Raw genomic sequence first — 71934 nt, forward strand, 5'->3', positions numbered from 1 at the left:
GCTAAGTTTCTGGAGGACGAATCCATATTGCCAAACGTAGACATGAATTTTAATCTCCGTTTGCATTGACCGCCAAGAGTAGATTTTTAATTATCACCCGGTTTGAAGAGGAAGCCTCATCATTGTGTCATTCATGCGGCTTTCTGTTGAAATTTGTGTCTGTCAAATTGTAGGCAATGTCAAATATCGACATTCGAGGGTAGAATTTAGTTTCAAACGACTTGACAATTGATCGCGATTTTTTTGTTCGGAAAAAGTCAATACAAAGGTCATTTTGTGAGTGACACTCACCGCAAATGCTGAACGTGTTCCCTGAAGAAACAAATAAAAAATTCTACAATAGATAATACTCTATGTTATCTCCCCGAGGCAGGATATCAATTTCACAAAATAAGGAAAGCAGTTTGCGACATTTCATGACGAAATTGACTTTTGAAAAAAAAATTCCAGTTTTGATCACAATACCGTTTATTCCGTGAGCATTTTGATGGGCTGCAATTCTTCTCTGGATTCAAATTTAGAGAGATGATGTGACGTTGATACTTCGGCTTTCGACTGGTCCAAATTTTTAGTGCAAGTTTCTGAAAAGACCAATTGCACGCATCCAATGTTGGACATCCCTTGCGTAGTAGGAATTTGCCGACAATGCAAAAGGAGTAAGATTTTCATCATCTAAGCATCCTTATCTCGAATAAAATAATCTTGCAATTGAATTGTGAATTTGGCCGAAATAGAAACACGAAAAGTAACAAAGAACTTTCGTGTATTTTCTCTATCATTATTTTATTCCTGTTCTATCGTTGGTCTATAATAGTTGATATATCAATAATAAAATAAAATAATTGAAAAAATTATAATTGAAAGAATCATGATAATGTCCTTTTCCTATACATTTACGAACCATTGCATGGAAAAGTGATGAGGGCTAATTTCTTTATACATTGCACGATTCAGTTCACAATTTTTAACTAGGCGTGGTTACCTACACCATGCCAAATAATGTGATCAAGATGATTGCTTCAATATTACTACATTTCGCTCTAAATTAATATTTTTAATGTTGTGAAGGTATATCATGACGCATTACTCTTCAGTTATCCAGTCGTTAAACAAGGCATCCATATCATCGGGTACAAATGAACTGAATGATGTTGATTGCTGAGCTATTCCATTCTATAAAAAGAATTAATTCACACGGTTGATTGCTGAGCTATTCCACTCTATAAAAAGAAGTAAGGTTGTATCATTCACCCTTTCCTTGCTGAGTTTCACCTAGCCTAAATTGATGAAGTTGAATTCAAAATTTTTAAGTGATTGGAGAGAAAAGGCAACAAGCTTTATTTTCATCTCGGAAGTTGGAGTTTCATTTTTGCGAGCCGATTTTGCAGAATGGTGTAAAAAATAGTCTTTGATTTGATTATTCATAAATTCCTAAACAGTAAAGAAAATATCACATGAAAATGCTGTTAAGAGCTTTTCTTCTCTTGTTGTTTTATATTTCTCGCAAAAAAGGGCGGCGAACCAGTGAAAGATTAAAGCAGCAACTCGAAGTTAAAATTGTCGCGTTCTCTAATTATCTCACCCTCTTGTCCCTATAACTCCGCTTTCCACGGCTTTTACACTTCCTCAAGTTCCAGGTAAATCCACAGGGCTTACGCTTTCGTCTCTTTTCGATAGCATCTCTTAATTCTCGAATTTCTCTGTCCAGTACTTGAGAGATTTCGGACGCCTCACTGTAGTGTAAGGTGTGCAAGAAAAGTATCACTACAAGAACACTCAGGACGAGCAGCGAAACTTTCATCATAGCAGCTTTTATCAACCCACTGGAATGTGAATGAGAAAAGCGTCCTTGTTGTCGAGCATGAAGAAAACAAAATAATAATCAATTAACTCAATACAAGATACAACCTTCGATAATTTAATCAAGAAACCGCACTTTCTATCGCACTGATAGAAAGTCGGTCTATTGCTTTTACTAGATAAACTTAAAAACAAATTACAGTGTTTCAATTTTCTATGGCTTTACCGGTGCAGCAAACGATAGGCTTTTTACCAATTAGGGATTTCTAAGTATCTCAGTTTTTTTACAACAAGTATTTGGCACTGCATTTCTTGAGTAATAGCGGAAACGGGAATTACAAGTGGAAAGCGAAGGAGGAGGACGATGAAGCTGTAAAGAACTACCTCGTGAGGGAACAGAAAGGCAATCTTTTTAAAACGTTATCCAAACGGAATCATGAAAATAGGGGATTCAAACATCGATCTTTTCCACCAAAGGGCGTACTTAGAGGCAGAAGATTAATGAAATACGAAGAAGTCCTGAATAGGGGAAAATACGTGAAATGTCAAATTCTTTTCATAAAGGCATAGAATGATTTCGATTGAAAACTACACTTGGACGAACCAAAGAAGATGGGGAAGGGGGGGGGGGGGATATGGGACAGTAAAAAATACAACACACGACAACCGTTCCTATGCTAAATCTAAGAGGAATGATAACGTGAATAAGTCTTGCCAGCTCCGTAGTGCGTGACTAGGTCTACCTGCCTTTCAGAAAAAAATGCAGCATCTTACTAAAATCTTCCGTAGGAAAAATTGCACACGTCTCGCCATTTGATGCAGTATGCACGGTTAAGTGAGTAGCACGGAGTTTGAAACCGGCCTTAAGAGAAATATAAGCGATGTCTATATTCAGCTGTCTTTTGCTTTGCAGCAAAAATCCCTTGGCACCCTTCCGACTGATATGAAAATTGATAACAAAAACTTCAGATCTTCTCTCGGTGAAACAAGAATACGTTTATGAAGAATGATGGTAAGGCAAAGAAAACTGCTAAAGTTTCAACTCCCAAACGCTTTCGTTTGAGATGGTGAATATTTTTTTGGGATGCAGAGACAATGATAGTGATTAAACATTTACAAAAGATAACAAAAACAAAACTACTGCAAGCCTCGGTATTTCTCAGTCACAAATTCGGAAGAAATCAGTCTTTCCAAAAGCTGTTTGTTCAGTCCCACACATTGTTATGAATTAATTTGCGGTTCATTTCGTGGGAAATTGACTTTCATATGCTTCATAAAATTTGTTTTCATTGTCGCTTTGTTAGCTTGAGTAGGAGTTACCTGACAGTAAGATATACAACAGCACTTAGTTTCATTTACAAGATACATCGAGATTCTTCCTTTTGTGTTTAATACGATATCTATCGCCATGTCACTTAGAGGTATTCGAAGTCTTGCGGTTTCATTAGCGCTGATTCCGAATTCTAATTAAGTTTTACAAGTGGATCCTCTGTTTTTCTTTGTTTTTTTGGCAAAATGTTTTGGTAAGCACAACCACTGTTTGCCGTTAACAAAGCAGGATAAGTTTAGTAGAGAAATCATGCTCGTAGCTTTCAAAAATACTCACTCGGCTGCAAAGCTTGGCCTAAGAAAACCTGCCTTGACTAAAAAATTATTCAATTACTTTGTGATCCCAAAAATCTTACGCCCTAAATTTTCTTCCTTTTGTGTAGCAATTTTAGTCATCAGACAAATACTCCGTTGTTGAATGGAGCAAAACCCAGGTATTGACCCTCCGTGTGCATTTTTCTGTCTATTGCTTTCCAAGAAATCAATTTGAAAAAGGGCGGACCTTCTAATAGCCATGATCTTCTCTTCAATGATCAATTCCTCAAATTAAACGACTTGCACAGATGAAGCAAAAAGTGACAATGACAAACGTCGTACGATAAATTTGTCTACACTCACCTTGCTTAGCGTTACCTGGAAAAAGTGTCTTCGTTCCTGATTCTCCCCAACGATGGCCAACGCTGAGTTCCAAATTTTTAATTTATAAACAGTGCCGCTTTCCTTGCCTATCTTCTTTTAAAGTGGTTGCGTAGATAACCAAACGCCTGCGTACTTGTGATGGAACCAATGAACGTCTTGATGGTTTAAGTTTGGAAAACGCATCTTCGGTTTAACTAAGGTTGATGGTTTTCGTAATATTCATCCATTCGAAATAATGAAATATTGCAATTAAACAACTTCAGGCCAAGTAAGAACAATTAGTACTTTGCAACCTATGTATAAATTTTCTCATCGATACAAATACGGCTTCAATTGGAAATTATTTCCATTGGCAATTTTTAACAAATTAGATTATTTTGGACTTTTGGACTTCTTTTCCCTCGAAAAAAATTCTCAGATTTATCGAATTTGTCAAGATTTGTAAAATCGTGGACTCGAAAAAAATGACGAATTCCAATTAGCCTAGCAAATTACTAAAATGATTTTTACCCGTTGTGTTAAATCTTTGGTCTCCCAGCATCCAATGATAATACAGTTTTACTTCTTGGGATCTTCTGGATTATATTCACAGATATATAGTGGAAGATAATGAAGAAGACAATATTTGCGGGGAATAATGAGAAAACTTGCATAATTATTTAAGCAGTCAGCGTTGATTACGCTGTTAAATAGCAGTAATTTTACGCCAAAGGTTTTTTTATTCAAAGTCCACATTAATTTCATCATTTTCTTTTTATACCATACGATTGGGTGTAACGTATTAGTTCTGTTCATGTCGAAATATTCTATCGTTATGATCTTTATTTGGATGTTTTTTTCTAGTAGAAGTTTTGCTATCTTTCGTTTGTTGATAATAACTTTACGTTTGAGCTATGACGTCAAAATCAGACAGATTTAAACCACAAAACTTTTTCCCGTCTCATAGTTATCATGGTCTCCCTTTTAGTTCCATTACTGTGATAAATTTCAAATAATTGTTAACTCTTTGTTGAAATGTAATACAGAGAGAGAAAGAGAGAGAAAGAAAACAGAATCCTCATGAAAATTTATCTGGTCGCTGCTTTTTTATACGATATGAGATAATTTGTCGTATCAGCAGGAATGTACATGAAGTATTTGAAGAAATTTTTGGAAAAGTGTATCTTTGGAAAACTTCCGGTATTGGAAAATATTTCTTTGAGTTTTACGATTAACATGCAAAGTAATTTGCAAAATTAAAAGGTCGAAGTCTGTTTCTCTCTATTTTTTTGTCGATACAGTTATCATTTCGATCACTTTTAGAAAGGAAACTCACATCTGTGAGGTTTTGTAATCTGAATTGCAGCTCTTCGGTCGTTTTCAAGAAGCACTGGTTAGAAATATCACAAACATCTGGCATAGTGTTTGTCCATTGATGTTTTTTATTTCGATACAAAGTTTGTTTAGCTCCTGATTTTGAATTACTTTTCAACAGCTCTTTTTCAGATGGGTACGCGATTTTCACAAGTAACTTTGATTACCACATTTTTAGTTATTTTCAAGGTCACTTAATCTCGCCAAAAAGCTGAAAGACATGAACAGGGGACTTTCATTTCGCTATTTGTCAAAAAGGAAATGATTCATTAGTATTTAGTCCCCCCAAAAAATCCAACTTTTGATTTTTGACTGCAGAATCTTAATGAATAACAGACCTTCGAAGGAGGAGAGAAAACCAGCAGGATCGTTTTGGACCGAGTGTAGGTTATCAAATTTCTCATTTTTCTCTTTGTTTTCGTTTTATGTTTGGAATCTTGGTAATCGCGAATTTAAAGACCCATGAGAGTGAGTTAAAATTAAGGGAAATGAGTTCATGGTTGAAATTTTTCAAGAAAAAGTAATATCATGGCAATGTAAGGCATAATAATCTTAAAATAGGGAAAAGTATGGTTTCTTCAGGTTGCTCTTAATTTATCAAATTTGACTGTGATGCGTTTATGGCTAGATTTTGACCGGGTCTATTCAACAGTAAGAATTTGATGTAAAATATTCAAAGCACTGTTATGAGTAATTATATAGCTTGGATCTAGCGTCATTTCATTCGTGAAATATGAACATCATTTTTAGTTTCGGCTTAAATCTGTGTATGCCGTTTTAGTACCATTTAAAAGTTGTGCTTAGCAGAACGTTCCTCAAACATTTCTTACCTATGCATCACCATTTTTAAGAGAGATAGATGGCTATATAACCTTTTGCTCTGCTGTAGTTTGTACGCATTTTTAGCCTGCAGATAGCAAATTCTGGAAGGGAGAAAAAACATAGCAAGTAAGGGAAAAATGAGATACTAGACAATGTAGGTTCTACTGAATAGCTTACTTAAATGATATTGTCAGCACTTCAAGATTCATTCAATAGCTAGCTAATAATGACCTTTCGCCCCCAACCCTTTCTTTCTTGTAATATATTTTTTAATAGAACTTCTCAAAGTGAGAAATTTGAACCCCTCCTGGGTGTTTTTAAATGGATTCTGAAAGGTGGGCGTTTTAGCTCTCCTGGAACATTTATACAATAAGTATAGTTAGATAAAAAGAAAATCTGAAATTTTCAATCTGTAAGAAAAATTCTAGGCTTGTGAAGGAGGAGAAAGAAAGTGAATCGATGCTAAGCTCGCATTTTTGTGATTTGATTTAATCCATTCCAAGTGGAATTAAAGGCTCTAAGCTTTCAGTCAAAAATTATCTTTATATTAAAGCGATGTGATGCAAGGAGGGATTCTAAGTTTAATGTTTTAGGTTTGTGAAGCTATTGTTTCGCTCCTACGCACGCTAGTGCCGCGTTTAAAATTGTTCCTTTAGAAAGTGGACTCTCTATCTTTTTCAAACAGGAAAAACAATTTTGCAATCTTTAAAAATGTTTCGTAAGCACTTTCTCTAGAATTTTTTTCAACAAAAAGAAAAGAAAAGTGTCGAGGAAAAAATTAGTGAGGAAGGAACAAAGAAAAGAGGAAAAACAGACAAAAGCAGAGAAAAAAGGAAATAAAAAAGAATTGATCAAAGAGACGATGAAAAATGGAAAAAAGAGCGAAAATACAGATAAGGAGTGAGGAAGGGAAGGAAAAGTTAAAGGAATGCATAAGAAATACTGTCTTTTTTGATCAGCTATTGGATATTCCTCTCGTGAATTAGAATAATAAAAAAATCCCTCCATAAATTAGTGGAAATTATTTGGAAATAATTTAAGTTTTGAAAGTTATATTTATAGTCTGATCGAGGTATTCACCTTTGAAATCAAAACATACTGTGGTAAGGTATTTTTGGAAAAAACCTGACGATGTTTTTCTTTTTTGATGAATTCTCTCCTTGACGTTACTGTTGATAAGTAATTAATCATCCCAAACGTTTAGAAGCCGCTTCCCTCTCTAAACAACTAAACTGATCTTTATCTCGTTATTTTCGTTGGAAATAAGTCGTTTTTTTTTAACTTTCTTGGTTGGCAAACTACTTTTTACTTCATTAAATCGGAAACGATTGGATCTTTTATTTTTCCTCCTTTTTTTTTTTTTAACAGGAAGCCTTATTCTAGAGAAAAAGTTCTTATACCTGCACTTCATTACACTCACGAATTTTGCGATGCGGTCTGCCTTTGAGTCGGACATATGGGGCTGAAACGTTATAAAGTATTTCAGAGCCGGATCTGAACTTTTCTTTGGCAATACAAATGATTCATTAATCGAGGTTTTTTTTTTAATTTTCAATGAAGTTTAAAGTCAAATTATACATTTGCAAACACCACCTATGGCTACTGGTGAATACAAAAACTATGCTCTTTACATTCGTTGTAATTATGTAAATAGCCCCGATCAATAATGCAGTTTTGTAAACATTTACCGGCTCGAATTGTTTTCGCCCTTTGAAGTTGGCAAAAAGGAACTTGAGAATAAGTTGACGTCATTTTCAAAATTTCCCAGTTGACAATATGTCAGTTCCGATTATTTGAGCGGTGTGCATTGCACCTTATTTACCTTCTGAAGAATATGTTCCTAAAGTTCTCGAAGTTTACAGAGGGATAATACCTCTTTTTACATTTCGAGAAGGAAATTCTCTCTACTCAGGTCTTTCCACCTCAGTTCATTATAGCACACAAAGGGCGTCAGGATGAAATAATAAGCTAAGAGTGATGAAGATATTAATGTTTCGAACGTACTTGATAACTCGTTTCAAATCCGAGAACGAAATCAAGGTCACCGCTTTAGCAGCTGAATTACCATGTTCAATTGGCGCTCTTAAATCCTTATAAACGACATAATAAAACAAGATGTGTTTCCTCAAGCGAGAGTAGTAAGCACCCTTTTGCTTTTTTCTTCCCTTTCTAAATCTTATTGCGGTGAATGTATTCATATTTAGCGGAAATGAAACATTTTTATTACCGTTAACCTTAGTTACAAGTTGTATATAAAAAGAAAGATTGATCACTTGGTCTTGAACTTCTAACAATTAATATAAAGTAGAACTTGAAATAGATGAAAGGGCGTCTGGGAATTAAACTTTCGACAAACAAACACGAGAAGCCAAAAATACCTCTTAATAATGTTTTTAAATCATTTTCACTTAAATTCCACCTTGGGTATTCCTCGCTTTTTTCGCGGTCGGCAGATCTTGAAAATAAAAGACAAATCAACAGAAATACCAGATAGTTCTTAATTTTAAGGTTTTTGTTTTTATTTCTCAAAATTCGCTTGATTGCTTTCATTTAAAGGCACGTTGGACCGAGCAATCGTGAATACTCTCTAACCAAAACAAAATAGATCATAGAGAACGCCCACACAAAACTGAAACATTACAGCGGCGATTTTCTAACATATAAAAGGTACATGATAGTGCAAGTTCCAAGCCCGTGCAAAAGAAATACATCAAAATAGTTCCGCTTTGAAGAATTGAAAAAGATGTCGGTCATGCTCGTCTTCCTCTTCGCCTTGATGATTTTCCCTTCGCTGGCCTTGGATGAGACAAACGGAAAGGAACATAAAGAAGATGCTGAGTTTCAAACCTTTCATCGCCGACCCAAACCATCCTGCATATGTGGTGTAACCTCAGTGAAATGCTGCCGGAGGAAAAGAATGTTTTCAAAGGTTAGTTTCGGATCCCAGAATGATATTGTGATGGTAGCGTGAGGACTTATATCCTTATGAGGTTTCGTAATTATTCCTAATTTGGAATAATTTTTCTTCTTTATTTTTTTTCTTCGTAAATTGCCCTTTATGCTAAAGCAAATACGAAAGAAACCCTCCTAAAACTAGATGTATAGCTTCCATATCTCATATAACTTCTATTTTCCTCCCGTTACTCAATTTTTTTGCGAAGAGATTTTATTTAGGAGATATTCGAAAAGCTAACTTCTGTTCTCCGACTTACTATAGATATTAAAGGCAGACAATTAATTTGCTGGTCAGTCTAAATCGGGGATTAAATTCCAAGCAACCACTTCAAATGCTGAGTTGCAGTGTTCTTCTTAACCAAAAGGCTTTTTCTTACCTTGAAAAAATAATTCGCTTACCGAGTTGCCATGCATTTGTTATATAACATTAATGTGATCAGCAGACTGCGAAAGTTTAATGCGATATATTATTTGAAACCCCAATATTTCAAGATTTAAGGGTTGCCACAAATTTCTTTTTTAAATTTTCTCGTCTCTTTAAATGGCTAGTTTATCACTTGGAAAATATTACAATCAAGCTTGCGTGTCCGTCTCCCTCTTAATTTGACTGAAACGTTCACAGATAATACTCTCAGACTCAATGAAAATGTCGATCCCAGAGATACAGAAATATGTGTTCATTATCTGTGCCATGGAGATTTCCCAAAAAAATATGACAACTTGTAATGATCACGAGCTTCATCTCTGTTCCATACCTTTACCGAAATATCTTTCTAAATGTAGGAGCTATTGGAGAGTCTTGATGATTCCGAAACTTTAATTCCACTTGAGAAATTCTGCGAGATCTTCCATCGTCGGATTAAATTTTCCAAGATTATTTGCCTATTCCTAGCCTGTTCCTTACCCAGCTGAAATCATAATAGTTTTGGCCTTGCAGATTGAGTGGAAACGTTACACGAAGTTTCCAAACTTGTCAGAAAATGGATCAAAAATGTGACTATGGCTCTGGTGAAGGAAGTTAATGGTATAGGTCGGGAATGGAAAGTTATGGAAGTAACATTTTGCTTGCACAATAACAATGAAATTCCCAAAAACGTATTGGCACAACTGTTCATGAGCTTCTAGATTGATATTCTTAGGCACGTCTTCTCTTTTCACTTGACTGAAAAATAATTTGATAAATAAGTATTTCATCATTTTGTTTTCTTTTTATAGATGGGGTATAGTGAGCTTAATGCTTATGCCAAGAATGGAGGACAACTTGGGGAATAAAGAGTACAACTCATGATGCGGACGTCAAATATGGCTCTTGATGTCACTGTTTTCACACCAATTTGGAAAATGAGTTATTTCAGGAGAGCATAAAATTAAAAATAGCTACGGCATGCTTACAATTAATTTTCAGCTATTTTTGTTAATCGGCGGAAAAATAAAGGTTTTAAAGGAATAGTTTTCGTGCGAGTTCGCTGAATGTACGCGGGCCTAATAGCACAGATATGATATACACTTTGATCAAAATAAAATACTGTTTGGCAATTTTATTTATTCTTTTAGCTTTAGCTTCACCATTAAAATAATACTGACAACATCACAGGTTTGTGACTGATGATGATCATTAACTGACGTAGTACGTATCTATGAAACCACCGTTTACCTTTTATTTGCAATTTTACCTCGGGGTACAGGTAAAAAAAAGTCAGGTTTTTGCTCATTTGTTGCCTAAGAAAGATTAAGCGCTATTCGTTTGACCCTTTAACTCCCATAATTGGCTGAATTTCTCTTTAAAAATTTCTCTTTAAAAAAATCAATGAAGTAACGAGCGCACAAGAGATGGGAATAAAGAAAATAACAACAAGAGGATTATTTATTGGTTGATCGAATATCAAATTATCAAAACCAATCCCATACAAATCTTATGACGGATAGTAAGGAGAAAGCCTGATGAAATCTTGGAAGTAAAAGGGTTGAATAATTGACAGAAAATGATCCCTCCTGATAAATTTGCAGCAGGAAAAGGAAAACTTTTCACCTATGAAAAAAAACAATCAGAGCTATGTTGGATCCTGGTAAACGATGCTACTTATATCACTGGCAAAGAATAACAATACCCCCCAAACTCTCTAAAAGTCTCATCAAACCTCTATTTGCACCTCAAGAAACCAAAGCCGCCACTCGCAATTGAGAAATCATGGCCGCCATTTTTATTGTTTTGACACCCAATACGGCTGCTGTGACGTCATGTGATAACAACAAATAAGGACGTCCACAATGTCTCACCAAATGGGATGTAAATATTCGTGTGCGTATGGCAATGGTGTCGATGTGCGTTCAGCTAAGTAGACTTGAGAAGCATTGAGCTTTCAAAAAAAAAACTCTTATACGGTAAAAAGGTACTCAGAGATGGAAAACATTTTCTAGATATAACAACAGATTAGCCTTTACCAACTGCGGGAAAATATATGGCAGCTAAGGGGAATTTCCCATCATGTCTGGCTTATAAAAAGATCTTGAATAGTCCAACTTACGAAGTCAGCAGGTGCTTCCATAGCAATCCCTTGCAATCCAAAACCTGAAGCGTGCCAATTCAGAGGATCCTAATAGAAAATGTACGCCTCTTCTTGTCACTGACCTCCCACCACGACAAAGCCTCTGGTGCATATTGTTACCTCAAAAGACACTGACGTAGTTTAAGAGCTAGATGTAATCTATATGCCACCATTTTGTTGTGATTTTCATCCCAGTTTATATATTTTCTTCACCTGTTCAAAGGTATTGCATTCTTACTATCAATAGGAGCTTGAACGATCCTTATTTTATTGAAGCTGGTGACGTACAAAAATAAATGACGTAGACAGATCTTTGGCACGTATTGTGTTCTTCGCTACAGGTTTTTATGAAAATTTCCACTCACTGTGATTATTTGGAGTATCCTATGATTTCGATTAAAATATCTCTATTAAAATTTCCTTTTTTAAATTCTGTTTGAAAAACTTTCGGTTTCCAGAGGTTACTAATCAGGAGTTTTCCACCTCACATGCATTCCACGGCAAACATTTCAAATAGAAAAATTTACCTGGCTTCTCGATTTTTTTTTGTATGGTAATGATGTTCATAATATTTGAAATGGAAAGGGCACAAATGTTTCAAAAAATTGGAGATGACTTTTTGCTCATCTTAAAGAGCAATTTTATTATCTTTTTAAATAGTTTTTACGTGCGGAAGTTTGTGTTTATTTCACTCGGTTTTCATTATGCTTGTCTGTAAATCACTGTTGCTTTGACAGAAGAGGTAATTATTGCGCTGTAGAAGAGATTCTATCATTTGATGAATGAGTCATTTTATTCATCCCAGAGAACATAGCGACATATTATTCCTTAAAATAAACTAAGGTCTGATACAAGATACACTGAATTTAGCGTTTTTTAATTCTTCCCAAGCAATAGTCAATCGGAAATTTTGCAACAACCACAATCCATGTTTGAAATCAAATATAATAAAATACACCTTCGGGCTCCTTCATCAGTAGATTAGCAACCACGCTCTCTATAATTTTTTTTTTCATTTGTGTCAAGTGTTTTCGTAAGTTCGTTTTCAAATAATATTCAGAAATATTAACGAGAGGTATTTCCTCAGTTCTTTGAGAGATGCGAAACTGGGCCAGTTTCGGTTAATCTTTGTGGAATTAACATCTCTGAGCCGATATGTTGGAGACAGCATCAGCATTGATCCAGATTTCACTGCCACGACAACCTTTAGACTTTGTACACAATAAAAAAGGGCATTCAGTGCCTATCCGGTTTTCCACCAACGCAGTCCTGACCGGATTTACTTTTGTCTGCTCCTTTCCGCTCAGGGGTTCAGTCAACGATACTTCATGGAGAAAGCTGTGTCTTTTTATCCAGTCGAACTTTCATTAACGGCCATCCCTTTTGATTCTCCAGGTATTCAGTCCACTCCTTTGCTCCTCGTTTAACTTCTTTGCAACTTTCCCCTTGCCACAACTGCAAAGGCCACTGAATAGCGTCCCGATCGACTTCTAAAGTATCCTCTGGGTACCCTTTTTTCTTAGTGGTAAGCAGAGAGAAACTTTGTTTGGGATGTGTTTCTCTAGCTGTTAGAATGTTTCACCTGATTACTACATGCCTATCAAAAAAGGTTTTAAAAAAAAAGAAAAAATAGAAGAAAGGAGAACGAAAGAAGGAACGAACAAAAGAACGAACTTGGCAAAATGATCTTCGCTTGAAAATCAAGGACTATGACCGAATTTAACTACTACATATGACAGAATGTACTGGTCGGGATATTTCAATCTTCCCAATCGCTTTCGACGATATGTTTACACCTTTTGGGAAAATTGTGGATGAACTTCATCAGAAGTTGTACAACTGGCAACCTGAAATGTTCCTCCCTCAAAAAGGGTTTGGCTGTTTATATCCCTTGTGCCGAGAAGCTAATTCAAACTTGAAAATGAAAGGAGAATTTGCCGCCTGAAACTATTCATTGAAAAATGATTGGTTATGTCGTTCTAAATAGCTTCATTAAACGAAAAAAATTACAAAATTAGCCCCTAACCTCTTGGATTTATCGTTAGTCGCCCTTTCGTAAAATTCCTGCCAGGCTACCCTTTGGTATGGGTAATTGATGTATTTTTAGTAGGTTTTACTCTTGTCCTGGTCGTCTATATTTTGAAAAGCTAGTTTTATTATCCCTTGAGGAGCACAGGTTTGCTTTCTTTTTCTTTACTTCTTGCAATGTTTTTGGTATTTTCCTGTTTTTAGGAATGTTTGAAAAAAAAAATTGGGAAAAAAAACCTGAGAGTTGTACCTCAGGATACAAAGAAATGGTTTATGAGGACCATAGGGAAGCATATGTGACAAATTTCCGATATAACTCGGTCACCTTGAACATTTTCATGTCCAGAATTTAAAAGTCAGAGAAAGCGTTAGAAACTAAGCCACCCACAAGAATCTTGTAGACATTGGTTGAATAAGAATCGTGATAGAACATTGAAAATGTCAAGCACTACCGCTGAGAATATGGTGACCAGTTCTACTTCCTTTTTATACATTTCTCTGTTTATTGACGTATGGTTTTGATTCAGCCCTCATTTAAATAACACGCCAGCAGTATCAACTAAAAGATAAAATTTCTTTGCATGGGCGGAAAATAAAGTACATCCATAGCAACTTAAAGCAAGCCTTTAAGTTCACGCGCCTTAGCTTCTTGTAACATTGTCTCGTAGAAGATATTCGCAAGATCAAACTTTTTCATCACCTCCGTCCTTAATGGCTCTCCTTCTTTTATCTCCTTTTTCTGCATTCGCCTATTCTTTTATTCCTTATAACAGCCTGTTGTTTTGTTTCCATGCTTCGAATCTCTTCCAAACCTGTGAAGGGTAAATAGGAGTTTCATTATTTTTTAAAATTCATTGTCAACGTAGCGTAAAATGCAGCTCTGTTTTTTTTGCGAAAGAGTCCACACATGCCATATTTACGGCCATTATCATGGGTAATTTCTCTGTCTTTTGTACTCGGCGGTAAAGTAATATAACGCTCGGCCTTATTCTTTGTGCTTAACAGTTTCTTCGCATGCAGAGTTCACCGTCATCATCATGCGGGAGTTCCAAATGCTTTAATCCATTACAGGTCACTGTTTTCCAACTTCGTTTTGCTTTGTTTATTCACATGTTTGACATCAACTTCATATTTAAGTGTTTAAATGCAATCCATGAAATGACGAAAATATAACTTCTCTTCGACTTTTGAATGTCTTCAAGAATATCTTAGGTTTTTCTGTAATTTTTCATTGCAACAACAGAGTAAATTGGTTCTCTTTGTACTCAGTGGCAAGGAAGTTGAAAATACGAATCTAGTTCATAAATTGAGCTATGAATAATTTTAAATCGCCTCTTTAATAGGCGTTAATTCAAGGACGATCGCTCAATGATGAAAAGCTTTGACAGAAAAATATATTATCGTGTGTTCGATCGATTCATGATGTATCTTAAACGGGTAAAAGTTACTAGATTTTTAGCATAGCGTGAAAGTTGAGCTACGGCGTAGTTTATGAACAGAACTTAATGTTCAGATGGCAGACAAAACGCGGATGTATTAGAATAAGATAAATGAGAAATATTTGAACGATAAAAGTATTAAGAGAAGTAGGGAGGTGCTGTTTTTTCAAGTTTAAAACATCGAAGAAAATGGGGGAAGGAATGCGACAAAAACATAGATTTAACGAAGGCGAAGTGTCGATGTGAATGTGGTTCTCATATTTTTACACAAGAAAATCATTTTTAGTCCAAGACTAGCTTACATTTTATTTTTGACAAAGGCATTAAATGTGACGGTTTCTAACTTGAATAACTTAAATTCGTTTTTAGCGTCTATCAGGTATGGACAAAATAATAGATTCGTTAGATTACAGAGGACGGAAAATTCTGAAAAAAAAGTAGATTAAAGAGAAAGCTGACAAAACATGTTGTGCAAAAGTCTTTCTGCGTTGTGAAAGAAAAGAAAACAAAAAAAAAACCCTGAAAACAACAGTGTAAACAACAAGAAAGCCATGCAAGGGCTAATGACAAGTGCCCGACTTGAAATGATTATTTTAAAAGCTTTCCCTCAATATTATCTAATTGAAATATGCAGATCTTACCCCTCGTTCCTTGCAACACTTGAACGATGTCATTCCACAAAAGCAAGCTAAAGTGGATTGACCCGAAAGACTTTTCTGTTTGTGACTGCCATCTCCACTTCCTAGGAACTCGTCATTCCCAGCTATTTTAAAAGCTAATGAAGGTGATGAGATTAGGAAAAGGAACGCTAAGAGGACAAATTTTGTCGAAAACATCTCAAAGTTTTCTTTCTGAAGGAAAAATTTTTAGAGGAAAGTTTGGATAGATATTGAATCGAAAAGACCTGAGTGGTTTGTTGGTTGATCCAAAATTTTGTCCTTTTCCTTTCGTTTATATGCTTTTTGAAACTGCAGGTGCGTTCCTCTTTAAAAGGCATGGGCGGAATTTGGCTTTGATATATTTTTTCGTTTGTTTGGGAAATCTCTTACATTCCTCATAAAAACGAGTGTCTCTAAGTGTGGCCACGATACGAAACGATCTAAACTTCATCAATTGTCATTAGCAGCAGCGTTATATTATCTACCCACTACCCCTTCCGAAGCACTTTACAGCTTTTGTACGCTGATTCAAAAGGTCAAGGAATGAATAATTACTTCCTATTGGACTGATCAAAGGACTACAGAAACAGATGAAGCATTGCATTGGGTTTCTATCTGTTGCAAAACCAAAAAAAAAAATGTTGTAAATAAACCACACACTACATCACTGTTTTTATTGACACTTCCTTAACTGAAGATGAAGGCAGATTGCAGCTGATGGGAATGTTGTGTTGAAAATGCACAAGTCAATATTATTAGTTTTGATGAACTGAAGTTACACAACTCATCAAAAAAAAAAAGAAATTTATACTAGCTTAAAAGGCAGATTTTATAGTTTTACTTAATTCTGGAGCGTCACACTTCGACAGAGAAATATTCAAGATGCATTTGAGGAAAATGTTGTTTACAATGTTTTTGCACACAAAAGAACTGCAGATGTAATAGTCCGTAAGTATTTTGGAAAGGAAGCATCATTTGATGATAGAGCAGTAAAAAAGCGGACATTACCAAATAAGCTTTTGTTTCGTTCCCAATTAGAGGAGTGCATTTTCAAAAAGTTTGGCCTTTGATTTCATCCAGTTTAGCGTTTTCTTCTCAAATGTTTGGCATCACTTAAAATTTTGAATTTCAAGAGCTCATTTAGTGAAATGTTCGGCGAAGTGATCGTTAATAAATAGCATTTAGGTTGTCGAAACGAAACGGCAGAATGTTTTATCCTTAGGGGGAGTGTGTTTTTCGTTTTAAACGGGATACAGAACCTCGTGATGTCAATACTGAGTATCAAAGGTTTATGAAAACAGGAAATATTAGCTTTCCAATACTATCATTTTCTTTTCAGCACTAAGGCAGGAGGTAAGTATCTACAAATATAACATAGTAAGCGGGAGGTCGACACGACTTGACAAACTTGAATCAAATCGTCTTCTTGCCTTCGATGCGCAACAGTGAAACATGAAACCAATAATCGTCCTTATAAGCCAAAAAGAGGTAGAAGCTTTTTTCATCTTAATTCAATTTTTTCTGTATCTTAAACTAGATGCATTTCGGAACGAGAAATTGAAAATTCTGAGCTGAAGTAAATGGCTGTGTTGTTTTCGACGTCACTGTTGTTTTTCAATATAAATGATGTTAATGTTACTTGTGCTTGCCTGACGATCACTTAAAATCTTAGGGCTGTTCTTCAATGGATTATACAGAAAAAAAAGTGTCTGCCCTAATCAATGAAAGGATACGAGTATGATTGTATGATTATAAACATAACAAATATGCGCTTCAAAATATTTTGTAAACTTATATCCCTAACCTTGTGTCGTGGGGAAGAGTGGGCAGTCCAAAACGAGATTCAATTGTATTTGAACCGAGAAAACAAAGTTTTGAACATTTGATCTGTGAGTATTCCAAAAGATGAAAGTCAAGAGCAAGAACGTTAAACCATTGCATTCCCACTTTATCATTTTTAGGCGAAATTTAAATGATAGTTTGTCAAATAATGAAATTGGTTGGTTGCGTTTCTTGATAATGCGAAATTGGGTGAGTGAAAACAAAATCGTGTGATTGGGCGATCAGGATACAATCGACCTAAAACTGATGCTGTGCCGTAGAGAAAGAGATTTTTTTTCTGACCAACACTCTCTTTCAATAATAATAATATTCATAGAAGAATACCAAGCGTCTGATAAAATTTTGTTCGGTCTTGTTAACGATTTTTTAAAAAAAGACTTGATCAATGGAGTAACGACCGATTATCTTAAGCCCAGGCAGCGTACACAGCATCTAAAACACTTCTAGAAAATGAAACTCAATTGCTTCTTAAGTTGCTCACATATATTCATATTATGAGAAGGTGGTCGAACACAATCATTCCTTTTTTTTAAGTAGTATATACTTAAGCAACCCTATCAAGTTCGTCCATGCTATCGAAGGGCTAAGTAAAAATTATGACGCTAACCGCGTTTTGAGATGCTATAGTGAAGCCCAAAATTCTGAATTGCCTTCAAACGTGCTTGAAATTCGACTTTGCATGCCGCTATTTTTAATATTTCCAAGCAATCTAGCCGCTTTCCTGTGATTTACCAAAGTCTCAACTTTTCGATTCCTTTTCAACCTCTCGATGTTCTGTTTTGGCGACAAGGAGCAGCTGTGTGAACCATGGGTCATGGTTCTCGTAAATAGAGGTTAAATCTTGTACGTCATACTACCATGGCAAGCGTGACCACATCACTGAGTTCTTTTTTATAATGCGGTGTCCTACTCGAACAAAATATTATAAGGCTCTAAGCTTTTTTCTCTTCAGAATCTCACATTTTATGTAGTAAGTATTAAATTTTTATAGATACGTTCCACTTTCGGAGATGGAATTTTTTTGGTTTTTAATAAAAGAGATGCATGAGCGAGAATGGGTAAGGAGACTCGGAAAACGACACCTTTTGCCTCGCGATGGTTTATAAAAGGCGATCGTTCTGATGTCGACGAGTTTTTTTGTCGGAAGAAACTGCGGTGCTGCGTCCGTGGGAGAGTGTAATAGGGTAATTAAGTATTGTCAAGTGAGTTGATAACGTAAATTGGCCGCCTTAAAGAGTTTCAAAGCTGACATTTCGCTGACTGCAAATTATTCAATCTCACTTTGTGCAAAGTAAGGAAAATAATAATAAAAAAAGACCAAAGCAAAAATAAAACGAGTAATAGTAAATAAATGAACAAACTGAAAACTTATATTTGAATCTTTGAATTTTGCCCATCTATTAACCATGGCCCTAAAACGTGCCACGAGGGAGTGAATAGAATAAGTGATTTTTATTTTTCTTAGAAATTACATCGCTGTTTGCTACGTTAAGCTAACCGGCTCTTTCCACGCTGATCAAGGCTGAGTAACTCTTTGGTTTGAAGATTTCTACAGGTCATGTTTATCCTCTCGGATGTATACGTCCCTTGCGTTGATGCTTTTCTTCTAAAATGAATTGAAATAGTTAAATGATAACATGAAAATAACTTGACCATTTAAGACCAAGTTTTAGTTTCATTTTCATAGAAAATGAACCAAAAGAAAATGACGAGGAGAAAACCAAAACACGGACAAGGCACTTTACGATCGTCTCTGCAACTTTGCTCACAGAATTCACATATTCCTTCATCTTTCCCTTTCTTTCTTTCGCCTGCGGAAAATTCAGTGTCATGACCTAGTGGAGTTTTGATCTACCGTGTAGCAAGAAGGTTTGGCAAGAGCTGAATTTTTTGGATTGGCGCCATTTTGAGTATTGGGAGCATTTCTGCATGTCTCACATTTCTGTTGAGGACTTCTTTGCAAGTTTCATCGAGTTATTAGATAATCTAAAGTCCTGTTGCAATGTCTCCTTTGTGAAAATAGCATGATGGAATTTCGAATACGAACAGGAAGGCAAGAAGGTAATGTTTCTTTTTATATAAGAGTGCGAAGAATTACGTTTTCGAACAGTTGGAGCCTAACAATTCGAATCCGTTCCGAGATTAAAAAAAAAAAAGACAACAACAACAACGTGTGGGGTACTTTGTGCTTTAAGAAAGATGTAATGAGAAGGTACTTTGACGTGCATTAATTCACCAGTTACCTGTAAATGTGACCTTCTTCTCGCAACGCGACATTTTTTCCATCCATGGATGCCGCAAGCGCGAGGAAACAGTAAGGGAACCTTCTCCGATATTTCATTGCCTGTAATACTTGATGTTACGGCTATTATAACCAATAAAACCAGCAACCTTGCCATGTCCGTTTTGGTGAAGCTGTAATAAATTGACCGTTGATTTTGGTAAGTGATATTACCTCTCGTTTTATATCGCTTTTATCTGAAATTAGATGCTTCCTTATCGTGGATGTTATCCAACGAGAGTGATCCATTTTGCTATCTTCGGAACTACGATCGATTTCTTAATTAGCACGATAACGTATGTTTGTGGTATCAGATGATGCATTATGCGATACACATTGAGCATTTGTCATGAAAAACCTAACAAGAATTGAGTTAAGTTATCGTTCATCGCTCACAGACCAAAGTGGAACATTCGCGAACATTTTGCGGAGGAAAGGAAATGAAGCCTTTGCACCGTGAAAGAGGTTTTTTTTCTTTACTTTTTTAATTCATTCAAGTCATCCTCTCGAAAGATTTCGCTTTTATTTCATTTTTTACTACTTTGGAGCTTTCCTATGATTTAAAACATTTCAAAAATTATTGTATTTTTTTTATCTTGCCAAAAAGGTTTTATTCGAAGATTCTCAGCTCACTTCTAAGAATAGCTAAACAAGAAATGATTTTCTTTTCATGATAATGTTTATGCTTTCATCAAAAATTTTCGTTAAGTTTAAACTTTATCTACCGTGATATTACGAGCATTTCATTGGCTATATTTGTTTTTGTATCTATTTTTATCTTTAGGAATCGCCAGTTCCTTCTAAGAAACAATCTGTGTAAAATCCTCGAGATCTCGTGTGACAAACCATCTGGTCAACTTATCTAGATATCTTCCGGCTCCTATTTCTCTGGGCGGCGGTAAATCATTTATGCTCGTAGGTAGGAGTGGCAATTTTTTGATAATTTCCATCACAGAGGATAATTTCTAGTTAGTCTTTATAATACGACTTCAATAAAAGCTAAAAACTTTCGAAGAATTCAGAATTAACTGTTTGTGCGTCTGTGTGTTTGGAACGAATCAAAACATTTTGAAATAAACTAAGGATGGAGTATCAGGTCGCACAGTCTTTTTTGGCCGATTAAGACCACAGCAAAGTCGCTTATAATTGATTTTTTTAATAATCAGGTGGATAACCAGATTTTCGGTTAGCTGCATTAGTTTACGTATTCCTGTCAAACGATTTAGCAATACTCGTGACAGTGTGCGGTAAAAATTCCGTGCGCTTGCAGGGATGTTACTAATGCAAAGATACTAAGAAGTTCAGGATTTGATGGTAATTTGCTTAAATATTGGTCAGTTTATATTCTCATTCCTTACTCCCAATTCTTCCTTTTCCATTTCCTATTCCTCATACCCCATTCCTCCCTTCCATTCCCAATTCCTATTCCCCATTCCCCACCCTCATTCCTCATTTTCCTGCTCGCAGGTTATTTGTTTATGCGCTTTATTTAGCAATAATTAACCCCTCTTATGGAAACTCCAAATTCGCGACGCGAACACTTTTTGGGAGATACTTTAGTACGAAGGGAGGATAAAAGGGATTGACTGGGACATGTCGCTGATTCTTTTTCTTACTTCAGGCGGGATCAGAAGTCATTTTGAGCCAAGAAAAAAATAATCCAATTCTACCATGCTACCAGAGGAATTTGGATGCTTTTTTTTCCTTCCGTACAAGGCTACGAGATACATGGGAGGAAGGGCTCCTTATGGAGGTTCAGTTTCCCACAACAACCGTTAGAATATCCACCACAATTCAAACAAAATGCTGTAGCGTAACCTAACGTTCATATACTGCGAAGCTGGAATCACGCATCGGTTATTTATACGAGTGCGCATGTACGGAATACGTGTTACTTCTGTGCAAGTCATAAGGTTAAATTAGCTGCTTCTTGGATGTGACTTTTCTTTCTTCGCTTTCGCTTGGAGAGCGAATCGATAGGATGAAAAGAAAGACAAAAAGAGAGGTACGAAGAAAGATGGAAAATCAGCTTCCCCTGTCAAAATTTCTTTGAAAACTGAATAGATATTACATGTGAACGTACATTTTGCCATAGATGGCCAAATCATGAGGAGACATGTCAAATTTGGCAAGTCGGCCACTTATTGATTCCCAAATATTCTTTATCCAATACCTCGCAGAAATAAACCAATTGTTAAGAATTTTCCTTTGGTCTCTAGACTAAACAATGTTAGTAACCGATGATTGCTTTCACACGAGTCACCGACCTGTGAAATATGATATATATATATATGTATATATGAAAAGTGTCTCTCAGTTGCCCATAATTAAACTGAATAAAAATTAAATTCTTTGTTCTTTATAAAGTCCTGATGGTAGTTCTGTCAGTCAGTATTGAGAGGTCAATTGTTCTAAAAAAACCACCTGATTCAAGGAATGAATCAGTAAAATACGATTATCACCAAGTACACCTGATGGGTAAGAAAAAACAGAAAAGTGATTTATAGTCTCACGTCACTTTTTTTTTATCAAAATGGAGAAAATAATTCACTTCTCCTGCAAAAGTATTATGCTAGACGCGTCATAGGGACGCCAAATTATATATATGCGGACACAAATGCTAAAGTGAAGATTAATGTGCCAAAAAAGTAATTATTTTTGCCATCTGGCGTTGAATGGATTTATAGTTAAATATTGTCAGAAAACTGAAAAATACTTAGTAAATAACACCAATTGAAATCCTTTTTTACGCAAAGCAAATAATCATGCCAAAGAAAAATGCGCAAGATGAAAAGTAAGCGTAAAGTCATAGAGCTCGGTCAAAGACCATTATTTTGCCCCAAGACAAATGCCTTTTTTAGATTATTCTCCAGATTTCGTTGTCTGCTCCTAACAGTAACTTTGAAGAAAAATAAAGTCATATAACTGATTTTTGAGAACTCCTGCCGAGATTTTGCGAATATGGTCGAGAACAATAGTAAATGAAAAGTTACTTTGTTGACCGTGAATACTGCGAGGATTTTAGCTTGGTGGATAAGATAAACCAAATTTACGAATTGACGGTAATGGTAGGCCGAATTTTGTAAAAAGTAAATGAATGAAATACCGCTAATGGAGTTCTTAAGAGTAAAGGTCAGTCATTTCAACGCTGCTGTATTTTTTCCAACCCCTTTGTAGGATCACTACGGGAAGACGCGATCCAGCAAGAAAGCCTTGAGGGGTTACGAAGCACCCACGCCACAACTGATGAGGAAAGCTTTATGTCTACAAGGAAGACCGCCTCGTTGTTCCATTTGCATGGGGCCATAAACATAATACGTAGGAAGATAAGTGAGGGTCATTTTACAATTCAACGATTTCGCTCATGAATTGAAATAAAAAATGGCATGTGCGGATGACCTCAATATAGCGTTAGATAATAAAGAAAAGAACATCCGGCAAGATCCGTTGCTTTGTAATGATTATTACTTCTCTGTTTTAATGATTAAAATGGAAATAAGAGCATGAAATAGGGGGTGGCACTTTATCGCCTTACATCAGTGTGTTGGCGTCCGTTAGTTCAATTCCCATAGGGTAAACAAACTGGTTCACCTTTCCAACTGCCTGATATGAAAGCCACCTTCCACAAATGATTTGCATGCGTATGACATTGTATTCTGTAAGTATATAAAGATGAATATCTATATCCGTTAAATTCAAGCGAAATCAGCTTCCGTGACTTGTCATGAATCTAATGGTGCATTCCCGCAATCAGGCGACAGGAAAACGGCGTGTGTTTTAATAAGCGTTTGATGTATATCAAACTGAATTATCTCTATTGTGTCATTGCAAGGAAGTCCAACCAATGAGGCTTGAAGGAAGAAATTTGTCATATGAAATTTTAAGTTGCTTTCACCATGTTTTTTCATCCGCCCCCATTTAGTAATCAAAGAGTACACTATGCGTAAGGTGTTGATTAAATGTAGCGGTACTGGAAGCGAAAACGGGAACAAAGGTTTAAGGGAAAATAAATATAAATGAAGAGTACTCACCGATTTTCGCCTAGCATTTTATTGTTTTACAATAGGTTACTCATTTTGGTTTGCATATGAAAGTTGTTCAATCAGTAATTATGTCTTAAATTTATATGGAAATTTTGACTGCTAAACAGCTGCTTGAAGCAGTGGATATGCTATGTCAAGCTTTACTGATTTTGAACTGGTCAGGTATGGCTGAAACATCGTTTATGAAATAAAGTCCAGTATTTTCTTTTTACGATTCATATAATTTGCCAAACTTAACAGTACGAATATCCCAGCAGCAAAGCTTGGACCTCCGCAGCGGGACTTCTGATAAGCAAGCGTTTCTATTATGTTAATTAATGATTTAGATCGTAATTGAAATCATTTAAACAAAGTATTTTGGAGACTAAAAGATTTACGCCGCCCACAGTGAATCACATAAATTTTGCTAGGAGTACTCTAGAATTGTCTCCTAACGAAAAAAGGAGGATAAAAAGACCATTTTCTGAAGGAAACCTTCATTCTCATCGTGAGGATCCTACCGTATTCACAGTTGATTAAGAAACCTCTGGTTTACTTGCCATAATTTTCTGAGGATACCAATCATACCAAATATGAAAGGAAAGTGTTTGTTTACCCTCGCTTGGGTGGCTTTAGTCTCAATAGCCCTGTCAGTGATGGTGGATGCCGAAGGAAAACACCAGGAAAGGATGAACATTAACGAAGGAAAGGTGCAAAGGGCTGAGGAAACTAAACGAAGTAAAACTGAACACAGCTTGTTTCCACGCGTCTGTGGATACCACTCGTGGGTTGTGTGTGGCAGAAGAAGACGATCGAGTTCAGGCAAGGTAAATTTTAACGCAACAGTAGTGTAGTCTGAGAAAACTATCACACGGATTAAACTGTTTATCAAAACCGAAACTGCTATCTGGCATCGCCTTTTGTGGCTGTCGGGTTGGGTGTTTTATTTATCGTATTTTTCATGACGCAACTTTATGTCCACTGTGAAAATGTTCTGTTTTTTGTTCTTTTCAGCGCTTTTTTCGAGAAAACTTCTCGTAAGCGCGTTTGTCTCCAATATTTTATTATTCGTTAGTGATTGAGAACTATAATTATTATTGGTGTTACTATTATCATTTTTACCATTGTCATAATTTTCATTATCGTTAAAATCAATGCTATAGCTGTTTATATTACTGTTATAATTATTATTATTATTATTATTGTTATTAGTTTCATTATTATTGCTATCACTAATATCAAAAGTTTTACTACTGTGGTGGTATTTTTAGCCTTCATATCCTTCCAATGAACTTCAATTTCAATTCCATTCATCCTTGCTTATTTGACGGGTGTCTGTTACAATTTTTCGTTATTACCAAATTTTACGTCATGCAGTATGAAGTTGAAAATGGTTGACTTAATTTTCTCCGTTAGTTAAAGGTTTTGCCTAATTCATTATTAATTAGCAGACTTTTGTTTCTTCTGCAGAAACGGGGTAAAGAAGCAAGCTTTAACTTGCAAGATGTATTCGAGGATTTTTGACAACTTTGACAAAATCTGGACGATGGATCAATCGGAGAAAGATTAGGGTCGAGTTATCAGAACAGACGAAATTCGTTTCAAAACAAAATTAAAAGTTAAAGTAACGCCTGAACTATTGCGAACGGAATTGGTTCTGTTACCGATGTTAAGTCAAATAAATTCCTTAAGCTTTCTTCGAACGTCTCATGGACGACAATGCTATTTTTCTTTACGTCAACACATCTTAAAAAAGATTGTTATCGACGAGACAACAAGAGAAGCAAATCTGGTGCATAATACCCACCCCACCCACGGCAAAACTGAATCAGAGCTCCAAAAGCCTCGGTTGAAAAAAAAAAAAAAAAAAAGGAAAAAAAAAAAAAAGAAACGCAGAGGAGATAGAAACCCCAGACTCAAGCTTTCGAATTAAAACAAAGAATACGAGAGGCAGTTCGTTTTCTGATTACTAATAGAGCTCAAAAAGTCGAGCATGGGAAAAAAATGAAGAGGTCAATAAAAACAGCCTCAAATTTAGGTTCAATATGAAGAATAGCGGAACAGAACTCTAGTTCTGGCATGAAATGATCGTCTGTCGGGATGTCTGTTTAGTTCATAACCGACTGGATAACACATTGAGAAACGATTACATTGTTATTTGCAACAAGAAATACTCAATCAACACCGTTTGAGTTCTGTTTGTTGCATAAGCTTCAAAAAGCTTAAACGAGGAAGTGCAAATTAATCTAGAAAAACGTGTGAACTAAAAGATTTCTTAATCATGTTGCAAATTCTGTCCGCTTTGAAGTACTCTTAGCGGGCTTTGTTCGAGTCATTTATTGAAGAGCGGCTTGGTGTATTTCTTTTGGATTCATGCACCTTGAAAGGTACAGCTCAAATCATGCACCTTGAAAGGTACAACTCGAATCATGCACCTTAAAAGGTACAGCTCGAATATGTTACCAGACGAGGTGGACACCTCCGCTGTTGGACTTTTGATGCGAAAGCATGCTAATTTGACTCATAATTCAAATAATTTCAACATGTTTTTAGACATTAGAAGATATATTCAGTTCTAATTGAGAACACACAAATTTAGCCTCGAGTTCCCTAAAACTGTCCGTTTTTTGTCCGTTGCGGCTTAAAAAAACTAACGATTTCTTAAGTAATCGCAAGGAAGATGAGAGGCAAATATTATCTTTTACTCTCCATTGTAGTTTTATTTTTTTTTCCAACTTGTCAGTGACGGCGGATGGTAATGAAAAACACAAAGAGGAGGCCATGGGGCAAAACCTTGCCGCTGTTCAATGGGGCAGGTCGAATTAACACGGCGTTGTAACGTAGGGCATGCACGAGAGCATTAAATTTGGGCTTCCGCGCGCCAATTTCCCGCGCAAAATGTCCAAGGATAAGACAAGCACTGTCTCACATAATAAGCGGAAGGAACTTAAGAGGCTGTCTGCGTAAGAACGGATAAGGCAAATTTCGGCCCTGCACCGATTTCCCTAAGTTTTTCACTGGAAATTACAATATTATCCCATGTACAAATATCACATTTATTTTGATCAATTTCATTCTTTTTATTTTTTACGAGACAATTTTAAAGGTCACCCCAAAACTGCTCAATTTGTCTTCTGTGACCCCTATAATTAAGCTATAAATATCGAGCGCTGCCAAATCCTTATTTCCCAATCTAGAAAGCTGATTATTTTACATATTTAATAATGTCTTTATTTCAATAGTTAAAAGGTGAAACAAGTCTATTGCATGTAATTAAACCCGTGAAAACTATTTTAAAATTGGCGCCTGTTATTTTGTAGCCATGCCTTTAATGTCAAAACAAAAAAATCATAAGCCTACCGTGACCGTGAATCATGTTGACCCTCACTCTATAGCATGTACGAGCATTTACAAAAGAGATTTTCTCTATTGGCTCCTCGAAATTTTCTCAATGATTTATGCCTTTAACTTAAATTACTAAATTCGCTTACCTACTTTTGGAAACGTTTTTTAAATTAAATATACCAATTTCTATCGGTTGCATAATTTCTCGATTTCTTCTGGGAGATTTTCATACTCTCGATGGAAACATCATCATATCATGATATAAATGCCGAACTAAATGTTTCTTTAATTTGAGTTCACTAGCCGTGAGACAATCTTTTAATGCTGGTATTGCGTGACTAGGCTAGTTCACGGCAGTCCACAGTCACGCTTAAAAATCTCCACGGCGTTAATCATGAGAACCAACTATCTCACAAGCTAAAAAACTTTCACAAATAGTAAGACGAAATTTTTCCCCAAGTACGGGTGAATTATTTTCCTGAAGAAAAACGGCAAAAGAGGTCTGAAAAGATTATGCACAAGAAAAAACACTTGCGCGAAATGAACAACTTGGTTGTCAAAAAAAACTGGATTCCCCTAGCGCATTGTGTTCAAAGGAAATGGCTCTTGAAATTTTAGGTAAAGCTGTAAAGAAAGGTTACAACAGATGAGTTTCACATTTATAGGAACACTTCTTTGAACGGCTAAATGTTGTTACGGAAACTATTTTTGACACATATTATAACACGAACGCATGAAGCTAATTTGCATATAGAAACTATTAACGAAGTATTTTTCCGAAAAAATTTGAGCCATTTCGTGAAAAAATGGCCGAAACGATGAATGCGGCACATTGGAGATGATTTAAAATAATTATTTCTACAAAATCCAACGCTGTTAAAAGCAATCACAATGATAAATCAGACATTAGAAGAATAAACATTCCGTTTCTGGAAAAACATTTTTCGGCCAAATTATATTGACCTTGTACGAGGCGTTCAAAGTTGCAGTGTTTACCGTTACATTGCTAATACGGCGAAACACTTCTCCGTTGCTAATACGTCCATGGATAGCGTGGTAAATGTCACTTTAAACCTTGCTAGGTGCTCAAATACCATCCTTAATAGAATTATATGGTATTAAAAGAGAAAGGAAGATGAAAAATCGGTATAGAAAGAAAATAATTTACATTTACCATCTGCTGAGGTGAGTTGAATCTTGGAAATGTTATCGCGTGACAGCACTCATTTCTCCAAACTACGGCGGAATCCAAGCAAATGCGTAAAATAGAAGTAAAAAACAACTCTTCCGCCGCCAGAAATCCTAAAATGAAACAGTTTTATATTGTTGCCATGAATGATGATGAATTCAGGTGAAAATTAGCCTCAGATAGTGTCCATTTAGTACTTTGCTGGGCTGCGTGTATTTCGTTACATTCCAACGGACGTTACGGGTCAGCGCTTACAGAGGTCAGCGGACGTAAAAATAGAAACAACCAGGCAATCATGGCGGATACCTGTTCTTTGTCAAAAGAGGGTTTCCTGGACTGCGGATCCTCACGTGGTCGCACGGAGACAGTTTTTCTGTATGAATGTCGAGATGATGTAACTGCACATCTAAAAAAATTGTTTTTTGACGCGTGCAAACCTGAAAGAATACGAGGTCATCCTGCAAAGGGCTGGCCTCGACCGTTTGTCTCATGAAGAAGTGAAAACATTACGCGTTTGTGCTAGCCATCGCTATGGTATGGGCAAGTACTGGAGGCCCTCAAAGCTGTGTCAGTATCCAGGGTACAAAGGACCACCAACCAGCGTCAAAAGTAGTGACGAGATCAACACTGCCATGACCAAGGAGGTGTCTCAGTTGTTTGATATATCTGTGCCGATAGACTCACGTAAGAATAGGATAGTATTTGAGCGCCTAGCAAGGTTTAAAGTGACATTTAACACACTATCCATGGACGTATTGGCAACAGAGAAGTGTTTCGCCGAAGTAGCATCATAACGGTAAACACTGCAACTTTGAACGCCTCGTACAAGGTCAATATACTGTGGCCGAAAAATGTTTTTCCAAAAATTCAAATTCATTTTTAAAATTATCTCCAACGCTCCATCTAATTTGATATGCAATATTTGAAAATTTATTTTTCATTCGCTTCCGCAGTTTTTCGATGTTTATCGAATAATATTGCATTAAAAGGCCTTTTTCTTCATAACCGCGTAGTTTTCTCATTATTTTGTGTTGCGATAGTGATTTTTGAATCGGTTTTTGAAAGGGCATATTTTGGGACAGATTTTGCTTCTATCAGACGTAACAAGTTCGCGGCTCGATATTTTTGGTTTAAAACGAAACTGAAGCAAAAGAAATTTTTAAATAGTATTAGGTAACCTCTACTTGGAAGATAAAAATCGGCCGATTTTAATTTTTAGCTAGAAATCATCGGTTGTTTCTTAGGCGCAGGGCCTCTTAAAACGTTCATAGAAATATGCAAAAGGAAAAAAAAAAAAAGCGGTCGTCAGTGCACAAGGTTTAGTGAATCTTACGACAGTGGTTTCGCGATCCTCTAAGGTCACCATTCAGGTTGAACTAGTCTAGACTCAAGAAAATCACATCATGTTCCAGTATTTTTGTGGGATCACATTGTTCTTGTTCATTGTTCGGGGAAAGGAGGTGGCCTGATCTGTCGTCGAAAAAAGAGTTCCTTTATAACGGAGAGAGTACAGAAAATCTACTGCCAATTAACTCTGAGTGAAGGGGTTTCATATGAATACTACAGAGCCTGAGGGAGGAATAAGTTAAATTTTATCGGGACAACAACCAAAATCCCCCACTACCACACCCTCCCTGGCGATAAATAATGGTACCTTAAATGGGTTGCTCGTGTAAAGAAAATACTCATTGGCCACAAATTTACTGATGCATGAACCATAACTGTCTTTTCCCTAGTTTATGAAAGAAATCACTTTCAAAGTGTTGCCATTTGTGGGTACGTTGCACTGCCGAGAGCCAACAAAATTGCTAATATAATTAGTGCTTTCAAATTGGATCTAGTAGATCCTTTTTTTAAACATGGCTGTGCCTGAAAAGGACTGGAAACAATCAAATTTAAGAGTTAGATGGAGTTTGTACTCCACAAAGACTACTAAATTGCGAGGTTTAGACTCCAACGCCGATTATATGGCTAACGTTGGAAGGCAACTATTTTCTTCCGCTGGGTGCCACAATATCCGAATTTTTGGGTCCTTCGATCTCTCATGGCTCTTAGTTGCCTGAAGAGTGATAATCCACTCATGTGGTATTAACTTTATAAACAACGGCTGACACAGAAAGTGATTGAAGCAATACCCTTTTATTTGAAATAGCTTTACAGAGCTATACCTTAATTCTCAGGGTTAAACAATATAATGAGAAACGACCTCTTTGCGATCACTGGATCGTAGTCAAATAGTTGGTCGCCATGTAGCTGCGGAACTGATAGTTGCCCATATTACAAGCTGGAACATTATTTATCGGTGCTCCAGCATTATCCCAATTAACCGCGGCCGTTTGACCAGGCTTGTGAGACCATAGACCATGATGGTTCAGAACATACCAGTGGAAGTCAACATCTGTGGAACAAGGAAATACAGCAGGTTCTTCAAAATATTGCACAACCCTCATTAATTTTATCTCCTGGCTGAGGGTGGATTGGAGGAGACGACTGGTCCCCTCTATCCCCTGACAACAATGACATTCCCATAAGTCTTCTTAGCTTCAGTCCCCTTCCCTATAAATAAAGTCTGATCCCTAATGGAAAAGCAAATAAGAGCATGCTACTATCACCGCAAGTGAACTTCAAACACAAAATGTTTTTCAGGGAATAATTATATTTTAACAGTTTACGTCGTGTATTGACTCCCAAGTTAAATGTACTATTGATTGCTATGGAAAAAATACCTTTAATGGTCTATGGATAATCGGTGCGGTTGAAGTTATGGAAACCTACTATTTTATGATGCTGCGTTGTGATTGGTTGCTTTTCTTCAGGTGTGATTCTCGAACCTTATTGCTTCTGTTCTCATGTTGGCTAGTTGATTTACAATGCATTTGAGAACTTTTTTTGTGGGAGAAAAACAAAAATTCAAAATTTCTAAATTTTTACCCGAGTCGCTTCTCATCTCAGTATTTCTCCAGAAATTAACTTCATTTCCTTTATTTGAAGGTAAAGATGCGATAAAAGGTGTATGTATAGCCCAATAATTAACAGATAGAAAAGCCTTGACTGTGCTCTGTTCTGTTGTAAAGCACTCAAGAAGCGGCTAGAGGACGAAAGCATTGTAGAGAGAAACACGAGACGTAGTCGGGTGTTTCCCCACTTCTTGAGTGTCAACAGTGTTGTCAGCATGCCCTGTACTCTCACAAAGCACGCTACAATAAGCCAATCAGAATCCTTGTTGGAATAGATCGAATAATCTGATTGGTCGAACAAGATTAACGCTGTCAAACCATCAAAGTTCACAATCTGTGAACAATTCGCAATTGTGGCTCATAAAAACACTCAATTTTTTTTTTCCACATGACAAAAGAAAACTCACTGCTAAAAGGCGTGTGTTTTATGAATGAACGGCAGCCGGATTTTACAAAGACATTTCTTGGAATGCCAGCGCCCTAATACTTGGCTGCTGTGACTGATGCGGTCTTCAACGCAACATATCGGAAAGGATATCAGAGCAAGCTCTTAGTTGTTCACCCGAAGGGCGGACGACGTAATTTCTGAGGCTTGCCTCACTGAGATGACCCGAGATCGCCATGATGAGCTAGCCGCGATGGACCTCAGCGTGACCGCAGTCGCTTCGACAATGTCATGATTAGTATGAATTTTTAACAGTTATGCCAGTTTGGTTATATTTTTCATCATTCCTGCTTTGTTCTGTTTTGTTTTTGAGCACGAACTATACATACTATACAGGTGTTAGCTGTATTTGATTTTTATTACCTTTCGTAAGCTTCCAATCTAACTGAGCGTGAAAACCTTCAAGACTCGGAGTGTCCATTTCGTTTACTCTTTGAGGATTTTCGTCTATACTCACGTTATAATAACGAAAATTACGACGCTTTGCAAGTTCAAAAACGTTTTTTTAAATTGACGAAAAAAAGCTGGAGAGAAGTCCATGGAAGATTGGGCATAAAACAAATTGGCAGATGGCGTGACAGCTTTAGCTCAGCTCTATGCTTTGTACTCCGATAGAGTACACCCTTTCACAATGACAGCGCGCGTTATATCCGAACTTTATTATAAAGCAATTCCAGTCATAGGAAGTGTCATGCTTAATCTGAGATCTTATGGTCCCTTTGTAAAAAAGAAAAAACATTTACAGAAGCAACGGTTTGATTTGTACTTACTGGGTTCGACAACAAGAGCCACCACAAAGTCCGGCGATTTATCCGGCAATTGCGGGTTGGCAATGACTCGCAATCCATCATTCACTGCTGCTGTTTCCACCAGAGCGCCAGTTATCCCTGCATATATCGCCCCCGAACCCCTTCCAGGCTGTGCAAAGGTGTGCGTCATTCTATTGTTGGCATAGTTGTAACAGTTGTTAAAAAGCACAATAGGGAAAAGGTTCCAAATAAAAGGATGGTAGCCAAGGACCAAACGCTTCTTTCTCATGACCGGCCCTTTGCCTTTATTACCTCCTTTACCGCCAATTTGGACTGCAACGCCCCCGCCTCCGTCAATACCGCCCCCACCGCCCCCACCGCCCCCACCGCCCCCGCCGCCCCCACCGCCTCCACCGTCCCCACCGTCCCCACCGCCCCCAAAGGCATTAAACGGTTCTACCGCGTCAACTTCTCTCTTCATCCTATTGATATAAGCAGCTGGTAAAAGGTTGTCTGGTATACTGTCAAGCAAAACCAATTGCAGTTTTCTACTTGCGGCACCGACTGCTAACTCCCCAAAGCCTATTACGAGTCCTTTGTACCCGAGCCTCGGAGGTATCATGGTTAGAGTATAAGTAGCTCGTTGGTCCCTCGCTTCCGTCAGATTGCTCCTTATATCTGCCATGAGTTGGTGATTGTCTGGGACATTCCACCAAACGTTTGGTCGACCAGAAAAAGAGAGTAGAGTTACCAGTAGTCCATCTGGAAAGGCAACAAAAATATGTTCGATTATTACCTCTCGTGTTCTTACCACGACACGAAGAAATGGAATTTATTTGCCTTTAGTCGTATCTATAATGGACGTAGTCATATCTGATAATGTTGTGAAGAAGAGAGGAAAACAAATAGCAGGACTCGAGAGTTGGTAAGAGTAATTACCCAAGATTTGGAGAGTGCTATGAATGACTATCATCCTTTTATATATATATATAAATGAATGTGGGGGTAGAGTCTACCTTGGCATAAAGTGCTCAATGCTGTGGTAGCAGAGCTAAGTATACATAAGTTAAAGAATTAAAGACGACGCATCGATTCTCTGTGACTCTGAGTTTCGTGCCTAAGCGACGAGCGCTTAGGCACGAAACTCAGAGTCACAGAGAATCGATGCGTCCTGGAGCACTTTATGCCAAGGTAGACTCTACTCCCACTTCATTTATATATATATATATAATATATAATGATGATAATATATATCAATACATATATATATCAATAATATTTATGATAATATATATCAATAACATTGATAATAATGATATTTTGGATAACAACAAAAATAATGGTAACAATCCTGTCTGCGATAATATTATAATAACTCCAATAATAATGATAATAATAATAATAATAATAATAATTATGACAATACAACGAGAAAGGATACCAACCTGACACTGCGCAAATAACGAAGAAAAGCAGCAAAATTGAGCAGAACTTATTATCACGGGCCATCGCGTCTTGATGAGCCCACGACGGCAGCAGTCTGTCCTTCACAAAGGGAAATAATTCTGCAAGGACAAAAATTTTGTTTTACGTAATCTACCACTTAGTGGAAAGTACTTATATTGGCGAGAAGCTTTTATGCACTGGAAAACAACGCCTGTCATGCTAAACTTGGAGTAACGATTTCACTCAAAACTTATAAACTGAGTTCAACGTACTGAAAATTTTCAAAATGTTTAAATCAGTTCTTTTTTCCATAGCCTTCTCATTTTCGTTTTGAACGTTCGTAACTAATTTTCTGTTCCGGGGAAAAATACCTGACGAGTCCACTGGCCAAATCGGTCAAGAAAAGTTAGCTAATTTGCAAGCAATAATCGTATTCAAGAGAAGATTTACTTTATATTTACAGCGTGCTTACGTCTAAGATTCCAGAAATAAAATTGCTTCAATAGTCAGGAAGGCAGAAAGAAAAGCATAGAGAACAATGCTAGAGAGATGAGATACACACAAAAACAAAACCAAAAAACAAAAACAAAAACAAAACAAAAACAAAATAAACACAAAACAAGTTCTAGTCACTCTCTCACACGCGGACTAGAATAAACAGTGGATCGCTGTATTCTTCTCTTACCTTATTTAAGAAGCCCTCTGCTGGTGAGAGATCCTCAAATGACTTCTTCTTTCGAACGAGTGGTTTTATTGCCAACACCCATTTATAATTTATATTCAAAAAGCCATTTCAAGATTCCGAAAACACGCATGGCTTCCAATTTTAAGTTCCAGTAATGGACAAGCAAACAAACTCCCTCTTTTGGCAGTGATACAAGAATAATGAATGAAGAATGAATATTTAATGAAAGCATAAAAAAGGAAAAAAATACGAAGGTTTATGTAGTCTCATAGAGGAAATCAGAAACGAGGAGATAAAAATGCAATACTATATTTCTCTTTACGACTCTTTTTTTCTCTTCCCCCTATATTTCTTAAATAATGAATAAAAAGCTCTGTGATTTCGCTTGAGAAAATCGCGAGAAAAAAAAAAGCTGAAAGCTTTTTCCTACGAAGCCTCTTGTTTGTCAACAATTGAATTTAGACTGTAATTAGGCTGGTTGTTAATCAAATAAAGAAAATGACATAGTTGGTGGTATAATGTAAAGAAAAAGATATTTTGAGCTCATGTAAAAGAATTATCTATATGTGTTGTTTTGAGTCAAGGTTGAGGGGATACTTTCACTTGGTTCCCTCGATTGAAAGTATACTTGGTCTTATGTCCAAAATCGACAAAATATCTCTCCTTTAAACGAAAAAGAAGGAAAGGGAAAGAGCGAAGAAAAGCGTTTTTTCTCGTTTAAATCTACAGAAGGTGAATCAGTAGGTTTCTCCGCAGTTTTCTCAATATCATAAACTAAATAACGAATCTTGAAGTTTTAACTCTTTCACCGGATGACCCTAAAAAATATCAATCAACAGTTCCCTAGTGTGGTTTGTTTGTTTGTTTGTTTTGCTCTCGGTGTGATGAAGTCATAGGTAATATTATGATTTTTCGCATTTTTCCAATTGAGTTGACGGTTAACAACATTATTTTCAAAAGCTTTAACTGCTCGTCAAAAGAATACGCGTAAACGAGATTAAACAGGGCTGTAGCCGATTAAGAGAACAAGATTCCTTAATATAACGAAATGCATTTACTCACTCCATTAGGAGTGAGTAAATGCTTGATGAATAAATACTTAATGAAACATAACGGTTTAATGGCTTTAAGTAGCAAAAAGAGATATGGCAAATATTCCAAACTCAGTTTTTTAACTACCTGGGCTGCATTATACGGCCAAATAGAATGTCAACATTGGGGAGTGCAGCAATCGTAGTCGAACAAAGCCCTGCGATAATGGAAAGCAAAGCGGAATCTAAAGAGTAACAGCGAAAAAAAAAAAAAAAAAAAAGAAATCATAAAATCAAAAAGGAAAAATCATTGAATAAAATGAAGGTAAACACTGCTAAGATAATTTCTAATGGAAGTTTGCCCTTTTCAACATTCCAAAATTTCGTAAATCGTGAAAGGGACAAATTTAGTTCAATGAAATATTCATCATGGGCACCTGCTGAGTCACTATTTGCTGTCGCTAGTAGTAAGAATATCTATGACTGTTTGTTTGCTTTAACTTTTTAAAAAGGAAGTGATATCATAGTGAATACCTTGCTGTAATCGTAGAGGAAAGGTGGCTTGTTGGAGGATATTAAGGTGACGAAGGGTTAAGTATGCAATTCAAAATGTGTGAGGGGCTTCGTGAACTGAGGGTCAAGAAGACAAAATTGATCCAAAAGGAGAGTAAAACATTTTTCTTAACCTTTTGTTCAATGCATTCTAAGCATGAGCTGCCTTATACATTTGTTTGGGTGAAGGTGGGAGGGAAAAGAGGATGGCTCATGAATTAGGCCCATTGGATACCCTTTTCATGGCAAAACCAGAGTGCGAACATCTAAGGGAAAAAAAACCCTCCGTTTCAGTCTAATGGGACCTATTCGAGCCAATGGCATAGCTATTCCCACGTTATCTCTTGGTTTTGTGTTTTGTGTACATCGTCTTGAATCTAGATGCAGTGCGCGATAGCAGTGTCAAATGTTTTGGAACAGTAAGCCTTTTGAACCAGGATCTATCGCAAAGCTTTTCAACTGAATCTGAAAAAAATGGATCACAGATGACATCAAAAGAAAAAAAAAACAAAAAACGGAAAAAAAAACAAAAAACGGAAAAAAAAACAAAAAACGGAAAAAAAAACAAAAAACGGGAAAAAAAACAAAAAACGGAAAAAAAAACAAAAAACGGAAAAAAAAACAAAAAACGGAAAAAAAAACAAAAAACGGAAAAAAAAACAAAAAACGGAAAAAAAAACAAAAAACGGAAAAAAAAACAAAAAACGGAAAAAAAAACAAAAAACGGAAAAAAAAACAAAAACAAACAAACAAACAAACAAGGGCAAGAGGCAGAACAAGAACCGTTTTGAACACACATTGCATTAGAATGATGTACAGTGGATATACGGCACCCTTAATACAAAGGACTCATGAGGTATTAGGACTTTAAACTATAGTTCGAACAGATATAAGCACATAAAAACCATTGTTGTTGGCAAAGGGAGCTAAATTTGAATTTTTTTTGCATCTGTATTAGTGAATGCAGATGCAAATGTTTAATCCGAATCAAGACTTGCCTCTCGTTACCAAATTGTGATCCCGAAAAAGGAGACTGTTCCGTAGGTAAGTCCACCCTAAAGCGAAAAAAGGAAATATTACGGTCACCTAAAGGTTTCGAAATGGGTTCAAACGCGATGTGTTATGGCTATCATGAAAGCGCAATCAAAAAGGGCAGCTAAGTATTTCTGAAGAAAGAGAGGGTATTCCTACGAAGCGTTAGTCACATTAGCCTAGAGATATTCATTGAGAGATTCATTAAGATATTCAGAGAGAAAAATGGAGAGAGAGAATCGAGCCTCAAATACAATTGCAATGATTCCTTGTAAGAGAAGATGGATTTTATTTTTGGGAAAATATCGTTGGTCATTTCCTAAACTGAACGTTTCCGTCGACTTCAACAATAAAATGGATGCATAGGCGAATGAAGACAAATTAAAGTAAAAAGGTAATGAAAAAATGAATAAATGAAACAAAAGAATGATTACGATATCAATGGTACTATTTTGATGGTGTAATCGCAGAAAATACTCTGTACTTTTAAATTTCTTTTTTCAGTCCACAACTAATATACCACCAAGGTGAATACAATTTCCTCTCTTGTTTTGAAATTTTAAGTCGACAGCTTCTGTCAGTCACATCAAAGCTCTTCGTCGATGTCATATGACTTTGCTTCATCGTGTAGTCGAATCTCGCTCTATTTAAGAACAAAACATAAAATATGTATTATGTCTATTCCTCATTGTAACAGGGTTATTTACGATTTATAACATTTATAATTTACAAAAAGATGGGAATTTCAAAGTCTCGTTTGGATTACGCTGAAAATGTATACTTACAATAAAACTGATGGTACTTAAAACCAATATTTGTTCCTAGACGCCAAGCTTTAGGTAAATTTTTAACGTAACCCTAATCCTAAGCGAAATAATTTAAAGGATACAAACACAGCAGCTTTCATTTATCAGTTTTCCAAATGTTGTATGCGAAAAACTATTTGAACTTACAATCCGCGTTTAATGTTTTACCTTTTGCGCGATTGGTCTAACCGTGTCATGTGACCGAATATACCCCAATTAAAACTGGGAAATATCCTTTTATATTCCCCAGCAAATGGTATTCCCTAACTTTCAAACCTTACGTGAATGAAATCCTTCGTTTAAAATTTAATTCAAAATAAGAGTTTTTTTTTTTGGTTGTTGTTGTTTTGGTTGCAGAAGAAAGGACATTGTTCTTAAAGTCTTCGCACAGAACACTGAAAAATAAAATTCTCACACACCAAAGAGTAGGCTGTTTGTAAAAATTTTGTCCCGCGCGTTGCAAATATATATCAAGGATGATAATCATCTAGATTTGTCCTTGGACACCATCTGACCTCAACGTTTACAAACTGCTCGCTTCTCGGAAGATGTAATTTTCCGCGGACAAATATCTAAGCATTTTTTCGCGCCAAACAGTGGCCATGGTTTATATTTTTTCCGTGTGGCCCAACGGATAAAACGTTTCGTTAAAGTCTACTGAGAAGAATTGAGATCATCTCACTCTTTCCCTTTTTTTCATGGAAAACTATGACCTATTGAGACAATTACATGCGTTATACATCTTAGCCTATTTCCGGCTGTTCTCTTAATTACACTGACTGAGTTATTGCCGGTTGTACAATGCGTCATACAAACCCATATCAATTAAAACATCCGTTTCCGCAGTTTAATACGCGCAAAAAACGTCTTATAAAATCGATGGGCCTACAAAACCTAATTAAGGACTTCAGCGAGCCACAGGAAAGTCACGTTCATAGCTGTATATCATTTTACATATGTCCGTTTATCACTTCAGTACTTACCTTTTGACAGAGAAGGCAACTAAGCGACTTCTTCTCTTATTTTGGTTAGCCCATTTTTAAAAACCGGTTGTAAGACTATTGGAAACTTGTTTCTTTCTTCTTGTAGGCGCAAACACTAATACTTCTCTATCATGCTCAAATTATTCGGTAACTTTTATCTTTCATTTATCTGTGCAAGACCTATTCCATTATTAAAATATATTTTGAGTTCAAAGAATAAATAGAAGCGCAGATGATTTATATCCGAACGTTCTTGGTGTATACAAAACATAAAAACCAAACAAAAAATTTACCTTTGAGGGGTCCAATGAATGACTCCGTCTTCTCCTACACCTACCAAACCAGCAAGGAGGGCGGTCGCCTCTATTCTTTCTTCTTTTGTCGATGTTGCTTCTCTCGTCGGCTATCATAGAATTTCCTCGGTTCTCTAAACTCCAGCTCATCTTCCAAATCAACGCACATAGAAAACACAGAACGGCAAGACGCATAATTGAACACAACTACAAATATTGACTCTGGCCGACAGAATGACCTATAATCCTGCGAAGGTTCTATAACTCTCATAAAACATTGAATAACAGCTCTTATATACCTTAAATTACAACATTAATCAACGCACGGTGAATTAAGAGCATTTTGAAAGCGGCGAATACCAGCGGGAATTGGCTCGTTTAGAAGAAGACGCGTTTAATTTATTATTTTCGTGGGTACAGTGAGAGCTATACCAGAGAAGTACCACCTGTTCCCTTTGATAAATCGTACCTCCAGAGTGTTAAACACTCTCGTACCGACAATGAGAGTAATTTACTTCGGCAAGCAATGCTCTTTAATTAAAAGAACTCTGTTTCTCCCGCCAGATCACGTACAGAAGGGAGAACTTTTGCCAGACCAAATTTAGACTTTACTTGTAATAATTGTTGATTAATAAAGGGAACTTTTCAGTATCTACATACATTGATTTGAAAATAGTTCAGGTCAACAAGATATTTACTTTTTATTTGGATAACCATTCCTTTGTTTAATTTCAACTGCTTCCTATTCATTTTGAACTCCTCTAAATCGTTTTTTTTTTATCGTCTGGGATGTTAATTCATAGATTGCTGGTAAACAGATGAAATTTAACCTGGTTAATGAAGGACTCTATGGTGAAGCAACCAAAAAAACCAAAAAAAACTGACATGTATGTTCTAGAGTAAAGCACTTGTTACAATGAAAATTTTACTGAGGACAAATAACCCTAAATACTTGTTCTTTATCAAAAAGTGACGCCCGTGAAGGCGAATAGGCGAACACCAAAATTTGCGAAAGAAAAGCTACAGGGAATTTCAAGGTCTATTGCAGAGATTTTGCCGCAGTTATCAGCAGGTAATTATCAAATCTTGTCTTTGTTTTCAAGACTGAGTGGTGATCAAGAAAAAATTTCAAACAAATCATAGTCGTACGAGACGAGATGTTTTTCTTCCTCGTGGCCATTCAGAGCAATAACAACATGTCAATCAGTTCTCCTGTTTAAAGCCGAAAATGAGAGGAACCGGTTGTCATTTAGACAACCTCAGTAGAATCTGCCTAATCTCACTCCTTTCCTCTGGGTAAACGAGGCAATGAATAAACTTAATGGTGAATACACATACTGTTCATTGTTGTCATCTCGCAAATCTCTTCATTTCTAGTTAATTTTTATGGCATATTTTTATCCTTTAAGCGCACTGGCCAAAGAAATTTGCTCTACTCACGTATCCGGTTCTTGACGTAATGGCGCTCGATGAACGCGAGCAGTGTTTAAGGAAAACATCAATTAAAATTTATTTGTCTCAATAACTTGAAAGGTCAATCAGGAAAAGCACGCACTCTGATTGTATCTTATAAAAAACTGACTGATAATACAAAAATAATTCAACTATATCTCGCAAGGGTATCACTCTACAGTGATTCAACTTTGAAACTAGTGGCTCTCGACCCTAAAAATAACACAGGACTTTGTTGTTGGCTGATTACACCCAATCCAATTTCCTTTCTTGTTTGCATTTATTGAAATGGACGTTGAAGGTATGGAATCCATTTAAATAAATATTTATTTTTAGCAGAATTACTGACAAACCATTCCGTGAGAAACCAAGTATATATAAAGACTTGAATCAACGCCAAAATTATAGGAAAATAGATATCGTCAAAAAAGAGAATATTTCGATATGTTTAGCGCTTTTCATTTCGAGATCCAAGCGTGGTCGCAGTCATTCGAATGTTGTAATGAACATCTTATGCTATGGTAGATTGGAGGAAATTATCCCATTTAATTCAAGACACAATGGACAGATTCTGCGAAAGTAAGTGGGACACGATGGTTGGCCGCTTGGGGGTACTTGATGGGGCGGTGTTGCCTCCCCCCTCACCCCCCCCCTCCCAGCCGATATTCTCTCTTTAGGGCTCTGGAGCTAGTCATATGATTGATAAGAGGGTTACTGACTGATAAGTAGACCTCGATGGAGTTTACCAGTAGCCGTTTAACAGCGACAAAATTTAGTCGTTTGGCGTAAAAATTAACAAAGTTGTAGTCGTAAAAAAATTAATGATAAAAATAATTCCCTTAACTGTAATGGAAAGAAATTAAGATAAGCAAACTTTTAAACGTTAGCCGTAAAAGTCATCACACCAATGAAACCCTCTGATAATAATGTTTTCCTATACGAGTAGATACACATCAATGTCAAGTTGATTTGTATCAATAGTGTAACCTGGTAATCTTGAATAGCTTCTCTTCTATTGGATTACTATTATCATTTGCTTTGCGTCGTGACTTAGAGGTGGGCCGGTGATAAGAACTCAATTGTAGCTGATTTATCGAGACTCAGAACGTAAGTACATTTTTTTAAAGCGATAACTTTTATTGTGTTCACATGAATTTTACTACCATAAGTTAATTTGAAGATCTTTTAGTTTTTTAATACTTTGCTTTCTTTCATTAGTTGTTAGTTCTGAAGACCATCGATACTTGATATTTTCCAAAATGTTGTTAAACAATATGAAGACTTAGACTTGACATCCAGTAAACAAATATAGTAGATAGTGAAACGGCAATCTGGAATGAGAAGGAGAAAGAAAAGGGAAAATTCTGCGTATAAATAAGATTTCAGTGTTCAGGAGGAGGGGTGGGGTAAGTATGTTGAAAGGCTAGAGGGGTTGGTTGTGTAATGAACTACAGTTTTAAAACCTTAAATGAAATTTTATTCTTATAGTAAGCACAGCGAGACTATGGCGAAACGTTCGGCATAAGGTTATCTCCTGATGGCTGATTTTCAGCGCCATTTTGGAACAAAGAAATCCTATTCCTTCTAGTCAGCAATATAATGATAAGGAAAAATCAAAAATAAGAAACAACAACAACAAAAATATGTACATAAAGAAGGAAAGAAACCATTGCAACAATAGAAAAAAAGAAAAACTGGCGACTCCTTCATGGTACCTCCTGCCTAGAAAAAACAATATTGTAGGGTAGCTTTCTTGTTGATCGGTAATAACATGAATTTTTGCTTACCTGTTTTAGAGGTTTCTTTAAATTACGATTGGAAGTCGTCTTTCCAATGTTTTAACGTCCTTGCTTCTGCTGGTGGTATGTCGATATCCTCTTTGCTGGTGATTTGGAAATCTTGCAGCTCCTCTTTGAAATGTGGTCGAGCCTGCAAAAATTCAGATAAGCGTCACTACATTTATGTCTACGAGTAAACATAAATCCTGATAAAGGATAAAATAATAATGTCTACAAGAAATCTTGACTGGAAAGAGAGGAGACTTCTACCACATTCTTAAATTCCTGCGGACTGGCAACATGAACATCTTGCTTGAAAGCTGCTGAATCAGCCACTATTGCTGGGATAAAGACTTTGAAAATAGATGATAGAAGATCATTCGACTTTACTAAATAGTCATCGATATCTATTCGTGTGTATGGAGTAATATTCGTATGCAACTGATAGACAGTTGGAGCTGTTGAGACGTAAATCAGTCAGGAAAGAGGCCGATCAATGTCAGTCGGCTGCTGATGTAAGAAATTACCTCGTCATTAAAGTTTTGTGTCCAATTACACTCAGTCAATTTTTAAAAATATATTTGAATTAACTGATCGATTTTCTTCCTTTACCCCAGCCTAATTCTTCAATTTTGGTTGGTTAAACCTCATTCAAATCCCTTTGTAATTTGCATCTATTCGAGACCGTTGAAGTTAAGTTTGAAATCTTTTGAAAAATGAACCTTCGATTTTAATCGAAAAGCCATTCTTTGAGTAAACCAAGTTTAAATGAAAATCGTATTCATCTCGGTAATATATGTCTGACCGATATCTTACAACCAACCTTTAGCAACCATCCTTGTGATTGCTTACGCCAAAAAAACGGTACTCTTTCCGCCTGGCTGATTTCAGTTCAATGCAATTAACTGTTTTGTTTGAGTAATGCAAATAAAAATCCCGCCCATGAGGCGCCATTTACCACTCAGGAACCTTTCTTTCACCAACTGTTTGGTTGTTTAATCGTTATCTTATCCAAGCTTTAGGCCTAAGATTCCTTTTTTTCTCTCAGTAAATGGATTATTTTTAATTTTCAGAAAACACTTGTAAGATAGCTTGCAACTACCTAAATTAAAACAGAACTTCTAGTCGCTGAATGGACTGCAATATCCTTCAATAATAGTTTCATAAAAATTGCTCCTACTTGTTTGTTATGTAAATATCGCCCTCACTTCTCTTGATGTGTCAAGCGTAAGCGAGAGTAGATCATTGCCAGTGCGATACTTAATGGAGACAGACAGGTTGTAATTTCGAAATCATAAATGTGTAATAAATATTCGTTTTATTTTTGTCGGAATTTTTCTAGGCTTCTTGGTCTGTCACGTTGTTATTAGATAATTGAGAAAAGGAGATAATGATAAAAATAAGGGAAGGCTGAGAACTGCTGAACAAAACACTGGGTGGGAGGGATTTTCAAATCAGCCGCTGAACGTTGCAAATGATGATTAATAATTTGTGCGTTTGGATTAGAATATCAACCATTAGCATATCTTGCCTCTCGTGAAAGTTTTAATCTCAGCCGAATAAACAATGCCGGGTAAACATTTGTGACTTAGCTGCAAGATCAATAGATCTTATAATTAGCGACTTAATGAGTTCGGTTGCAAGTGAAAGGATTCAAACTTGTGGTACATGACAGGCGACCGAAGTCAATCGTATTGAAGAAAGAAAGACCAAGTGAAACAGTGTCTGCCGATCCTACAAAAACATCTCCTCTCATTAGCATACTGAAAGGATTATCGTACCATCTGTTATACTTTCCACCTTAATTTAGTCAGTGGTTTGAAAAGGATAACAACACCCCCTTAATCTAGCCAGAATAGATCAAGTCAACATTCACTTTTGAAATCATCCAATTTATCAAGACGCTGTTTCGTTGATCTGCCTGTAACGAAATTTCGTTCAAAAGTCAATAGAACGCGACAAAAACTGACAAGCAACGGTAAACAGAAGCTTGGAATTCCAATGGTTGGACGCTAAAGTTCAAAACAGATCTTTTCAATCCATAGCCAAACTTTTTACCCCTTCGCCCTCATCAACTTTTGTTACTGTTTTAAAGAATCAAGTGTGAAGTCTTTTTTTTTCCACCGAAATGAAATGATGGCGATGAAAGGAAATTTGTCGTTGAAATTGTCGCTTGGTGATGTTCGGTGGCCCTAGTCAATTCGTTCAATCACCTTGATCACCTTAAAACATTGCTAACGGCTAATTCGCGTTAAAGTTTTAAATTGCTCCCAAAAGCATGTCTTAATAGCTTACCCTTTTCATTCCTCTTTTACGGCCGCGGCTTTTAGAACATTTCCCGCTGTGGCAAACTCTCCATCCGCGCGCCTGTTTCTTCGTGGCCGCGTACTCGTCAATGGCGGCATCTATTTGATGAAAACTGTCTTTTTGTGTCGCTTTAGCAGTGACTGCCGCAACAATTATCAAAAAAAGAAACATGGTTGAAAAGGAGAATCTTTTGGTTTGTTTAGCGTTTTTCATTTTGATTTCAGGCCTGATCTTAGTAAGTCTTCACCACTGTAACCGTTAAAGTCGTTGAAGTTCCAAGCTGAGATCTTTTTTTGACTTTGTTGAAACTTCTCAATGCTCGACCCGAAACGTATGAGTGCTTAAGCAGTTGTTATCGGTTTATATCGTTTCTCGCGTTTTATTGACTCAAAGTGCGGCATATATTAAAATCAATTTACCACGCAGAGAATATTTCCTTTCAAAATGTGCGTAATTGATTGGGTTAAATAGCTTTCTCTATGGTAACTGAACATCTGTGTTCGAATAAACCATAATAGCCTCTTTCCTTAGCGGCGTCGTTAAACAAATCTTGTTTAATTAGCACGTTCGGCTAATCGTTGCTTAAATAATCTATTTCTGAACAATCGTTTTGAATTTTGATAAATATTATGTTCCCAGCATGAGTCATTTCCATCAACTGACACGCCTGTCAAATTTTAGTGGCCTCAGTTGTCATGAATTTTCAGAAGAGAATAGAATGACGCTGACGCGAATGGTTTTTTTTTTGTTTGCTTCGAGATTTTTTTTACTTTCCTCATCGTTTATACCGCTGTCGAGGGTAAACATTCTTTTTAATAATGTTACTTTAATTTCCTCTTCTTTACATCTTCCATAAACAGTCTTTTCTAAAATTATCGTAACTCAGTAAATTAACCAGCGTAAATGAAGCCATGCAGTTTTCACGATGTTAATGAGGCGAGAAATTACAATGAAACAGCTGTAAAAGAAACTCAATGAAACGAATAAGTGTGGTGTTTAAGATGGCTGAGATGTACAACCTTGTAATCAATATGTTTCCGAATATTTCAAGCCGATATTTCCAGCTTTTTTGCCTCTATGTTGTACTAAAGAAAAAATTGAATTTATGGCCGGTTAATTTTTTCAGACGTTGTTAACTCCGAGAGCCTTCACCTCTCCCCCCGGACACCACCAAAGGGTAACACAGGAGAAAAAATCAAAATTTTTTATAATTCTTCCTGTTAGTTTTGTACATTGGATCCGATATCTCTGATTAGATCTAATCAGAGACAAAACTCATCTGATTTAATCCTTAAACTCCCAAGATCTGATTGCTAATTCTCTTTGTAAATAAGTTATGAGAATTTGGTTTTAGATGGAGATAACAATTTTTACCTGATAAGTTTGAATATTCACATGAACTGTTTCGTAGATAATGTCTAGATATTATAGGGAGAAGTGACACATTAATCACTGGGAATTAAAGGGTTAAAGCTTGCTAAAAATTCATATTTGTTTACTCTTATTCCGGAAAAATCTTGATCTGCGATTACTTTTGACTCACTTCTCCAGTTTAAGTTACCTAGTTTGTTTTGTAAGGGAAAACCCTTTCGCCAAAATCTTGAAGAAGACACCTAACCGGCGAAAATAACGCGTCAAATAAAAAGGCCAGGTTACTAAGTGAAAGAGCTTTGCCATAATGGGCTAGCAATATGGAAGCTGCTGCTGATTTCCAAGTGAAATAAGTAACAGTAAGTTATCAAAAATTCAAAGTTACTCTTGATTAATTAGTCCTGTATATGTCTCAGATGTAAAAGTTTTTGGATACAGTACTCAGCATCTGCGCGGAATGATCTGAATTCCCAGAATTCCTGTTGCCTCTTTAATAAAATGAACATCGACCCATTTAACTAACAACCTTCGAGAAGTTTTCCATATTAGAGCGACTATTAGGAATGACTTATCAAATAGTATAGTTTTGTTTCGACCTTCAAAATTGCCTTCTTTTGACACTTTCCGCCATTGGTTTGCTCGTAATTTCTATGGCTTGTCTGAAGAATAAAGCTTTTATTGTACCGGCGGAAGCGCAAACTACGCAAATACGTAATTAAAAACTTGCATGAATGGAAAGATGACGCTACTAACCATTTGTGACTTGCATAAACGCATGTTGTTGTGTGCCTTACTCCCAGCTAATAACAGCTGACCCATCAGTTTGAATTATTTTTCCCTCAAGAAGGAAATACAGGGAGGTAGCGAACATCTATAAAAAATGATGTTTACATAACTAGCGTCCATTATAAATGGTAGTGAATGCTCCTTGCAAAAGATTGATTGCGCTTGTGGTTGAAAAGATTAGTCCCTATGTTAGATTGGAGATGTAAATAGTCTGTGCGATAAAAACAAAAAAAGAAGCCAAAAACAACAGACTTCGATAGTAGATAAACTTGGAATTCATCCGTAAAACATTGCCCGGAATCAAAAGGAAATCAATCTTTCACAATGTCCATTAATTGAATATTCCGACAACTCTCTGTCTTAATGGTTTTTAACGATGAAAAATTGCCTTTTCTTTTTTGAACTGTTATTTTTTATGAAGAAAGGATTCCTAATTGTTTCCTATGCCTGTCGATTCTAAAATAAACCAAGCTAAAATTAAATTGAAATAGTGGTTTCAAAATAATACACCTTATGACATCTGCAATGTTTTTAATAATGGCATTGAATACATATCTGCGAGAATAAACGTAGGCGCCTTTAAAGAAATCAAAAGTTAGAAAAACGAAAACAAGTGCATTAAAAGCAAGAATGTGGGGGAAAAAGTAAACACAGATAAAGCCAAAAAGTGGCAGATAAAAGAGCCTAACTGCTTCAATTCATGAAATTTCCTTGCTATATAGTCTGATGTAGAAAAACCTGTGACATTCTCAACTTCTGCCATGCGCACAAATGTCAGTTTCCAGCGAGAAGAGTGATATAATATAGCAGTACCTATGAGGCCCAGATGAATCTATTTTATTGTTGCAATGGATGTACTTTTAAATGTCCGTGACATCGTTTTTGACTTTACGCCACAGACTCACGCAAGAAATCTGTAACTGACATATATATATATATATATATATATATATATGTCAGTTAAGGATTTATCTATATTTAATAGATAAAAATGGATTAATTTTTAGAGGCCTATTGGGTATATTCTGAAAGCCAGCACAAATGAAATACTGGCGTCTAACTAAAAACAAATTTAAAATCTACCTGCGGATCAAACTCTATTTGATAAAAAATATTGATAGTTTTATTTATCTTTACTACCAGGACGATTATCCGTCGGCTTTGGTTAAACCATAGTTTTAAATTTCGCGGCACTTATTTACTCGGTTATTGTCGTGGAGATACTTAGTTTTTATCGTCCCAACGATCAGTCTGGCGCCTCCTTTTTGCGGCGCGAGAGACTGGAAACTTGTGACTAGCTAAAGAGGCTAAAGAGCTAAAGAGTGTACATGGAAAATAGCATGATTTTAGTATTTCAACACAAAATGTCAAGAACTGTATAAATTTTTTCTCTAAAAAATGTTATGGAAACTTCTTTAGACTGGCTTGCATTACCATCTCTTTTCTGCTATTTTTTTTTCTTTCTTATATTTTCTTTCTTATTTTTTCTATTTGTTGTTGTAGTTGCTTATCGCTTGTCTCTTTGTTTTCCGAAGCATTATCCTTGGATCCCTATAGGAAGTTATTTTATGTTTGGCATCCCCAGAGCTGACAATAATTTTGAAAGCACTAAAATTCTGGATCGATTAGTTGCAAACTCCAATCTACCGATGAGCATTGTAGGCAAAAGAAGTAACCAACAACAACAACAAAAACCACAAATCCAAACAACACAAGAATAGCATCAGCAACGAAATCACAAAAGTTAATGACAATAGTCATGTATTGCAAGCTTTCCTTATGTATCTTGCAGATGTATCCCAGCCACAAGTTCAGTTATGATTACTGTTTCTTAGATCACCAATTTAAAGAATTATGACGGTTATAGCTAAAAAAATTTTGTGGTTTCCTGTATTTAAATAAAAGAACAGGGGTGTGGTTGATCCTGACATTTAACTTAGTTGATAATTAAGATTTTGTTCATGCTTAGCGTGCGTATATCGAGTTATAGATGCAAGCGGGAAGTTTGGAGAGCACAAAAAATTCGTAAGAGTAGCCCGAGGCGCAGCCGAGAGCAATTCTAGCTTTTTGATTGCTCTGTAAACTTCCCAAGTGCATCCATAACTCGATATACGCACAGCTAAAAACATGAGCAAATTCTTTTATAACAGAGCGATAACAAGGATCTGCGCGAATAAGCCTTTTATTATGATAGAGTGCAAAATTCTCACATCCTGAAAAACTAAACAAACGTCCCTATTGGCTGGTCAAAAACACGACACATTTCATACTTTGGTTTAACCGGTAACTGTGAATGAAAAGCTCAAAATTTACGGGGAAAATGGGGAAAATCAAAACCAAATGAACTCAAGTGTCAGTAAAAATGTTTTAAAAGTCAAAGACCTGAAGTTATCGAGGGTTTTAATTGTCCAAAATAATGTTTACGCTGCCGTGCACGGTGCAATTGCTGGTTTCTTCCATATTTCAAAGAGAAGGAAAACTGCACTGCAGCTTAACAGAACGGAAACTCTGAAGCCAGGTGAAAAAAAATGCTCACGTCATCTTGTTTACGTACGGGCGTGCGTAAATAAAGATTTTGTTCATAGCGGATCAAAAGGACTTATATAGGGCAAGCACGCGCGCAATGTTATTTACGGGAAGTTTGGAGAGCACGAAAAATGCGTGAGAGCAACTCTAGCTTTTTGAGTGCTCTCTAAACTTCCTAAGTGCATCCATAACTCGATATACGCACAGCAAAAAGCATGGGCAAATTCTATATAACAGAGCGACAACATGGATCTGCGCGAAGAAGCCTTTTATTGTGCCGGATAGAGTGCAAAATTCTCACAACGCACAAAAAAAGTAAACAAACGTCCCTATTGGCTGGTCAAAAAAATGCCACACTTTATACTTTGGTTTGAGCGAGGACATTTGATCCAGTTAACCGATAACTGTGGATGAAAAGCTCAACATTTATGGGGGAAATGGAGAAAATCAAAGCTAAATGAACTCAAGTGTCACTGAAAAAATGTTTTAAAAGTCAAAGACCCGAAGTTATCAAGGGTTTTGATTGTTCAAAACAATGTTTGCGCTGCCGTGCACGGCGCAATTGGAGAAGACAGACTGCAGGAAACTTGCAGAAAAATGCTCTCGTCATCTTCTTTACGTACGCCCGTGCGCAAATAAAGATTTTATTCATAGCGGCTCGATAGGACTTATATAGAACAAGCACGCGCGCTATGTTATAAAACCTCTTATATCCTATGGATTAATTTTTTTTTCTTTTAATGGACGGAATGGTTATTATAAATGCATGGTTATTTATGCTCAACTATTTGGATACATGCCTTTGTGTTGTGATGATCAATTACGTTGTGTTAGTGGTACAGAAGGCCGCAGGAGAATTACCACATTTTGTCCCGAGTATAGGGCCTGTTTACATGGAGGTGGGGGATCCCAGGTAGGTGAGGTAACTCGCCTTGGTGGGGTGACCTGCCTGTCCATATAATTTCTTATTTTTTCTTCATCACGTTCACGATAAGAAGGATGACTCGCGTCTCAAGGTGGGGTAACCCGCCTACCTTGGGTCGCGTTCATGGCAAAAAGCTCAAAAGCTCAAAAGCGAAACATGTATGTTTTGAAACTTTGTATCTTTCCCAGCCGTTTCGTGGCAGAAATCACCAGAAACCACAACGGATACACAATAAGTGTAAAATGTTCACATTTCGGAATGTTTAGCGTTGTAAATCGACTATATTTCAAACTATTTCGTATAGCGTATTAAGTCTATGGTTTCTCGCGTAACCTAACATCGCGTAACACAACGCGTGACGCTTTCCTGGATAAATACATATCTTTCCAAGAATAAATCTTTCGTCTTTCTCGAGACGTGAGCTTGGGACACCTATGCTCAAACTAGCTAATTGCAAGCGTAACAACAACCTCAAGATACCTCACCCCAGCACCCCGGGGTCGTTTGATTGTATGTAAACGCGTTTTATTTTTCGACCACAGCTAGGCGGGTTACCTCACCTACCTGGGGTCCCCCACTTCCATGTACACAGGCCCATAGGCGAAAATCGAATGGTCAAATGTTTGAGAACAGATGCTAAGCATTACGTACATGCTATTTTTAGACTCACTGCATTCCCGCTCGTTTGTGCAGCCGACTGGTAAACTCGAGAGCATTTCATTACTTTATCTTATCCCGTGCTGCAATATGAGGTATTGCGACTCACCTCCTAACTAGTAGTGATTTCTTTGAAACGTGCACAACTATTTCCAAAATAACAAGTGGAATTTTGCGTAGTGCCAGGTAAAAAGAACAGCCAAAAACAGAGGTCGTAGGAGATCCATGGAAGACACCCTATACTTCCCAGCAGGAGCAAAGGTGGCGCCCCATGCTCCTCAGCGGGAGCGAAGACGGCGCCATATGCTCTGCAGCAGAAGCGGAGACGGCGCCCTATGCAACCCAGTGGCGCCCTATACTTCCAAGCGAGAGCGACGAGGCCCAATCTTATTTAGTCTCTCCCTTCACCGGCAGGAGATTTGTTGAATGTAGCAGACGATATGATTTACGATGATGAAGCATGAATGGACTCATGGTGGAAAAAAAAAAAAAAAAAAAAACTCTGCCCTGCCGCTGTGTTGGTACGCGAGCTTTATAGCGCATTGGTGAGCCAGTTTTCTCAGTCCAAGCCTTATCGTTACCGACCTCGACATCTTTAGGAAATCAGACACTAATTACTTTAAATTTATTTGCAAGTTAGGATGATTATGAATATTTTAAGTCAACAGAATAATTTTATGCGCTCCTGACGTCACCCATGTGTTTATTCAGTTTTAGACAACGGACAATAAAGAATAGAATCATGCGTTGCCACTAAGTAAAAGAAAGAAAATACACTTACACGGAGAACGAAAGAAAAAAAGGAGTTGTAGGCTGTGTATCACGCATCAGACTTCATATAGTTAATATTTTTTCTTAAAGATATGAGAATAGCTTCTTATCCTAAACTGACAATCGTGGAAGGCGTTATTTTGGATAATTTGCGCCAGAAAACCAAATACATAACAAACACTATCTGACTTCTTACCTTGTTATACTTAAATGTTCTCTTTGAGTTTGATCTTCTCCTTCTAGGGCATCTTGCAAACAGACATATGGGTCTCACATCTCGAGGAGAATTTTGATTTAGACTGCAAGTAGTTCCCGAGAAAACAGGGCCAAGAAAATATAAAACTAAAACTATGGAAACTAAGCAAGCGGTGAGTCTCGTGTTATGTTGTTTCATTGCTAAGGTATTTTAACTGTTTGGAACTCAAGTTCGGGTAAGTTTGAGTTCCACGTGTCGGTACTTGGCAGAGTGTGTGTTCTGTTGCGTTTGATCTATGTAATGCTGAAGTCTCTTCGTGCTGATAGCGTCGTTTATAAGAACTGGCCTAATGCATTTACTCAATAAGCCAAGCCATTAATCGCACGGTGGTGCGGGGAAGTTAATGTAGGGTTTTGAAAACTAAAAGAAAATCAATCAGCAGTGGTTAAACCTTCCTGTTTGTAAATTATATATTATAGCTCACCCCTCGTGACGTCACCAGCCGCACAGACTAATCTGAAATGGCTTTTTGATATGAAGGAAAAAGTCGCAATAATTCATAGCTTCGTGAAGAGGTCAGGGCCAGATTGAATTTATCGATTCCAGAATTATTTTATTCGAACGTTAATATCGCTAGAAGTTTGAAGCTTTCCTGAGTGTCATGGGGATAAACGTCCACTCTCGCGATTAGACAAATTTGATTACTCAGATATAACTAATATACCGCCCAGCTACAATGAGCAGATAATTGCACTTATACTTCAAAGGTTTTCTTTGATAGGGACGCGTTTCCCTAATTAACAACTCAATTTGTGGTTGATAAGACGAGCCGGCTGCAAATCACCATCGCGAGGGAGTGTTTTTTCGTTTGGTCGAAGAGAAAGCCATTTTTATTCTTAAAGGAAAAACAGTTTTCAGCACGCGGTAGGCTTTAATTTTTTGTGAAGGTGAAAATCAAGAACAATGTTAATGACGCTTCAGTGAGATTTTTTTGGAAAATATTAGGAGTCTTTCATTGGCCGGTGGATTAAAAAGCTTATCGGCTTCTTCAGCTTTGTGCGTGTTTCGTTGACGTTCAAGCGTGGGACGATCTATCAATGGGGTAATAATTCTATCTTAGGAGTCAAGGTCGTAAGCTTATGCAATTCATTGTCATGAAGAATGCATATTAGACCGGTAAAACGAAGCAAGCCTTTTTCTTTAGCTTGTAAATCGTCTTAACTACGGAAGACGATATTATCTTCGGAGTGGATCTTCTGTTTTCTTCTATATTACAAAGAACTATTTCCTCCTCAATGCCAGATCTTTTTTTTAACATTTTTAGACGTTTCCTTTTTCAATTTTACTAGCCATAGGTTGTAACATTATGTGGCATGAGTCTCATTGTTGCACCTGCCGCTATCAAATGCAGTGACGCGCTGTGTTGAACAATTGTGTTCACATCCTAATTAAATCGTTTTGTAAAACAACAATAGGAAATTAGTGATTGGAAAGAAGGAAATAATATATTTCATTTATCTTTCCTTCTATCTTTCCGTGCTTCAAATGTCAGTTCAAAGGGTCACAAGGCAGTCTCACCATCCAGTTATTTCATAACAATGGCTATATTGAGATGCAAGGTAAAGACATTGTAAATTCAAAGAAATGAGAGTTCTAAATTTTTGCTGTCAACTTTTAATTGTCTTTTATAGAAATGCCGAATTTCATGTTAGCGTGCAAATTACTCTCAGAAAAGTTTCCCTTCATAGTGGAAAGAAAATGATAAATCGATTGATTTGAAGTCGAAAAGAAGTTCAAAGCAGCATCTCGCAAAAACGCAACAATTCGGCTGGACTTCGAGTCTTGTCATTGTCTTGTGAGTATGATATGACATTTTTTCAACCGAATGATAACTTTTGAAAGCTTTGCTGTATAGAAAAACCATCCACTCCTTGAAGAAATAAAAGTAAAAAACACTCAAGAATACTCAGAGTACAATAAAAAAGACTTTCTTGAACAATGCTCTACAATGAAATATTCAATGAGCGAAATCTTTCAATGCTAAGCTCGGAGAAAAAAAAAACTTCTAGCCTTATTTCTATGCCGCACCTGCAAGTTTTTGATGAAAGTGAAACAGAGAACTACAGTACTGGTGGCCAATGTAAGTTATGGCAGAGTCTCAGTCTCGATATAGTTCTGATTCAAGACGTAAACTGATTTTCTGTGGTCACAAGTTTATACATTAAGCAGAAGAACCATTTACGATGGTGATGCTTTTTTTTCTTCTTAAAGAGAATTATTCTTGTAAAACTTCCATTGCTTTGATGGCAATGAAAGTTTCCGCAAATAAATCAAACATTACACATTTCAAATTCAATTAGGCTTTGATGCAATTTTTATCAATAGTAAGAAATTATCTTAATTCATTTTCGTCCTTCTTTGTTCAATTCCTCTTTGTTCTGAATCACTGTTTGAAGGAGACCGCAAATTTTTACACCAAGACGTTTGCCTAAGTAGTATCTGATTGCACAGAGTATAAACAAACTCATGTTCCCCTTCTCCTTTGACTTATAAATCTTTGAAAATCTCGCCAAGTTGTAGTATTGTACGAAAACCTGCAAGGTTTGTACAGGTATGCACTAAAGATTATCTTATTTAAACGTTTCGCACTCTTTAAGCCAGGAAAGCAGAGTGAAGTAAGAAGTAAAACTTGAATTATCAATGTCAATAAAAGACAACATTACAATGAAAACAAAAAGAACAGAGAAAACATGAAAACAATGAAATGAATAACATTGGTACGGTGTTAGGAGAACAACATTTCGAAGTCCTCTTCAGCTGTTTCTTACGTCACATTGCACACGTACCGCATGGCTTTTAAAGTAAAAGGTAAACCCATGGACCGGCTAAGTAGTTTCAAAGAAAAAAAAAAAAAGCTGAAATTGCTGATAAATTTCTTTTTCCCTCATTTTTTTTTGTATGTCACCAAATGAAGTAAAAAGACGGCGCTATGGTGCACCGCTTTTAGTTCAAGTTATAAAATTAAGTTGAATTCAAGGGCATGCGTAGTATAACTAACATGATGATAAGCTTAATAACTACGAGTAGTTATATTTATCTTTGTTCATAGTTATAATTACCTTTGTTCTTTAGCGTTTCGTTTATATACACCGCGTGCTGTTTTGTAGGGTGTTCAGTTTGCCATGAAAATTTGATGAGTATTAATCAATCTATTTCATAAATAGACATGATCAAATCATAAACCCAACCCTTCCCTTTCAAAACGAAAAAAAATTTTTTTAAGAAATGCTGTGGATCTTTTTAAGTACAAGTTCAAGTTTGGTCATCCAGGATCGCGAAAAAACTTTACCTTTCTTAAAAAGTCTCTGTTAGATTTCATCGGTTTACATACATTTTTGTAATGTAAATCAATTTGTAAGAACAAACCGCCATTAACTTCACTTCCATATGTAAAGGAGAGAAATTTTCTTTTTTAATAAAAATTTCTTGATACTTTCGGAGTATATTTTCAGCAATCAAAAGTTAAATTCCCCCGTTGATATGCCAGTGCGGCAGTCATTCAAACTTCCAGCTTCTTGTCCGGCGTTAAAATTTTTGAAACCAAACTGCTTCAGAAGACGCTAATGTAATATGTCTGAAAAGACCATAGATTGAGCTTTAAATTCTTTATTATCATTAGACACTCCGTTGATTTTCAAAAAATTGTATTCTGCCCGACTTTTCTTTATTGCCCTTAACACTACTGGATGACATTATTCTAGTCTCCATAATTTAAATTTGACCTGTATTGTTTCCTTGTTTCACGATCGCTAGAATCTGAGGAATACAAAAACGATTCTTGTTAAGCTGACCGACAATAAACAGAAGTTCAAGGTTTGGCCGAGTAGACTTTGTAAAACTTTCCTAACTTTTCCAAAAGAACTGTCAAAACACACGTCTCGTGTTCTTTGTTCCATTTTATTTTCACTCACATTCTTTGCTTACTCCTGGTGCGACATACCGAAAGGCTGATGGAATATCCAACAAAAAATAGGAAAAAAAAGTTCGAATCACAAAGCCTTTGCAATTGTATATTTTTCATCGCCATTTCCAGCATGGTCCAAAAAATATCTTCACTTATCACACCAAGAAGTGTGCATAGTCCCCCAAATATTTCTATATGTTCTATTCCATGACAGTCCAGTGTTTCTAATGCAGAATTTTCCACCGTGTTCTGTACTTAAATCCGTAATTTACCATTAGTCTTCGGCAGAATCGATAACGAAGTAAATCCAAAGCATTAGGTTGATCATAAGAAATGTCAATGGAAACAATATTCTACTGCGGCTGTCAATCCTTTGTACATTGACGTCTTGCTCCCCAAATAACTTAATTTTCTCCCGCAAAGAAGACAGTTGACGCTGCAAGTATTTCGTCTTGAGATCACCGCCTTCTCCATCACCTGTGTCACTCTAGTAGATAGAGTATCATGTCAGGAAATTAACAGTGGATGAACAGCAGATAAACCATGCAAATAAGCATATATGTGTAGACCTGAATACGAATCCATTTTAAAAAATGTGTTTGCAGAAGACAGAGAGAGAGCAGAACAAAACGAACATAAATGTAGAACGAAAGGGTAACATCCAAATCAGAGGTGCTATTCGAATGAGGTTCACAGAATCTATTTTATTTACCGATACGACCATTTAAATTGAGTGGGCGTAAGGACTCGTTGTTTGTATCTTGATTCGCCTTACGGGCTCGTCAAAATACGGCACAACCCGTAAAAACACTCAGAGATACTACACACCAAAACGTCTAATAAGATATATATTTACATATTCCCCTCTATGCCACGGAATTTGCAAGGTGCGTTGTTTTCCCCTTAAGTAATCGATTTATATAAGTTAAAAAAGACGGACACACAAACTAAGAATAATAAAAGTGATGATGACAACGGTAACTATCATGATGATGAAAATGGAATCATTATGACAAACCCCTTTTTCCACGTCAACATTCCTAAGTTTCCTGTTCAGTTTATCTTTCTTTCTCGTCTCCAAGCTATCATGGAAGTTGATGATGGCAAATTCAACCAGGGCGCCAAATACATACACTAGACACAGCATCAGTATCCAATCACTGTACTTTGTGTAAGTTACTCGAGGCAGAGAATTCTGAACTGCTGCGGTAAGAGTTATCATGGTAAGGACCTGGAAAAGACGTGGAATCTTCTGTGACAACCTATACGCTTTCTTTAATAATCATTTCTTCGATATGCTGATGAACTTACAGTTCTGTTATTGTCATTACTTTTAGTCATGTCTCACCGTTGTGATACAGAGCGCAACTCTTGCAGGCGCTGCCTTGTAGTTTATCCAAAACGATATCCAGGACAAGGCCACAATTATAATAGATGGGATGTACGTCTCCGTTATAAACAAACTTAGTCTCCTCTTAAAAGTAAACGTCAAACTAAGTCTTGAATAGTTCCCTGAAAGTAAAATCGTGGGTGAGCATCAATGCAATGGGGTCTGATAACTGAGTTTGTTTTTAGGTCTTGAGATTTAATTATAAATGCATAGAAGGCAACCACTTTAGGTTATCAGTTAGTGTTTTGATAAGGAGATTTATTTACCATTATCCCTACTTATAGCCTCATGTGACCATTGTTTTAAAGCAGTATTTCAGGGTACAGATAGAAATTGGTCCATTTGATCTGTTTTAATAAGCCAAAATGAAGAGCAATAACTCCAAGGGGGGATTGTTTGTCACTGGGCAGAGTTGGATTACGTTCGCAATTGATTTCCAGGAAAGTATATTTTTTTTTCCAAATAGGATGATGATACAAGAAATGCGTAGATTTTTTGTTTGTTTGTTTTGCTCTAAGTCCTTGTTGTTGGTCCTACCTGTGGAGTACACATCTGTTGTCTCCGAACTTTGGATTTTCACTAAATCCATCTGTGGGAGGGAGATATCAGGAGCTTGTTCTATTGAATGCTCGTGACCCCTTTTCCACGTGTATATGGCATCAGCCTCTGAGTAAGAATCTAAGGGCAAATGCAAGATTGTTTACAGTTGTGCATCATGAAATCTTAAAGGGAATTTTACACTAAACAAGTAGGCGAAGTGAAAGTCAAGCCCCACCTTCCAGGTCCTGTTGACACTATTTCAAAGAAGAAATAAAATATTAAAAATAATACGATTATTACTATCAACAGACGCGTTAATGTGGCCCTCCAAAGATGAACGAAAAGAAACCGTCTAAAAAAAGTGTAGGTTTATTTACTTCGCTTCTCTTATAACATAAGATTATAAAATAACAGCTATTTTTCCTCTTACAGCTCACGATGTTCAGTTCACACTTTTGACTGTCCATGGGGTACTTGCGTAGCTTCATTCGACAAACACCAGTGACTGAAATCCTGCAACAGAGTACTCTCTGTTATTTTCGAATCAAAAGTCTTTTGCTAGTATACCCTAAAATCATTGATTAACTTATCGATGAATTGCCACTAGGAATTGTAATGACGATTTTAACCACGATGAAAAAGAATTCCATTAGAGTACCATGCAGCTTGGTCTTACCTTATACTAAAGAATACTGTTCCATTGGGCCAAAATATCAACACATAATTTTTCTTAGTGATCTCGTGGAAATTTGACCTCTTTTCGCTATTAAAATAAGTGTCTGGGATCCAAATTTTGTCCAGTAGGTCTCCTTGAGCCACAATCTGAGAGGTGCCATTGAATCTGAGCCGAGGATCCTCCCATGTTTGACGAAAATACATTGTCATTCTATAATCCTTTTTAATAGAATTGGAGAAACAAAACACAATCAGCTAAGTGAAAAACAAAGCAACAAGAAAACAAACAAAAAAGGCAAACAAAAAGACGCATTTGAGGTATACATCTAGGGCTTCCATTTATCTCCATGCTGATCACTGAATCTGAACATTTTCCTTTAAATTGACAGATACATTAATTCAGTTTGGCTTTTATTGCATTAACAATATGAAATTAAACGTAATCTTTTTATTATTGAACTCTAGTTAAATAGACTGGTTTTTATCTTGCTGAAGGACTCAAAATATCTGCTCCCTCACTATATAAGCCTCCTTAATTTTGCTTATTAGGTGCTGAAGAAGATTGGATTGCATTTTGCCCTTGTCTTTTATCAGAATCGGTATCTTTCTTTACTAAAAGCCTTATTAATCAGAACTAAAATATCTTACCATATTGGTCACCGAAATGTCACCAATATCAACAATGTATAAGTCAACGTAGACGGTTACTGGCCTTCCTAATGAAATAAAGATAAAAAGGAAAAAAAATGGCATGCGTGCTTTTTCCTTAATGTCATTTTCTGCTGCTATTTTTATCACTTTGCTCCTTTTAAAAGAGTATAAACCTATGGGCTACTTTGTTATTCGAATTCTTCGCCTTTTTTGTTGTCGTCTGGAGGTAAGGCTTCCTCCTATAGGGGGATATCCTTTTTAAACAAATTATTATGATAATCAAAAAGAAAACGAAATGTTATCTAAGTCGTGTCCTCCAAAAGATGCGCAGTCGCTCTATAATTTTTCCTCATGGTGTCCTTGGCAATTAAATTTATTATCTTTATTCCAAACAACTGAGGTGAGAAAGAAAATCAAACTCAGATAACTGCAGTTCTCCTTTCAAAATCTTACCTCCAAACTTTGGTCTCAGTCTCTTGTCATGGCTATTTAACAGTACATTCAAAGTATTGGTGGCGTTCGCTGTTCTTTCTGTCTCTAGGTCATGACTGGGACGAATTCAAGAAAAGTTACAACATCACGAAGGAAATAATGCAAAGGAATTAATGAAAGCTAATACTGAAAATATCGCAATGAGAAGACAACATCAGAGTGGTAATAAACAAGAACGTTTGTTTGTCTTTCAGGGATGGCCACCATACAGAATGAATCTGAATTTTAAGCAGAATGATACTCATTATCCATTTTTTTTTGGTATGAATTTCAAGCCAATTAGCGAGACATAACTTTCTATTTTTGCCAAAACAATCGCTTGGCAAAAATTGAATGCTTCCAAGTTTTGAAGCCGAAAATACCTACAGTGTCGAGAGTAAGTCCAAAAAAAATTGATCATTGAGCCCACCAACAGATCATTATCTCGCCGAAACTGATGAATATATATAAGTGCGGTTTTTTTTTTTCATAAGCCTTTCTGCTTCTGAAAATAGATTGCAAAATCACCACATTGCTGTACCATTTTCCTTGACAAAAAGAAGAAGAACGGTTCGTAAGAAAATGTGGCCATTTATCTTAGTAGTATACAAACAGTCCGGTCAGATTAATGGAGATTAAGGCTTACAGAAATCAATATCCATCGTTTGCTGACCTCGCCATTTTGTCACGCCTGGTCTACGACTCAGAAATGAAGATGCTCGAGAATGGAGTGGAAAATAGATAAAATTAATTACAATCCATGTTAATGATACAGAGTGATTTATTACCATCATTCCTCTGAGTTTATCAGTGATATACTCAGTAGGATTACCCTGATCCCAAAATTATTTTACGATTGATGGACAGAGATCAAAGCTAGTGGGATGATTTGGTATTGGCCATGAGTACATAGGAAAAGTCATCTAACAACGGAACGTCATAGAGGTAAAGCGTTAGTGGGTCTTCTCGATGACCGTGCAATACTCACTTTGTGAGCTAAACATATGTACTTCAAAAACACCCTTAAAAGACTTACTCTTCATGATTTTGTTCCGAAAATGTCGCCGGGTCAAAAATTAAGATTATGACTGAAAACTCCAGCCAGAAGATCTGACCAAACATGAAGGAGCAGTTACTACAACCGATTAAGGCGCTGTTAATCCGTCAGAAGGGTGAAGCGGAACACCTGTTATGAAAATCACAAGAGTTAAGAGTTCATAAATTTTATAAAATGAGTAACATTCATTGGTAATCAGACGTGACCTGTTTTGAAATAGTTAATATGTATTAATCATTTATAATACACTCCAGGTTGGGGATAAGCAAAATAGCGAAAAAAAGTATGGTAATGACAACAAAGAAATAAAAATTAAACCAAAAGCCGACACCTTTTTTTATACCTATGGGTTTAGAGTTTACTTCTTTTTATGAAAAATTTATTATTATTGGCGATGTCTCAGTTCTCAGACATTATTTATACATGAAAATAAAATATGCTTTTTTTTCTCAAAGAAATATGATGATGAGAATTTTTTTTTTCAGGCCAAGTTGCGGAAATATGCGAACCTTTTCCAATAAATGGATAAATGACGTGTGCATTTTCCAATAAGAAGTTTCTCTCAGGTAAATTACATAATGTTTTCAACTAGAAAATAGTAGATGGACAAATATTGACCAAAAAAACGGGAAGGGCTGATAGATAGACTGACAATATTGATCAAATTTCCATACCGTTGATCTAAATTTGAAAGCTGTTTAAAGAAAGTTAAAAAAAAAAGTCATTTATTGAAGAGGAAAATTAAAAAGGATTCACACCACAAGATTAAGAAAAAAATTGATATTATAAATCAACCATAGAAAAAATATATCATCCACAAATCTTTGAATTCTTGAAACGAAAGATTCAAAGCCTGCCAATAAATTAAAATTTGCAAATTATATCTAAAAGAATCTAATTAACTGATAACTCCGTAGTCAATTACGAGCATAAGTTTAAAGTAAATGGAATTCAGATTTGATAGGACCAATTTCCACTTTAGTACGCGTTTTCCTGGTTAAAATGAATAGACTATATTTAGTCGTTTGGAAAGTTACTTGTTGGTGATAAGAATGACTTGTATCATGCATGGAGGTTACGACTGATGGTAATGGGCTTTTTTGAAACGAAAGATAATTTTAAATTTGCAAATTATATCGGAGATAAATATTCCACAAAACACAGATATTCAATAGCTTGTTTGCTTAACTTTTTATTTGGTCGTAATGAACCATAGATAAGATTTCCGGTTATTCTGGCTGTCGTCTCCTCACTTTAGCAACAGATAGTTTTAAAATGACCTCGAATAATTGGGCACAGAGCAGTTTTCAATTAACGAAAGAGCCACACCAAAGTAATTACAAGTACAAAGGCTAACATCGCTCATCATTGACCAAAGAGAACTTAAGTAAAAACGGCAGAAAGGAAGCTAGAAATAGTCAAACTATGCTAGTAAAAGAAAAGGTGCAACATTCTCTCCACGTTACCGAGAAATTTTGTTACCGAATTTACTTTGTTATTTATCTTGTCCCCCCTTCTTCCCTTTTTTTGTTTTACATTTTACACGTTGCACAAGACATGCATCTCAACGAAACCAAAAGAAACCTGAACTAAAAGGAAGGTTAGTTGCAATTTAAAATTACGAACCATTTTCACATTAATATTTATAAGTGAAGTTTGTTTCCTTTACAGAACAGGTATTCGCCGTTGGAGGTTATTTGTTCCAACAAATAAAATAAATCACAGCTAGATTTTTAAAACAAACTCTGCAAATAGACCATAAAAGTCTAAAAAATGACATCTCGAGCTTGACAAATCAAGCACTCGGTGATTCATATGAAGATGGATATTTTTGTCAGTCGTTAGCGAATTCCAGTTCAAAGCTTGCTTTAATTGAAAGTTGATAAGCTATCAGAAACATAATGATAGAAATGCGTTGCCATTCGCATTTTGACTTACGAGGTTTTGGATTAAAATCAATACAACCTGAAAATTAGTCCATGAAATTACTAATGCAGAGCCAGGAACCTATCGATGTTAAAAAGGAAAGGAAAAAAAGAAAAACGGCACTTTTCCGATCTGTTCATTAAAGGAAGGAATGGAAGTGAAGTCGTGGACTTCAGAATTTAAGCGTAAATTTAGATCGAGTGACGCTGGTAACGATGGAATTAGGTGGCCTGTAATAATTTCTTTGCACCTTAAGCGTTTCCAGTTAGTAGAATTCGGATGGCATTCAAAGGAAAAAACGAATGGTTTAGGAATTGAACTTTTTACGCTTAAAGAACACCTCACCTTGTGCCGAGTCCTCACTTCTGCCACCACCGTTGAGAATTTTAAGATATCATTCCGGATTCAAGAACCCAAGTCTAGAATTTTCCCTCTTCCCTTAAATATCGTATGCAAGTAATTGATCCGTTTAAGGTGTTGCAGCATTGTTTCGTGTAGGCTCTGATTTCGGTCTTATTGATATGGATCATGTCAAATGCCTTGTTTTGATTTTCATGGCGAACTTGTTTTTGTTATCCTGCTGAGATTTTAGTGAATGTCTCAATTCATTTGTCATAAATTAGACTGAAAGTATTAGCCACTAATGAATTTTTCCCCCTCTCTAACGGGCAGACCAAAACAGAATATATGAAGAAAAACGCACTTAGGTGTCTGAAAATGTCGCTAGAAATCCCCAAAACCAAATATAATATTTGAATACTTAATGATTGGCTGATTCCTAAAGCCACAACTTCACAAATCGATGTCAAAAGTTTTTTTAGTTTGGACACTTTTGTATGGAAAATCTTTCCGCCGCAATTGAATGCTTGGGCATTCGAAATTATCGTAAAAGATCCCTCTATTGTCGTTAGCGCAAAACGGAAAAACGCGCTAAGTGCATCGATGAGTTACGTTAACTCATGGAAGCTAGAGAAGGTTCGGCATTCTCATTACGTCACAAAAATTTAAAAATATTTGTGTATTCGAGTACAAGAAAATTCCTTTTTAACAACCAGGTACAGCACTTCTAAACGAAGACAGGCATGTCCTTTTACACATGGAAAAACACATACTACTCCTGTATCAATTAGTTTTTGATATCGCCATCTGCTGGACTTCTTCTGAGGTAATATTTGGGCGCCAACATAACTTTTTAACGAAAGCTTTTGCTCACATCGGACATCATCTCGTGGAAACGCACACGGATAAGTTTTCACTTCAAAAAGGATAAGTAATGCAACGATTACTGGTATTTGTCTCTCTTACGGCTTTAGATCTCGTGTACGGTAAAGGTAAGTGGCTCTGAAATAACCTGTTTCCTTATTTTTTTCTTTTCAGGACGTGTTGGTAAGTCTAGGTATCTCTTTCTCACGCGCTGCGCTTTTTTCCGAGAGATTTAGGATCGAAGAGGAAGCTAACTAGTTATAATCCAATAGTTGAACGTGTCTTTTGATTTTGCCGTAGTTGTAATAATTCATATAGAGTTTAGTCGATGATAATTGTTATTCCACTGTTTGTTAAAGCTATTACTATCACTGTCATCCTCAAACTAAGTTTTCATCGCCATAAAACATTTTATCTCAGTGCAATATTGGTATGCCAGTCTAAGAACTTGAATCATTGCTTCGATAACGATGATGATATCATTATGCAAACAAGCTACCTATTATAGCTAAGTTCAGGTAAAAAAAAGAGATATTATACATCATGTGGATCAGTATCTGAGGAATCATCTACCGGTAGCTAATAGTTGTGCGATTAGGTAGGTAGTGCACGATAGAAATGGAACAGGTACCAGCCTTAAAACGTATTTGTTTAGCTTTCAACCACCGACTTAAACCATCAAGGAAACCCTTGAACCAGTACAACACCGGTACCAATAAGATTCTTTGATCAGGGTAAATGTTTGGAAATAATTTTTTCCCCTTCTATTACGAGGCAGACTTTCACGTGTAACGCTTTCAAACAGAAAAGGAAAGAAAAAGAAAAACGTTCTTGGGATAGAGTCCACTATCGAACCTAGAATTTGCATGTTTTCGGGTATACAAATTAGGCTGGTACAAGGAACCAGAACAAGAAATTAATACGCCTCATCTTTACAACAGAGAAAGGCTCGAAAATGAACGTTAATTAGCGATCGTAACTATATCCGAAATTCTAAAACGGTGCAGGTAGAAGTTAGGCTAAAAAAACTAATTCTGTTTGCTGCTCTTTGCAGATGATGGATGTGTTACCTTAACCGATGGAGACAAATCTTTCAATGGGGAAATCGAGTATGTCCCCATGAGATGGTTTGAAACGCCCTCGGTTGTTCCTTTAAGTCCAGGTATTACAAATGTTTATCCAAATAAGCCACTTCTGTTAATTGGGACGTTTTCGAAACACTAACATTCCAGTTAGAGTATAGCATATTTTTATCTTCTATAAAAACAGTCCTCCAACAATGCCCAAAGTGTGATTAGTCTGTTGGGAAGATCTTTCAAACATCTGTTGTCCGTGTTTGTCCGTGACGGATATTCACCCCTCGACGACCTGATCGATCTGAAGTTAGGATCGTTTACCAGAAAAATTTCCGCTTGAGAAACCGAGGTGAAACATTGAGCCGTCTTCATACCCATTGCCCTGTCTTTGAGGTGAATAATGATGCGCTATTCTCCTCCCCCTCCCCCTCCCCCTCCCCCTCCCCCTCCCCCTCCCCCTCCCCCTCCCCCTCCCCCTCCCCCTCCCCCTCCCCCTCCCCCTCCCCCTCCCCCTCCCTCCCCCCCCCTCCCCCTTAAGTAACAAATCTGATCTACCGATGAGTTAGTATATAAAGATGACTATTTTCCTTCCTTTTTCATTTTTTTTTCATGAGAAGCATGTACAGGAGAAACAGCACTTGGGTTGGAAAGTGGTCTCGTTACATTCCAGCAAATGACGGCATCCTCCACCTTCAAGAAAAATCACGGTCCATCCAACGGAAGACTCAATCACGCGGCTGCAAATGGAAAAACAGGCGCCTGGTCAGCTGGGGCTAATGATACAAATCAGTGGCTACAAGTGGATTTTGGAAGAAATGTGAGAATTACAAAGCTCGCTACTCAAGGGCGTCAAGACTACGATCAGTGGGTGAAGACATTTACTCTTTCATACACTCTTGATGGCAACCCTTCTTTTCAGATTTACCAGGAGAATGGGGCTGAAAAGGTCTGGTGAAGTATATCTTGCCTGATAAACATTTCAGTCAAACATAATTTCTCATACTTTTCAAGTATTCAAAGTTTTATAAAAGAAATAAAATTAACTTGAGAATTTGCTGCGAAAAATTTAATTTGAGTTGTAAAAAAACAAACTTCGCTATTGAAACAAACAAAGACATTAAAATCAAAATTTTGGATTGAACAGAGAATTGCTCATGTTTTAACGAGAAATGTAACTAATTAAAAGTCGAGAGTCAGTTCTTAACAAAAATGTCATGACTGTTTCTGCAAAGGTAAAGACAATTTTTCTCTTCGTTTGCCATCCTGTTCAGGTTTTTGACGCAAACAAGGACAGGGACACCATTGTGAATCATGTACTAATTCAGCCAATCATAGCCCGGTCCGTCCAAATAAACCCAAAATCATGGAATGGTCATATCTCCATGAGAGCAGAGTTTTACGGATGCATCCTTTCAGGTAATGTCTGAGGTAATTTGTTTGATCGACAAGAAATACTAAGGTAGCAGTTTCTCTTTTTCGTGTTGGATTAGGAGTGTAGAGCTCATCTTTTTTGATCGTGGCGTTGATGTGTTGGTCTCATTCGATATAATAGATCTTTTGATCATTTATTAATTAAAACAATGGTTTAATATTCTATAGGACTCTGCCCTTATTTTATTCAACTTAACCTTTCTGAACTACTGAGACAATAACTATTTTGTGAAGTTGCAAATAAAGGCTATTTATACAGCTACCGAATTTTAAAGAGGTTCTTTTAAAGAACCTCTAGAGAGATTTGCATCGACTTTGTTAAGAAAGAGTTCTTAAGATCAACTGATTTTCCGTTGGTTGTGCAATAGACCGATACCAAGTGTTGGGCCGAGTAGTGCACATGGATTTCGTAAAAGAGCAACTAAAAACAAAGAAAAAGGTCAACTTTGGAGACTCCCAGGAACAAACTAATGGAATCGAGCTTGCAGTCATGGCAGATACCATTTATGTGAAGGTGCGTTTGACAGTTTTGTACTTAAGTCTAGCCAACGCCACAATGGGCGCCTAAGGAGCTTATCGTTTATTTTTTTCGTGTTCTAGTCGGAGGGCTTTTTGAACATAGCGGGATTATTAAAGAGGTGCTTCATTAAAATTAGCTGAGGGCTGCAATAAATATTATGCATATAGTATATTCCTCATTTTGAAAACCGACGATTTTGAACTTGGAGATAGTGAAATTATGAAAACATGAAGTTAGAAATCAGGGAGACCTATTAAGTTAGTTACAAAAGTGCGAAAAACCTCTTTGGTAAACAGTTATTTCAAAATTACATGATACACGAGGAACTGACCTGACAAATAGGAACGCATGAATTAATACTTATCAATAGAATGTTAATAGATACGATGTGTAATTATTCGAATTTTCAACCTTTGATCAATGATTTGTTACACAGGGAGACATTAAAATGCGTGGCACCAAGAAATTGACAATGTTCAGCCGTAAGCTTTCATTTTTGAAAGGAAGTAAACTGGATCTCAGAGCTCCAGATCTGCTACAAACCTTTGATAAACTTGAACCTGGCGCTGATGGAAAGGATGGCAACCATGGTCTAAATGGGACCATAGGTAAAAAGATGGCTTTAAGTGCAGCCCGTAATCTCTGTGCTAATAATGTATGACGTAAGGGAGTTTCAGTACCAAGGACGCTATGGCAACGTAATATGTCAGAATGTGCTAGAAACCTCTTGAGTGTGAAAATAGTGACAATGGTAATGATCTTCACATTCAGAGTGATGAATATGATGAATATTTTGAAGGTCCCACCTTACGTCTCTTTTTTAGAATCCCAGCTGCCGTAAGTTCTGCTTTCTTAAAGATATTTCTTCCTTATTATCAGTGGAGATATCAGCCCATACTGTGGTAGGATACATCAACATCATAACTAACGGCGGTAATGGAAACAAAGGCCAAAATGGTGCGGACGGGAGGAAAGGGGCTGACAGCATGGCAAAGGTATAAAAATTAGGAAACACCCACTTTTATGCCAGTGGCATATGTATTTAAATTTATATGCGTTTGTTTGTCTGTTTGTCTGAATATCTCTCTATTTGTTATCAAGTAATCCCATCTACCCAATTATAATCAGAACCACCAAGGTTTCACTGTATCAATAACGAAATCTCGCTCAAAAATTTTCTTGGCAAAATGGATGGACGATTATCACTCAGAAAAGAAAACAGATATGATATGAATGACCTTTGACTTCCGGTGATATAGCCACATCTTAGTATGTTTATCCGTATGTGACACTAAAGAGTCTATAGATTCATACAACGGTAAGGTAATTACAAGTGAGCTTTTTTTAATTACAACAGGAGCTGGATAAAACACAGTCAGACTGTAATGCCCATACTAAGAGGAATGACAAGGGTAAAGTCACCGGGTGTACGGAAAATATCAAAGGGACACCAGGTGCCAAAGGAGGAAATGGAGGAGATGGGGGATACTCTGGAAAGTCAGGTTAGTGATCAGCAATCATAAATAAAAAATGGCTCGCGTGTGTTTAATTACTTCACTTGTACCATTAAAGACTGGTTGCTAAATATATCTCGTACGTCTCAAAACTGCAACAGGGCGCTCCAAAATTCCATCATCTCTCTCAACACACAATTCCTTAAAAGCCTAAAACTCTCAGCATAAGTTTCAAAACCTCGATTTTAATAGGAAAATTATTCTCGGAGCAAAAGGTTGCCGAAACCAACGTGGGAATTTTTTCCCATTTGATAGATCAGAAATTAAATATTCCTGACTTCGCCGGTCACTTTGAATAACTTATTTTCACCTTCCAGTTATTTGTTTGTGATTTTTTATTGCTGTTGTTGCTTTTTGTTATTGCTCTCTTTGTTTGCTTGTTCTTTTTATTATTTTCTTCGTACAGTATGGTTATGTCACTGTTTTTGTTTTGTTTTGTTTTGTTCGGTTGTTTTTTTTATTAATTCACTCCATTTCATTTTTTGATAATAACTTGCAAGATTTTAAAGTAAAGAATATTGGCACAGAAAGAGTGGTTGAATTTTGTTTCAAAAATGTGTATTTGAGTGGATGATATCGAAATTGATTATAACACGTTTATTTGTGCTGCCAAAGTTATGATTTGTCTAAAAACAGGTAATGGAGGAAACGCTGGTCGTCAAACATTCTATTTAACAAGATTGCTCGGGAATATAGAGTTAAAGACGTGTCGCGGAACAGGAGGACAAGCGGCTAAAAATGGTGTGGGGGGAGAAGGTGACGTTTCGCATCATCTTCTGCATTTTTAAAGCTCCTTTGCACATTCACAAGTGGCATATCGAAATTCTGCATTTACTTATCGCCTTGTAGATCTTCTTTAGAGCTACTGCAGCCAATTCCCAACTATATGCATAATTTTTTGCGATGTGGAGAGATCCCTAGAAACTACGTCCCTTCCGCCAAAATTAAGTTACATATTTCAAAAACCTAAAACTGCATGTTGCCTTAGTTTGATTAAAACACCATCACTTTCGATCTGCAGATGAAAATTACTAAGATGCGTTTGAAGATACTAATGATGATAGTGCTGATAACGGATAATGGCAATAATGATGCATTGCTACATGAAAAAATGAATAAATAAGATGAAAATGTAAAGGTTTTTTGGGAGAGTCAAATCTGGACTTCATCTTCGTTTTGAATTGAACATCATCAATCACCCTCCTCTAAACTGACAGGAGGCCAAGGTGGACTCGGAGGTCGTGGAATCAAATGCAAATACCGCCGGAGAAGCAAGCTAGTCGGACTAGCATGCAAGGCTGATGGTCAAACTGAGGCTTCTCGAGGACCAACTGGAAATAAAGGTCGCAGCGGGCAAAGTTGAGTGTTGCACTTTGGCTGCAATTTCTAGCAATATGGTATAATGATTTCTTTAGGGCAGAACGGCTTATTTATTCTTCTCGCGTAACCTTTCTTAACACCTTTATCGTTTGACCCAGCAAGTATCCTCCAACACTTTTGAAAAGGATGATATAAAATGATCCCAAAATGTATCTCATTTGATCCAAAAGTTGCATACCTTTGTGCTACATTTCCCTCTTTTGTTTATCCTTTTTTCCGGTTCATGAATAAGCCATAAAATACATTGTATATCGTTTTATTGTCTCAGCCCCTGTAAGCGCTGGTTCAACTGGTCAGGTAGCAGACACCTTCCTGCAAAAGTTAAACCTCGATCGCAGCCAGAAAGATAAATATCCAGTGGTACTGATGAAGGTGATGACAAGATACGCTGAAGACCTTGTTTGGCTCAACAACACCAGAAATGCGCAAGCAGTGTTTGAGTTTATAGCTGATTTAGCGACTGGAAGAGATGAGGACCTAGAAAAATGTAAGATGGATTGGCACATCTACTGACTTTTGAGTTTTCGGATCTTGCATTACCAAAAAATTACAGCCCTGATTACAAATAAAGGTGACTCAGTATGTTGGATTGATACTATCGGAATTCAACAATAAACACTTAACACATGATACAACTAAAACCATGGTTGTTTTGATATAAAGAGGATGTAATTCTGTCATGTTAACCCTATATGTCAAAAAAAGACTGAAAAACAGCGATCAAGAATTGTCGAGAAATAATTTTCTTGCAATAGTCAACAAGACAAAGAAAGAAAGTGTGGAGGCTTCGATTTATCAAAACGTTAGTGTTTAACATGACGAAGCAATTTAAAGCCACCGTAAACTAAAGATAGGTTTCATTTTTAACAAAAATACAAAATAAAACTTGGAAATGATGGGCCAATCGGAAAAATGCTGTTTTAAAAATGTATTCCAGCACAATTATTGCTAGCCCGTGTCTTACATGTTACTTCTGTTTACCCTTGATGGGAAGCGCTGGTTCCTTTTAGATTCTAAAAAGCTAATAACGTTGTCGCTCAAAGCTAATCAGAAGAAGATTTGCAACTTTAAAACAACAATGAATGGATCGAAAGTCAAAAAGGAAGATGTCGCACCGTCCAACAACTTCTTTGAACTACTTGCTAAAGTAAAACAGCTAAAAGAGTCTAGCGGCGAAATTTAATGAAAATGCATTTCATTTTTTTTTCAGTTGCAAAGCGAAGGCTGGGTTTCCTAAACAAGAAAGGATTTGATAGATTTGGAAATAATAAACTATTTGCACCTCTGATGAAATGGGAAACGTTTAAAGAACAACTTGTGCAGATAAAAGATAATGCACAATCATATGAAAATGCCTACAATGAGATACGGGCATCTATCGAACGACAGGAAGGTATTAAGCAAGTGCTGCAAGCCCTTCCTTTACCAGCCAAGATTCAAGTCCATAAAGAAAAAGAAAGACTTGTGGAGGCAAGAAGGATAGCATTGAGCGAGAAGAGAGCCTATGTGCAGGTGCGTACCGCCCGGATATTCATTTAAGGACCCACTCAGTCAGATAGTTTGTCCGTCAGTCAGTCAGTCCTTCGACTAGTCAGCCACTCAGTAAGATAGTTTATTTGTATAATAATATGATAGTGAGTCAGTTCTTCATCACACATTCACCCATATATTCACGTGGTTACTGAAAAGTACGCTTTGGCGTTTAAGAGCGCTTGTCTGTAAAAATTAAACATATCGCGGCAAGGGTGGAAAATTCGATTTCTTTCTTATTTTAATGTTAGATAGGCTTGGCTATAAATAAAATCACTGCATGCTTTTTTTGGCGAAATATCTTTTTATTTCGGGAAAAAAATACAAATAACGAAATTCCGTTAAAATCGTCATTTTTGGCAGCAAGTTATTGCACGAGTTTGAGGGCTTCGCGTGCAAAAACGAATCACTATCTCGTCTTTTAAACACTCAAATCTTCTTTTTCGATCTCATAAGACCTCACAAAATGATTTTTGTAAACATTGCGCTCTTATTTGACCTTTCGCGGTCAACATTCCAGCAGCGAGTCACACATAAATTTTAATATATGTTTCAACCCATATGAGGCCGGAAAATGTACATGGGTACACATTTCCAAATGCTCTAACC

The 71934-nt window shown here is 36.6% G+C and overlaps 2 protein-coding genes and 6 long non-coding RNA genes across 8 annotated transcripts in view; 4 read left to right on the forward strand and 4 right to left on the reverse strand.

The window, feature by feature from the left end:
• Positions 1-774: 774 nt before the first annotated feature.
• Positions 775-3878, reverse strand: LOC131788686 (uncharacterized). The gene is made up of 3 exons (XR_010718796.1): positions 3748-3878; positions 1583-1848; positions 775-1173 (listed from the first exon to the last, which is right to left on the reverse strand). It is a non-coding gene; the product is annotated as an uncharacterized lncRNA (long non-coding RNA).
• Positions 3879-5366: 1488 nt separating this feature from the next.
• LOC136283562 (uncharacterized) lies at positions 5367-10469 on the forward strand. Its single transcript, XR_010718858.1, has 3 exons — positions 5367-5504; positions 8500-8872; positions 10114-10469. It is a non-coding gene; the product is annotated as an uncharacterized lncRNA (long non-coding RNA).
• An 8376-nt stretch (positions 10470-18845) lies between these two features.
• Positions 18846-19845, reverse strand: LOC136283583 (uncharacterized). Its single transcript, XR_010718867.1, has 2 exons — positions 19656-19845; positions 18846-19018 (listed from the first exon to the last, which is right to left on the reverse strand). It is a non-coding gene; the product is annotated as an uncharacterized lncRNA (long non-coding RNA).
• A 214-nt stretch (positions 19846-20059) lies between these two features.
• LOC131788702 (uncharacterized) lies at positions 20060-23023 on the forward strand. Its single transcript, XR_009340540.1, has 3 exons — positions 20060-20158; positions 20478-20612; positions 22871-23023. It is a non-coding gene; the product is annotated as an uncharacterized lncRNA (long non-coding RNA).
• Positions 23024-24119: 1096 nt separating this feature from the next.
• LOC136283547 (uncharacterized) lies at positions 24120-25412 on the forward strand. The gene is made up of 2 exons (XR_010718827.1): positions 24120-24542; positions 25186-25412. It is a non-coding gene; the product is annotated as an uncharacterized lncRNA (long non-coding RNA).
• Positions 25413-41788: 16376 nt separating this feature from the next.
• On the reverse strand, positions 41789-45120 carry LOC131788681 (uncharacterized). The gene is made up of 3 exons (XR_009340538.2): positions 44754-45120; positions 42468-42609; positions 41789-42011 (listed from the first exon to the last, which is right to left on the reverse strand). It is a non-coding gene; the product is annotated as an uncharacterized lncRNA (long non-coding RNA).
• Positions 45121-55735: 10615 nt separating this feature from the next.
• Positions 55736-63146, reverse strand: LOC131788684 (gamma-aminobutyric acid receptor subunit beta-3). The gene is made up of 10 exons (XM_059105774.2): positions 63017-63146; positions 60725-60874; positions 59671-59765; positions 59215-59282; positions 58568-58785; positions 58322-58404; positions 57889-58029; positions 57310-57473; positions 56980-57192; positions 55736-56448 (listed from the first exon to the last, which is right to left on the reverse strand). The coding sequence occupies exons 2-10, from the start codon at positions 60808-60810 to the stop codon at positions 56236-56238; spliced, it is 1281 nt and encodes a 426-aa protein (XP_058961757.2). The 5' UTR covers positions 60811-60874; positions 63017-63146; the 3' UTR covers positions 55736-56235.
• Positions 63147-64917: 1771 nt separating this feature from the next.
• The window catches only part of LOC131788694 (uncharacterized), a 12872-nt gene continuing 5855 nt past the window's right edge, over positions 64918-71934 (forward strand). Inside the window, exons 1-11 of the mRNA XM_066171859.1 lie at positions 64918-65036; positions 65568-65896; positions 66222-66366; positions 66750-66895; positions 67338-67509; positions 67781-67896; positions 68259-68403; positions 69052-69171; positions 69633-69773; positions 70064-70282; positions 71006-71307. Coding sequence (XP_066027956.1) covers positions 64994-65036; positions 65568-65896; positions 66222-66366; positions 66750-66895; positions 67338-67509; positions 67781-67896; positions 68259-68403; positions 69052-69171; positions 69633-69773; positions 70064-70282; positions 71006-71307 — 1878 coding nt within the window. The 5' untranslated portion in view covers positions 64918-64993. The remainder of the gene's footprint in view (positions 65037-65567; positions 65897-66221; positions 66367-66749; positions 66896-67337; positions 67510-67780; positions 67897-68258; positions 68404-69051; positions 69172-69632; positions 69774-70063; positions 70283-71005; positions 71308-71934) is intronic.

This window comes from Pocillopora verrucosa, chromosome 9 (assembly GCF_036669915.1).
Source record: "Pocillopora verrucosa isolate sample1 chromosome 9, ASM3666991v2, whole genome shotgun sequence".
NCBI classification, from domain to species: Eukaryota; Metazoa; Cnidaria; class Anthozoa; order Scleractinia; family Pocilloporidae; genus Pocillopora; species Pocillopora verrucosa.

What these genes read in the sequence shown, in the direction of transcription:
- LOC131788684 (XM_059105774.2), bottom strand. Translation starts at nt 60,810, where the DNA reads ATGTTTGGTCAGATCTTCTGGCTGGAGTTTTCAGTCATAATCTTAATT. An exon ending in TCGGAACAAAATCATGAAGA is followed by an intron (nt 59,766 to 60,724) that starts GTAAGTCTTTTA and finishes AATTCGTCCCAG; the next exon opens with TCATGACCTAGAGACAGAAA. An exon ending in TTGCGCTCTGTATCACAACG is followed by an intron (nt 57,193 to 57,309) that starts GTGAGACATGAC and finishes CGTCTTTTCCAG; the next exon opens with GTCCTTACCATGATAACTCT.